Source organism: Chenopodium album, chromosome 15 (assembly GCF_948465745.1).
Source record: "Chenopodium album chromosome 15, dcCheAlbu1.1, whole genome shotgun sequence".
In the NCBI taxonomy this organism is placed as follows: Eukaryota; Viridiplantae; Streptophyta; class Magnoliopsida; order Caryophyllales; family Amaranthaceae; genus Chenopodium; species Chenopodium album.
Genome location: NC_137848.1, coordinates 40,647,281 through 40,709,147, shown reverse-complemented (window position 1 = coordinate 40,709,147; position 61,867 = coordinate 40,647,281). Strand labels below are relative to the sequence as shown.

The following is a 61,867-nucleotide window of genomic DNA, read 5'->3' as shown; positions in this document are numbered from 1 at the left end:
GTTTGAGCCTAGGTTCTTCAAAACTTTTGGGGTTTTTTTTTACTTTTTTTTTTTTAAAAAAAAAAAAAACTTTTATTGTAGTTGTTTAATATTATTGTTAGTATTATTATTAGAGTTTGTGATTATTATTTTTGGTATTGTTGCTATTGTTGTTTATTATTATTATTGTTATTATTATTAGAGTTTATGGTGATTGTTGTTGTTTATCATTAGAGTTTGTGACTTTTCCTTATTATTGTTATTGTTTATTATTGTTGTTTTTATTATTATTAGAGTTTATGATAATTTAAGTAATATTAATGTAATACCCTGTATTTTTATGTATTTATAAATTATTTATTTATTTGTAAAATACATTTTTGGCCAAAAAAAATACTTTAATTATGGGATTTAAATAAAATGAGTTTTGTATTTGAACAATACTTACTCTATTAAGTTATAGCTTATGTCCATTTAATTAGCCCAATAATCCTACTTATATATGTGGGCCTCATATTTAATCATTTAGTCCATCATTTATATAAGCCCAAACCTATCCCAATCTACCCTACACTATAAATACTCCTTTAATCCCCAAAAATTTGCCACACAAAGATCAAAGGGGTAAGTTTTCTTCTATTCTTTCCTTTCTTTTCCTTTTCTTTTCCTTCCTTTATTTATTTATTTATTTATTTATTTTTCTTCCTTGCGTGAGAATGCAACCCACACTATTGTGGTACGGCTGCTGCCGTGTGGTTCGGCCACCTTACCGGCGCTACAAACCCACCACCGGCGACCTCCTCCTTCCGTCGACTATGTTGCTGCTGCTACCAACCTTGCGTGACTTTCCCTTTATCTTCTTCCTTCCTTGTTTAAAAGTACTTAGTATATTTATATACATGGTTTTGCAATTAGTTTTGACTACTACTTTTCTAAGCATGATTAATTAGTATAGTTACGTTTTATAACTAAAGATTATATTTTTTTAAAGACTTATTAAAGGGTTACAAATTTCAGATTTTCATGATTTATAATTAGAGTTTTAATTTATTTAAAGACGTGATTTTTATGGTTCTAATACCAAATAAATTTGGGGCTTTTGTACACTTAGAGTTTCTAATTGATAATTGAGTATAAAAGTATATTTTGATGAAGTTTTAAGGGATTTTTGATTAGTTTATAATGCTGAAAATTGGCTTTAAGTGTTGGTTTTGATGATTTTATAAAAGGGTGAAATTACCCATTAAAGAGGAGTTTAATTAAGGGGTTTAAAATAAATTTCAGATTATTATAAGTTGTTTAAAGTGAGTTTAAGTTGCTGGAAATTGTATATACAAGGTTAATTAATGTAGTATTGTTGTCCCGTTATGTAGGAGACTCGGTTCGAGAATTGTTGTAGTGTACTCGGCTATTTTAAGAGCTTATTTGAGATACGTTCGCGTATTTGGTATTTATTTGGTGATGTAGGAACAAGCTAGTCTTTGAATAATTGATTCCAAATAATACCATGATAGATTTTGATTGAAATTTATTATTTGGTTGATGTTGGTGATTGAATTATGAAGCATGTATTGCTTGTGATGGATTATTGAGTGGAAATAATTATTTTGGCATGTTGTATATAAACCACACTTTTATTATTGGATAGAGAACATGTTTAATTAAATTAAATGTTTAATTTGGTTTGGAATATTAAAAAGAAATTTTATTATGCTTCATATAATTTTTAATGATGCTATAAGCATGAGGAAATAGCTATTTAAGTATCTATGTACACGAGGAATAAATTATGTATTGGTGCCTTAGTGCACTTAAGGTGTTTCTACACCGAGGGATAGGAATTTTGGCGCATTATAGTTTCCATAAACACATCATAAACTTGTTTCCGCTACTCTCCATCAACACACAACTTACCTTGTTGCATTAAATGTTTAATTTGGTTTGGAATTTTGGCATGTTATATATGAACCACACTTTTATTATTGGCATGATAGAGAGCATGTTTAATTAAACTAAATGTTTAATTTGGTTTAGAATATTAAAAAGGAATTTTATATGGTCCATATAAATTTTATTTATGCTTTGAGCATGAGGAAAGATCTATTTAAGTGTCTATGTACACGAGGAATAAATTATATTTTAGTGCCTTAGTGCACTTAAGGTGTTCCAACACCAAGGGATATAAATTTTGGCGCATTATACGTTTAAGGTATTTTTGACACCGAGGTAGATTTAAAAAGGGTTCAACATTAAATATTATGTGGTCACTAATTATTCAAGAATTAAATTAGAATGTTTAATTATTTGAATAATTATAATGTTTGTTGAGTTTTGGTTTGAGAGTCATCACCAAGTTTAATAATATGTAAATAATGTAAAGTGAAAGAGATTACGCACCAAAACTCTTGGAACGTATATACCTTGAGTATGAACATATGGGGGGAGTTATGCGACTTTATATTTGACCATAACTTCTACTGGGAGTATAGGACACTGTATTTTCCTTTTATTATTATTATGCGCAGGAATTCCGCCACTTACGAGTGGTTATTTTATACCGGTACGGTTAGCTCCCTTGTTAGTACCCCTTTATTTGGGGCAGGTTAGGGGGAAACCCGTTCGATGCGTAATCAATGCTAAATGAATCAATTAGTTTCTTAATTGAGAAGTCATGTTGTATGTGGTGTGCTTGTAAACAGGTGGAACGAGGTAAGTTGTGTGTTGATAGGTGAAACCATGTTAGTGTGTTTAATTATGCTTATGTACTCAGCATTGCTGATTGTGTGTTTGTTGGCCTTGTCTTTACCTTGGCCCTATGATGACCCATTTTTAATGGAGAGTAGTGGAAACAAGTAGAGAGAAGTTTTTCAGGTGATGAAGTATATTCATGATTGGCATGAGTGAATAGCGAATCATGCTAGTTTCCATAAGTTTATGATATGTTTATTGCTTTAATAATTTTATCATATTATGCTTGTGAGACTAACGTAAAGGTTTTGAATTGTTTCGGTTTTGTCAAGGGCCTACAATGATTCCAAGTTGAAGGTTGATTTCGTTTTACTTTGGTTTGACTTTACTTTCGTTGGTTGACTTTTTAAATTGACTTAATGTTTTTAAAGATAGTGTTCCGTCGTGTGTCTTTGATAGTTGTCTTAGCCGTTTTCACGGTGGCGGTCTTGTCTTTGATTTTCCAATTTTGAGTTTTAAAAAGAGCAAAACAGGTATTTTAAAAGAAAGGAATTTTTAGGGTGTTACAAAGTGGTATCTAGGAGCTTAGGTTGAGATTTTATTACCACTAAAGCCAAAAACGTGTTTTAAAGTATTTTGTTTTGAAACTTGGCCAAGTACTTATTTAATTGTGTAATTTCTAAGGAGAGTTATTTTATTTAGTTTTGTTTTAAGAAGATCAAAAATTTTATTTAATTAATTTCAAAATCCGATTTTTATTTATTTATTTATTTTTTTAATTAGGGGACATCCGAATTTTTTTTTGTATTTAAGGGTGTCCGAATTTTTTTTTTTTAGGGGGACGAAATTTTTGGTCTTTTCAAATGCTTAATTTCGAAAATTTTATTTAAGAGGAGTCAAAAAATATATATATTTTTTTAGTTTGTTCATTTTTCAGGAAAGCAAGGATTGAGGTAAGTATTATGTGTTAAAAGCTTTTAAAAGCATGTTGGTGAGTTTGGGTAGGAAAGAATTTGGGTATATAAGTTAGAAATAATCATGTTCTTGTGTGCATTAATATTTAGGTTGTGATGTTTAATCATGAGAATGAATTGCTTGTGAGCATGTAATTATGTGATTAAAAATAAGAAAATTGTTTGATTGAACATTGAACCTAATTCATGCAAGAACCGTATTATTTTTGCTTTCTTTGGGAAAGAGAATTCTTTTCTAAGTCTTTTGCTTTATAGGATGTCGAACCTTCCTAGCAAAAACACCCAAATTGGTACACTTGTCAAGAAAAACAATGAACACCCCTATGACTATGTGGAGAAAATTCTCTATTATTGTTCTTACACGAGTAATGTCCTCAGAAACAAACTTTATGACCTTCCTGATGGTATCTCTGCTATGATCGTTCATTGCCTTCCGGATGAGCCTCCATATTTTGCTGTTAAAGCAAAGTTCTCTGATTTTTACCTTTCCGGGGACATCCTAAACTACTCTAAGCATAAGGATTTCTTTGGTTAGTGGTATCCGAATTACCGATTCTTCATTACTTATCTCATTAGGGCCGAGAAAGCTCATTGTCAGCGAATGCATATCCCTTATCCAGATTACTACTATGACAATCTAGTGGGAATAATCCCCCTTCTTCTAGCCACCAGTCAGGTAGTTCTTCTTCCACGGGAAACCAAGCAGGGGCAAATGGAGAGCAAGAGGAGGGAGAAGTGATGGAAGAGAGTAACAATACTGTTGGCAGTTCCCTTGTGGGAATTTCTGATCCAAATCCACCTCCAACCCCAATTATAATTGATATTTCATTTGATGAGGAGGAAGAGGGAGAGTTTATTCAAGTAGAGTCTGGACCAGAGTCACTTGAACCCATGGAGGAGACAGATTATCCTGAGTTCGATCCTGGAAGCTACAAATAGTCCACAGATAAGAGGGACAATGTTCGAAAGGATTAGATCTTTGTGGTTTCATTTCTTTTGAGGATTCTTAGTTTCATTTCCGCTTATCGTTTCTTTCAGTTTTAGTAAAGTAATAAGTGGCATTACCACTATGAGTCAGTAAGCTTATGTAATGCATAAGTTTTTAGAACTCATTTTATTTCAGTAACTCTATTCATTCTTTTATTTATTAATAAAATTCTATTTTTTTCCTTGTCAATTAATTCATTTTATTGACAATCAATTCATTTCACTTCCCAAAATTATTCATTTCATATCACTATCCTAATGAGCCAATCCTCAATCAAAAGCACTCCAATAAAATTATTTCTAAGCTATGGGAATCATTTTTATTTATCTATGTGATGCTTTATTAAATGTATGGTTGGTTAGTGTAGGGAATATTTCAAGCATTATCCCAAACTTGAACCCCATTGTGATCATACACTTAAGTATGGTGGCGTCCAAAGGGAAGGAAGCTAGAGTAAAAGAGTCGCCAACAAGTTTTAGGAACTTGTAAACCGTTCACAGGGTGAAGGTTACACCCCTTAACGATCCAGGAGATCGTTAACTCCAATAGGTCTGGAACCATGACTGGTGTTCGGGAATGAAGGTACAAATCCAACCTAAAAGAGATTGAACCTGCCCTAATAATAGGCCTCTACTTTATTCTTCTCGTATTCATGTGCGCTTTCTGACTAACATGCAATCAATAGGTTATCCCTAAACCTGTTTATCTATGTTGGTTGAATATTAATGCACAAATAAAACTATTATTTGTGATCACTTGAATTATAATCATATTAACCCTAAACAAGATTATTAATTATCTTATTAAGCGTGATTACAAGTACAAATTCCCTTTAAACATGCATAAAAGGTGTGATCAAGCAATAACAATAATAAAATGTCAAGCAACAATAACAAATCATCATAATCATAATTAAAATAATCTCAATAATAATAACAATAATAATAATAATCATCATCATAATAACGCTAAAGCATAATAATAGCAAGATCCTAGGCATGATACTAACAAGATTAATAACAAACCCTAGCATGTCAACATGATACTAACATGCTATTAGGAAAGAAAATAGGAAGCATCCTAGAAATCATAATTGATATAAGAAAATCACCCTAAATATCATACTAAGGAAAGCATCCTAACATGATACTAGGAACCAAAAGAACAATCATAACATGATTTCTATATCATAATATCAATTAAACAATTAAAGTACTTACTTGGATGCCTCGTATCTCTTTCTAATAACAAAATACACACGTTAGTAACTTCAAGGAAAATAATAAATCAAACAATTAAATTAAATAATTGAAATAGAGATTTAGGGACCAAACCCTTAGAAGTATCAAACCTTTCACGTCTAAGGCGAAGGCAACTTTGAACTTGGCTAGGTGTGTCTAGATCTTGTGAATGCGGAATTTTGTTTGTGAAAAGTTGGTTTAGAAAGAGAGAGAGAGAGAGAATCAAGAAATTCTTGATGAGAGTTGGTAAATAAAAACGGAGGTTTAAGGAGGCTATTTATAACGAAAATCAGCCGGAATATGATAAAAAAGAATCAGAGTTTCAAGAAGAATAAAACACGACGCTGTCTCCACACAAGCCTCTGTCGCCGAGCGACAGACGTGTCGTCAGGCGACAGCCTGTGGTGCGGCGCTGCAGGCAGTTTTCTCACACGTTTTCCTATTTTTGATAAAATTAAGCGTACGAGGGGTAAAACTGTAAAAACACTTCTTTTATTCTAAATAAAACTCATAAAACTCAATTATCAATGCTAATCACATTAGGATTCAAAAGAACCTTCTAGAAGATTCTAGAAGACTATAATCAATCCTAATTGCATTAGGAATGATAAATCATAATAGGCCCTCCTCTAGATCATTGGGCCGCATATAAAGGACAAACCAGGCCCAGTTAGTAATTTGGCCATAACTTCCTCATTATTCATTAGAATTGGGCTTATAATATATCATTGGAAAGCTCTTTTTGAGCCCAATCAAACTACACTATTATTGGACCCTTGCCATGGACTAAACTAAACTAAACTGGATTGGCTATTTTCATAAAATAGGTTTTCGAAAACAGAGAGAAAGAAGAGAAATTAAACTAACCGCAACACTAGACTTTTCACACTTTCACTTCATTCGATTATAATTCGACATGAAAAGTATTCATCACCGGGTTTGGTTTTGGGGATACACATTTGGGTGTCTACAGAAGCCCCTACTTTGACTGAGTTTGGAGAAACGCAAGTTTCGAAAACGAAAGTCAAAGTAGCGATAGGGACGGAGAATGACTCAGAACGTTCTGCGATCCTAAATCATTCTTGTAACGCCGATACCTGCAAACTAGCGTTAGTTAAAACAGATAAAAGAGTTAAGAAACGTGTATCTTGCACCGTCGAGCACACGTCTCTGGAGTAACCGATTTTTGTTGTTGCATTGTTGTTGTGACAACCTTCCACAAGCTAGGGAACACCATCTTGCCGTTGTTAATGTTGTGGTTGTGCTTCGTCGCCGTTGATGTTCACTCGTTTCTGAACAAAAGAGCTTCTTTTTTAGGAATGTTCACTCGTGTCTGAACAATGGAGCTTTTAGAGGGATGTTCACTCGTCTCTGAACAAAAGAGATTTGATAGGATGCCCTCACGTCTCTGAGCAAAAGAGTTTTGATATGTTCACACGTCTCTGAAAAAAGAGCTTTGACGATCTTCCTCAAGCTAGGGGATACCGCCTGAAGACTGCTACGCCTGTAACTGCCTTCAATTTCTGCTGTGATAGTCTTCTGGAAGCCAGAGAATACTATCAAAGATTGCTTCGCCTGAAACGATCTTCTATCGCCTTGTGACCATCTTCCGCAAGCCAGGGAACATGATCGATGATTGCTTCGCCTGAAGCCATCCTTAGTTGTTGCGATAATATTCCGAAGAAAATTACCGAAGATCAACGCCTGTCGATCCTTAATGCTGCTTGAATTTTGCTGTTGATGCTTTGGGTGATGAAAATCCTCTTTTCTTCAGGAACAGTTATCAAGACGACTCTTGTATGATGTATGATAATCCGATTTAGGGAAAGTTGTCAATGCCACGTAACAATCCATCCTTGGAAATATTGCTACGATGAAGCGACAATCTGTATCTCGGATAATTTGCCAAAATCCAATTTTGGGAAAAGTTGCCAATGCTTCGTAACAATCTGTCATAAGAACTTTGCTACGATCGACAATCCACATCTTGGAATATAACTTTTGAAAGCAATCCACCTTGGAAATTTGCCAACCCTATGCGACAATCCTTTTAGGAAAATATTGCCACTATTGACAATCCGCGTCTTGGAACATTTGCAAAAAAGAGTTGACCGACAATCCACTTCGGGAAAATTTGCCACTTACTGAAATGAATGACAATCCATGTTGAGGAACCTTTGCCGGAATTTATGATGAGTAGAGACCTACGACAATTCTTTGGGAAATTTTGCCATAGGGAACTATGTGTATGACAATACAATCTTGAAAAACTTGCCAGAGATGGCAATCCGAACTTGAAAAAAATTGCCAAACAGAGAAGGAGCACAACAATCCACGCTTGGAAACTTTGCTAGAGATGACAATCCAATCTTGGAAAAATTGTCGTATAAGTGCTTTCTTTTGAACCGATGCCTTGGTGCTTGTAATGAGCCAATGCTTAGGCTCTTAAGCTAAGTGAGACGATTGTCGTCAGGTCAATCACTTACTGCGATTGTAATCGAGCCGACTACTAATCATGTCAATTTTCTTATAGGGGCTAACTGGCGTACCAAGGAACCCGAAATTGGTGTATGAGGTCCGCATAATCCAATATGGGGCCATGTATCTCATTGCTGCTCCGGCGCATGCTGGAAACCACTGTCGTCGTGTCCTCGCTCTATCGTCAGGCGATAGATTTTGTCGCCAAGCGACAGCCTTGTCGTCTGACGCTGGAGTCAGGTTTTTATTCGCGGTTTTTCGAAAAAATCCTTGAATGTTCTTGCTCACTGAAATGTACCTGCATTTATATTTTAGACTATAGGGCTTTGCTTATCTTTCTTTAGGGTTGACCTAAGACTTAGTGTTGCTTGACTCATTGACTTGACATGACTCAAGGTATAAACTTGACTTAATGATGACTCACTTCGTGTGACTCGTGTGTGCGTAGTGTTGACTCATGAAGCTCGATATGTACATGACTCGAAATGCAGAAAAACAAAAATTTCCGTCATTTTTGTGGAGGGTACCGACTTTCTCCCGAAAAAGAAAGACGCAAAAAGGAAGAAGTTTTTGATGGTGCATGTTGAATGAGCTTAGTCAAACGTTGTTTGATACTATTTCTCAAGGTGCAAGGATTACTCATCCTAGGCTATCTCAATTGTTGACTCAATGATGAAAGTATTTGGGTAACTTAAGCACGAAGGCTAAGCACTTCATCCTTTGTGATGCAATGATGAGTGATGAGTGATTTTATTATGAAAAAGTATGCTTCAATGTTGTGTTAAGATTTCATGACAAAAGGTTCCTAAGGGAAGGACTATTTGGTCATGTATCTGTGATGTGTGTGATAGTGACACTAAACTTAGGCTGCAAAGGCTAAATGTATGGAAAAATATTATTTCAAGAAGAGTCAAATGATGGTGACTCTTAGGCTAGGTAAGTTAATAATGTAGGGATCAAGCCCCCAAGTCTAGCTCTAAATGAATAGGGATGAGCATTGGAGATCCTTTGATATGATCATGGTGTGAGTGTGTGAATGTGAATATGAATACATGTTTATTACGGCCGCACCCCTTTGTGAGGTTGCCTACCATACTGGAAAATTGGTTAAGGGAGTTTGAGAAACTATTTGGGGCAGTTAGGTGCCCAGAAAATTCTAAGGTGGGTTGTGCTACTTATTATCTGAGAGGTGAAGCTGATCTTTGGTGGCAGCAAAACGAAGCTACCATTAGGGTATTACCTGGATTCAATTGGACTAAGTTCCAGGAAAAAGTGAGGGATAAGTTTTACCTTAGCTTCTTACAGAAGCAGAAGGCTGTGGAATTTTCATACCTTAAGATGGAGGAGATGTCAGTCACTGAATACTACACAAAGTTCATCGAGCTGTCTCGTTTTGCTAAAGAGTCTGTTGCTAGAGAGAAGGCAAAGGCTAGGAAGTTTGAGAGTGGTTTGACTACTAATTTGCAGTTGAAGTTGTATGGGAAAGTGTTTGAAACCTTGGATGAAGTGTATGGGAGAGCCGTACACCTTTATGCACTAGAAGTGAAGAAGAAGAAAGAAATAGCTGAGATAGAAGGGAAGGAGAAGAGAAAAGAGGTGGGGCAAAGTTCTGGAAACCAACAGGGTGACCAGAACAATTTTAAGAAGCAGAAATACCACCATAACAACAATAACTTCCACAACAACAATAATTCCCAAGGTAACAATCGTCAAGGAGGACGAAACTTCAATGGAGGGGCTAGGAACACCAAGGGAATAACAAGAATGAAAGGCGTTATTTTTGCAATAGGTGCAAGGATAATCACCCTGGGAGGGATTGTGAAGGCAATCTGGTTACTTGTTGTGCTTGTAATAAGCTGGGGCATAAAGAGTGCGAGTGTTTCTCCAAAAATCCTAATGGGAACAAGCAGAATAATAATTCAGGAGGGACCCAAAGGAACTTTCAAGAGAACAATAACTTTTTAGGGAATAAAGGAGTGCATCAGAATGGAGAGGAGGGAAAAAACAATAGCAGTGGGAATAATCAACAGAAAGGTGGAGCTACAGGGAAACTGAATGTGTTGAGTAGGCATGAAGCCGATTTCACGAAAGTTATCATCACTGGTACTTTTTCTATAAACTCTATTCCTGTTAAAGTTTTGTTTGATTCTGGTGCAACTTTTTCTTTCATTTCAAGGGGTATTTTTTCAAAACTTAAAGGCTATTTGAAAACAGTAGAAGTAGTAGACCTACCTATAACCATTCCTACGGGTGGGGTAGTGAAATGTACCAAAACCTTTAGAGACGTGCGTTTAGAAATTGAAGGGAAAGTGTTTCTGTCTAACCTCATCGAGTTTGGGTTGAATAATTTTGATCTCATTCTGGGAATGGATTGGTTGAACAAGCACAGTGCAGAAATCAGTTGTCGATCGCAGAAAGTGAAAATGAACACAAGTGAGAATGAGTCAGTGACTTATTGGATGCATGGTGAAACCAAGTGCTCAAGGTTAATATCCGTGCTTAAGTTGGCAAAGTACATTAAGAAAGGACATCCAGTGTACTTCTACAGTGTGAGAAACATGGATCGTGAGGAGGCAACTAAACCAGAGGATATAAAAGTGGTGAATGAATTCCTGGATGTATTTCCAGAAGAGATCCCTGGAATGCCACCTAAGAGGGCAATTGATTTCAAAATAGATTTAGTTCCAGGGACAACACCAATTTCCAAAGCACCATATCGTATGGCACTTACAGAAATGAGTGAGTTAAAGTAGCAACTGCAGGATTTATTGGAAAGGGGATACATCAGTGTTGGGTTTCGATGAGTCCAACTCACCGCGGAACAAAACACGACCCCAAGACCCGCTCACAATTAATATAATTAAAACGACATAAATAATAAGCAAGAGAGAAAAAACGATCTTACCCTTGCCGCGTGCTTCGCTCTCACTCGGAGCTCTTACTTCAAAGCCAAATCTTGCAAGCGCAGAGACCTCCGACGGTACCCACCCGCAACTCGACCCCGACCAGTCTCTTACTTGGAGTTTAGCCAAGTCGGGCCAAAACACTACTCGAGTATTATATGAAATTAAAGGTTTTCTCTCAAGTGGAGATGCCTTATTGAGTTCCTACTCAAGTGACTTTCTCCAAATCCCAAGGTGGGCATTTATAGAGAATGTCATGAGAGAATTCCACTCTTGCATCAATGTGGGAGAGTCGGTAAAATCAATTTTCCCCTTTTTATTTTTAAATCAAAAATAAAAAAAATAGCAAACAACTAATTAATCAACAAGTGGCAATCACACAAGGAGAGGTTAGGTGAGGACCACAAGGGGAGGGGACCATGCCTTCCTCCCCAAGCTTCCCCAAAATCGGCTGCTCTCACAAGCTGCCACGTGGTGCCCAGCCTTGGGCACCAAGGCACGCCCAGCTAATGGCCTTGTGCTAGGCTGGGCCTGCCCGTGCTGTGATGCTGGGAGGGCTGCTGCCTTGGCCCAGCAAGCCGCACATGCTTGTGGGTTGCTGTCCAAGGCATGCACGCCTGGTGTCAGCTGCTAGCTGCTAGGCACTGCTAGCTTGGCGCGCCAGCAATGCTGGCCTCACACCAAGCCCTCACATGCGCAGTAAGCCACGTACACACATGCAGGATGCTTCTGCCTTTTGCGCGGCTGGTGCATGCTAGCCATGTGCACCTAGCACCATTACCTAGGTGCGGTGCACATGCTAGCACCAATTACGCCTAGCACTCGGTTTGCTCGGGGCATTCCGATGCTAGGGGTTTTTTGGTAATTGTCGATTAATAAGTTTGATTTTACTGTCTCGTCTTTTATTAATTCGACTCAACTTGTGACGCTCGGTTTCGACGCTCCTAGCTCGATTTTAGACGTCTATATATTTAATAGTCGAGCGACTCATTAATTCCTTCCGAATTAATTCTTCGTGTCGGATCGTTAGTTGCTTGGGTGTGACTCGAAGGGTTCAGTCAAGATTAAGTTGTAATATTAATTATGGATTAATATTACTGATCAAAAGCGGTCTCCAACTAGGCATTCTGATCACTTAACCTCACTGAATAATTAGCTTTCTAATAATTCTGAACCCTCTATCGGAATAATACACTTGTCGAAGGACACCATTCCTATCAATCTCTCACTTGTCCTTCCGGACAAGTGCGGTTTTTGTGTATAGCCTATTTCCTATGTCACTTAATGTCTCTTCATGAACTATAAGGTAAGATTATTCGTCATCCTTATTACATCGAGAAGTGTTTCTTGAAATCCGAGTTTGACTGTCAAAAAACAGATAATTTCTAAAATCCATCCGAGCACGACCATGCATTTTACAGTCTCGCTCTTCGAGAGGCCTTGTAAACAACAAAGACATGTTCCCTATCGATGATAGGAGTACATTCCCAGTCTTGTACTATCAACTTCTCTTACTAAGAGGACCTAGCCGCCTGAGTGTTGCCGTTATAATCTCCATGTACGGCAGACGTTTGACTAACATCAAAACGGACTAGTACTCAAACAAGAGAACTCACAATACTCATGGTCGAGGAAAGAGGTTCCAATAGCCATAATGAGGAGTATACTTATGACGATATTTAAATCTCTTAAATTATTCTCATAGGTCGATCCAGTATGGTTCTAAACCAATACCTGTGCAAATGATTTATGACAATTATGTCCTTGTAGCACAAGAAACGGTGCTATAAATCAAACTACACACTAATCTCAAGTGGTCATTAATCGTCCATCATTTAAATGACCTCGATTAGGGATAATTTTTTATTATAATATTCAATGTTCACTTAATAGGTGTTTCTTTATCCAAGACTGGTCTTGATACCCTATTTGAATATTCTCAGAGTCGAATGGACTCAATATTTAATTCTAAACCACAATTAAATAGAAACGGAGTGATAAAATTGCATGAAATTAAATTACTCCAAAACTTGAATGGTTCATCTTAGTGTCTTACATTAAAATGTTCAAAATTAATTAAAAACACTAAACAGGGAAATTAAAGCCAATCTCCATCGTGCCTGATTCCCATTGCCTCAACGTGCTTGTTGTGCTTCACTTGAGGCAGAGTTTAGTAAGAGGATCAGCTACATTGTCGTCCGTTCCAACTTTACAAATCTGATTTCACCCTCTGATTTCCATTCCTTTATCATGTGAACTCGCCACTTGACATGTTTGACCTTCTAATGTTCCCTTGGCTCTCTGGCTTGAGCAATAGCTCCACTGTTGTCACAATAGAGGGCTATTGAACCCTTGATGGAGGGTACAACATCAAGTTCACCAACGAACTTACGAATCCAAACTGCCTCCTTAACTGCTTTAGTAGCTGCCAAGTATTCAGCTTCAGTTGTAGAATCTGCAGTTGTGCTCTACTTGGCACTCTTCCAACTAAACGCTCCTCCATTTAGACAGAACACATATACAGACTGTGATTTGAAATCGTCTCTGTCTGTTTGGAAGCTTGCGTCGGTATAACCTTCAACAACTAATTCTTCTGAGCCACCATATACCAAGAATTTATCCTTATTCCTTTTCAGGTACTTTAGGATATTCTTGGTCGCAATCCAATGCGCCTCTCTTGGGTTTGATTGGTATCAGCTCGTAACACTAAAGGCATACGATACATCTGGCTTAGTACATATCATGGCATACATGATCGATCCAATAAGCGAACCATATGGAATCTGATTCATGCTTTCCCGTTCATCAGGTGTCTTCGGACACTGCTTCTTGCTTAGGGTCATGCCATGTGACATGGGTAGGTGACCTCTCTTGGCCTCCTGTATGTTGAATCGAGCTAGTACCTTATCAATGTAAGTACTCTGGTTCAATCCAATCATCCTCTTAGATCTATCCCTATAGATCTTGATGCCCAATATGTACTGAGCCTCTCCCAATTCTTTCATTGAAAAACATTTTCCAAGCCAGGCCTTTATAGACTCTAGCATCAGAATACTGTTTCCAATAAGCAATATGTCATCGACATATAAGACTAGGAAGGCGATGTCACTCCCACTGACCTTCTTGTAAACACAAGATTCATCTGGATTCTTGATAAAACTAAACTTACTGATGGCTTCATCGAATCGCAGATTCCAACTTTTGCTAGCATTCTTTAGCCCATAAATGGACTTTTTAAGCTTACACACTTTCCCAGCATTGTTTTGTTCGACAAAACCTTCAGTCTGTGTCATATACACAGTTTCTTCCAAAATTCCATAGAGGAAGGCGGTTTTGACGTCCATCTGCCATATTTCATAGTTGTAATATGCAGCAATCGCTAGGATGATCCGAACGGATTTAAGCATTGCGACTGGAGAAAAGGTTTCATCGTAATCAATACCATGAATTTGCTTGTAACCTTTTGGTACCAGTCTAGCTATGTAATGAATACATTTCCATCTTTGCCGGTTTTCAATTTGAAAATCCACTTACATCTGATAGGTGTGTAACCTTCGGGTAAGTCAACCAAGTCCCATACTTGATTGTCAAACATGGAATCCATTTCAGATCTCATGGCCTCTTGCCATTTAGCAGAGTCGGTGCTCGCCATCGCTTGCTTGTAGGTTGCCAGTTCGTCTCCATCCACTACCAAGATGCCCTGATTCTAGGTTAATAGAACACCAAGACACCTATCAGGTTGAGACCTTGGCCTCTGCGACCTACGTAGGGTAACGGATTGAGCATTTGTATTGTCGGTTTGACTTTGCACATTTTGACCAGCGTCAATAAATGTTGTTTGAGCACTTTGACTGTCAATTTGATTTTGTTGCTCGTCCTCTCGAACTTCATCGAGTTCGATTTTCCTCCCACTTGTCATTTTGGAAAGGTGTTCCTTCTCCAAAAAGATACCATCGCGAGCAACAAACACTTTGTTCTCAGATTTGTTGTAGAAGTAATACTCCTTTGGTTTCTTTTGGGTAGCCCACAAAGAAAACCTTGTCAGATTTGGGGTGAAGTTTGTCAGAAATTAATTTCTTGACATATGCTTCGCATCCCCATATCTTGAGAAAAGACAACCTTAGAGATTTCTTCGTCCATAGCTCGTATGGAGTATTTTCCACAACTTTTGATGGAGTACGGTTCAGTGTCAGTGCCGCGGTTAGAATAGCGTGTCCCCAGAAAGAGATATGAAGGATCACTAAGACCCATTGTTGATCGTACCATGTCCAGCAAGGTTCGATTTCTCCTTTCGGATACTCCGTTCCATTGTGGAGTTCCTGGAGGTGTCAATTCTGAAAGTATACCCTTTTCTTTTAGATGGTCATCGAATTCTTGGCTCAAGTATTCACCACCTCGATCTGATCGAAGGGCTTTGATTTTTTTGCCAACCTGATTTTCAACTTCACTCTGAAATTCTTTCAACTTTTCAAACGATTCAGATTTGTGCGACATAAGGTAGACATATCCATATCTACTATAGTCGTTTGTGAAGGTGATAAAATATCGATGGTCGTTCCTTGTGGTTGTGCTCATTGGTCCACATACATCGGTGTGTATTAGGCCCAACAAGTCACCTCCCCTTCCTCCCAACTTGGAGAATGGCTACTTTATCATCTTGCCTAATAAACATCCTTCGCAATTCTCAAACGATTGTAAATCGAATGAGTCAAGAACACCTTCCTGTATAAGTTTCTTGATGCATTTGATGGTAATGTGGCCAAGACGACAATGCCACAAGTACGTCTCATTTGACTTAATGGTCTTAGCTTTCTTGGTGGTATTATTAATATTAAAAACTTGTTTGTCTAATAAAAGCACAGAAAGACCATTTTCAAAATGTGCAATACCATATAAAACATTATCGAGATAAAACGAACATTCATTGTCCTTTACTCGAAATTCAAAACCTTTGGCGTCCAACGCCGAAATTGAAATGATGTTTTTGGTAATGTTAGGAACATAATAACAGTTTTCAAGTTCCAAAACTAGACCGGAGGGCAAAGACAAACTGAGAGTTCCTACGGATACGACCGCAATTCTGGCTCCATTACCGACCCGGAGATCAACCTCTCCCTTCGCTAGCCTCCTAGTGTTCCTTAGTCCCTGAGAATTGGAACAAAGGTGTGAGCCACATCCGGTATCTAATACCCATGATGCTGAGCTAGTGAAGTTTAAGTCTATAACGAATATACCTGATCCAGAAGCAACAGTTTCGTTCTTCTTATCTTCCTTGAATTTGAGGCAATCTCTCTTCCAATGTCCCTTTTTCTTGCAATAGAAGCATTCGAAATCAGATTTAGAAGATGCTACCTTCTTGTCCTTATTATCTTTGGTAGCTTTTGGCTTAGGCGGAAAGGTCTTCTTACCCTTCTTCTTGAAGCCTTTCTTCTTCTTGCCTAAGCGCTTGAACGACTTGGCCTTTTTTATCATGAACATATCATGCTTCCCCTCATCCTTCAGCGTTTGCTCGGCTTGCTTTAACATACCATGAAGCTCGATGAGGGTTTTCTCCATGTTGTGCATGTTGTAGTTCATCTTGAACTGATCATAGCCTTTGTGCAGCGAGTGGAAAATGATGTCAATTGCCATCTCGGTTGAGTACCCTGCGTCAAGCCTTTCCATGTTCTCAAATAAACCTATCATTTTGAGTACATGTGGGCGTACCGACTCTCCTTTCTTGAGCTTATTCTCAAGGATCTACCAGTGGGTTTTAAACCTTTCAGTTCGGGCCTGCTCTTAGAATATGTTCTGCAGCTCAGAAATGATCTCAAAAGTTGTCTCCTTCTCAAAGAAAGTCTTCTGAAGGTCGGGAGACATAGTGGCAAACATGATGCATTTGACATCCCGATTGTCAGTTTGCTATCGGTTTAGGGCAGCCTGAGTCACTTCCTCATTGGGAGTCTCGGGCATTTCCTCATTAAGGACATATTTCTTTTGCTCTTGCATGAGAACTATACGCAAGTTCCTTTGCCAATCAAGAAAATTTGGCCCACTCAACTTCTCTTTGTCGAGAATTGAGCGCAATGAAAATTGGTTGTTTGAGTTATTTGCAGACATGGTTCTACAATTGAAAGAATTTGAAATGAAAAACCATTCATATATACTTAAATAAGATTGAATTCATGCATATTTATCAAATTTATTTAAACATCTTATTCACACATTAAATTTGTCCCCATTTAGTGAGAATAAGTCGATTTCAAGATCCAAAGAATAAATGAGTAGTTAAGCATGCTTTGGCTTGTCTTAATACTTAATATTCTAAGGCAAGCAACTCTTTGCTAATGGCTCCAAGCCACTCTTGGTTAGATAAATCGTCGCATCTAATGCTCTCTCAACAACTTATCCACTTTGCCACGACATGTTAGGACTCCATCACTCATATCGTTGAGTATAACCAAAACCAACATGCATACCTGGTATGCCTTACGTTTCCTAGGAGTAATAGTGATGCCTCGCTTTGGCATAGCCCATCACTACTCTCAATAGGTCGGTAAGTGTTGTTTTGGAATGGCAAATTTTACTCAATATTTTAGAGACCTAGGGTTTCTATGATGGTTGATTTAAGTGAACTTAATTAATCATCACAACATTTGAAATCCTAAACATGCATCTAACATATTATTCATATATATAAGCATAAATATATATCGAAAACATAAGTAAATGATACATTTGGAAACTAGCATGACCCCTTGAGTCTTCAAGTCTTCAAGGGTCTTCTTTTGTAACTTCATGGCTTCGTCTTCCAAGAACCTCCGTCTTCAAGACATAACCAAAATAATGTAAATACTAGTATCTACGATTATGACTAATTTAATATTAAGGTACAAAAATATTCAACGGTTCGCAGACCGTATTTAGATTTACAAAACTACATGATGGAACGCGGTCCGTATTTTCTATCCTAATCGGGCCCCACTAGTTGTCATTTTATAAAACATGTGAGAGAATATACATTCCATTCATCCATTCACTATATGTGAATGGCCCATGCATTTTACAACGATAAACAAGTAACAATGTACAAACACGCGTAAACTAGTAACTAATATAGGTGGTTAATCCTATTAACGCGCCTAATTAAAACTAGTCAAAGTTGTTTAACCAATTATGTGATTAAGCACAATTAAAATTGAAGCTCCCACTAAATTCCGCATCCATCTTAATTAATCCAATTAATTAAGCTGGTAAACCCAAAATTTTGCCAAAATAAAATTTTGCAAGTGCCGCTCAAAATCGAGGCCTAGCCTCCAAAATTTTTAATTAAAATTAATAAACATAATAAAAATAATAAAATCGGCAAAAACGCAAAAATTACGTAGTCCAAAATATCTAAGTGCCTAGCACCAAGACTTGGAGTGCTATGTATAACTACCACTCGCACAACCGGTTGATGTTCAATGAACGTGGGAGTGGGTTACGATGTCGCTTGCGTGTTACACCGACCACATCAGAGAACTTTCACACATCAAGACGTGGCCTATAATGGCCTTGTTGCGCGAGCTCATTGCACCACATTGCTACACGAGCAATGCTCTACGCACATCAAGCCCCTTCGCATCAAGCTATCGCATACACACACATGGGCGCCCAACCGCACCAAGCATCGCACAGCCCACACACAGCACGCATGGCGCGCACAGCATAGGCTGTTGTTGCTACCTTGATGTGCTATGCTGCTGGTGCCTTGGTACGCCATTCTGCTAGTCCGCAGGCATCAGCCACGCATGGGCACACGCACCAAGCAACAGCTAGCCCTTGGTAGCCACATGCGGGCTGCTGTGCAGCCCGGCTAGTCAAGGGTGGGTTTTTGCCTTGGTTTGCATGCTAAAATCTTGGAATTAATTCTGAGTTTTTGCGTGATTTAATTAATTAATTCCAAATTAATTTTAGAATTAATTTAATGAGCAAAATGAAAATTATAACAAGTCCAACTTAATAAATTCATTCATGTGCACAAAACCAAAATTATTTCCAAGAACTATTCTTTAATAAAATTAGTTCAACTTGATGCAACAAAATGAATAGGGCTATTCTCAACATTAATTTAACCAACATAAATTAATTATGAGATTTGACAAAATTAAAGAGATAGTTGGAATTATGAACACAAATATTCAAATAAAGATTCCAACTTTAACTTGTGAATCCTTGAAAATTATATCTTCCAATATGAAGATAAATTAAGATTCTATCACAAGATTGAAACTTTATGATTCCAATCAACTTAATAAATGATTAAATAAAAAAGTTCATACATGGAATTTAGTAACACAAAGTTCCAATCACTTAAAATAATTAAAGATTGAATCTTTTGTACATATGAGCCTCAAGAAACAGATTTTTCACACTTAAAGCAATTTATTTATAATTATGTGAAAATTTGAGCCAACAATTAAGCACTAATTACTACCAAGTAATTATGGTTAAAAGTGGTCTAAAATTGCAGAAGCATAAAGGAAAGAACCAAATGCATAATCACAATTTTTATGTCATTAAGATTCAAGGTTTAAAAGATTTAAAATTTTTCGTCAAAACAAAAAATCCCTCAAAACAGGCATTTCTGGGCAGAATTTGGCTTTTTCTCAATCTTAAAAGGGTTCGAATGTTTCCATAATATCGATTCTACCCAAAATTCACTAGTCTTAGGTGAAAATCTAGGTTCTGGAGCCAAAGTTCTTAATAAAACGAGATTAAAATTAATAAAATCGAGCTACTAAACCAATTAGCACCATAACCAGAAATTAAATCATTTTTAAACCCTTGAAAAAAAAAATTAGTTATAAAAATAAATGAGCAAGGCTCCGATACTGTTGTTAGGTTTCGATGAGTCCAACTCACCGCGGAACAAAACACGACCCCAAGACCCGCTCACAATTAATATAACTAAAACGACATAAATAACAAGAAAGAGAGAAAAGACGATCTTACCCTTGCCGCATGCTTCGCTCTCACTCAGAGCTCTTAATTCAAAGCCAACTTTTGCAAGCGTAGAGACCACCTCGGTATCCACCCGTAACTCGACCCCGACCGGTCTCTTACTTGGAGTTTAGCCAAGTCGGACCAAAACACTACTCGAGTATTATATGAACTTAAAGGTTTTCTCTCAAGTAGAGATGCCTTATTGAGTTCCTACTCAAGTGACTTTCTCCAAATCCCAAGGTGGGTATTTATAGAGAATGTCATGAGAGAATTCTACTCTCCCATCAATGTAGGAGAGTTGGTAAAATCAATTTTCCCCTTTTTATTTTTAAATCAAAAATAAAAGAAAATAGAAAATAATTAATTAATCAACAAGTGGTAATCACACAAGGAAAGGTTAGGTGAGGACCATAAGGGGAGGGGACCATGCCTTCCTCCCCAAGCTTCCCCAAAACCGGTTGCTTTCACAAGCTTCCACGTGGCGCCCAACCTTGGGCACCAAGGCGAGCCTAGCTGGCGGCCTTGTGCTAGGCTGGGCCTTCCCGTGTTGTGATGCGGGGAGGGTTACTGCCTTGGCCCAGCAAGCCGCGCATGCTTACGGGCTGCTGGCCAAGGCATGCGCGCCTGGTGCCAGCTGCTAGCTGCTAGGCACTGCTAGCTTGGCGCGCCAGCAATGCTGGCCTCGCACCAAGCCCGCACATGCGCAGCAAGCCATGCATGCACATGCGAGCTGCTGCTGCCTTGTGCACGGCTGGTGCATTCTAGCCATGTGCACCTAGCATCATTGCCTAAGTGTGGTGCACATGCTAGCACCAATTGCCCCTAGCACTCGGTTTGCTCAGGGCGTTCCGATGCTAGGGATATTTTGGTAATTGTCGATTAATTAGTTTGATTTTACCGTCTCGTCTTTAATTAATTCGACTCGACTTATGACGCTTGGTTTCGACACTCCTAGCTCGATTTCCAACGTCTAAATATTTAATACTTGAGTGACTCATTAATTCCTTCCGAATCAATTCATCGTGTCGAATCGTTATTTGCTTGGGTGTCACCCGAAGGGTTAAGTCAAGATTAAGCTGTAATATTAATTATGGATTAATATTACTGATCGGAAGCGGCCTTGAACTAGGCATTCCGATCACTTGACCTCACTGAATAATTAGCTTTCTAATAATTCCGAACCCTCTATCGGAATAATACACTTGTTTGAAGGACATCATTCCTATCAATTAGACCAAGTGCATCTCCTTGGGGAGTGCCAGTCTTATTTGTTAAGAAGAAAGATGGAAGTATAAGACTGTGTATCGATTACATGAAACTGAATAAGGTAACAATAAAGAACAAGTATCCTTTGCCAAGGATTGATGACCTGTTTGATCAGTCGAGAGGTGCAATGGTGTTTTCTAAGATTGATTTGAGGTCTGGGTATCATCAGTTGAGGATTGCAAATGATGAAGACGGTCTTAAAACTGCATTTAGGACAAGATATGGGAATTATGAGTTTACAGTGATGCCATTTGGATAGACAAATGCACCAGCAATCTTTATGGATTTGATGAACAGGGTGTTTCATCCATATATGGATAAGTTCGTAGTAGTATTTATAGATGATATATTGGTGTATTCGAAGAGCAAAGAAGAGCATGTAGAACACCTAAGGGCATATCTACAAACACTAAGAGAAAACAATCTTTATGCAAAGTTCTCTAAGTGTGAATTCTAGTTGGAAAAGGTAGCATTCCTAGGTCATTTCGTGTCCAAGGATGGAGTGGAAGTAGATCCAGCGAAGATCGAGGCAGTGAAAGGTTAGCCTACGCCCAAAACAGTATATGATGTTCGGAGTTTCTTAGGTTTAGCAGGGTACTATAGACGTTTTGTGAAGGATTTCTCGAATATTGCTAAACATATGACTACTCTACTGAAGAAGGACAAAAATTTCCAGTGGGATGACAAGCGTGAAGAAGCATTCCAACTCTTGAAACAGAAGTTGATTACAGCACCAGTGCTTACACTGCCAGGCGATAGTGGGATCTATGATGTGTATAGTGACGCGTCCAAGAATGGCTTGGGATGTGTGCTTATGCAAAATGGAAAGGTGATTACATATGCATCAAGGCAGTTAAAGACTCATGAAGTAAATTACCCAACTCATGACTTGGAATTAGATACAATCATATTTGCACTAAAGATTTGGCGGCATTACTTGTATGGGGTGAAATGTAGGATTTATACAGACCATAAGAGCTTAAGATATATCTTCACTCAAAGAGATTTAAACTCACGCCAAAGAAGATGGTTGGAGTATACGACGGATTATGACTTAGATATACAGTATCATGAAGGGAAAGCAAATGTAATTGTGGATGCTTTAAGTCGTAAGACCAGTCATGGATTGAATACTTTAATAGTGGCAGATGAATTATGTAGAGAAATGAGGAAAATGAATCTAGAAGTTGTAGAATGGGGAGTGCCAGCAGGCATACTTGCGAACCTAACCATCTAACCAACAATATTCATGAAATAAGGGAAAATCAAGAAGGAGATATAAAGTTGGATAGGATTTGCGAGACAATAAAACAAGGGACAGCTACAGATTTCAAAATTCATGAAGATGGGAGTTTAAGGTACAAAGGTCGATGGTGCGTAGCATAGAAATATGGGGAAGTTAAAAGAAAGTTAATGGAAGAGGGCCACAATACACCATACTCGGTGCACCCAGGAGGGGACAAGCTATACAAGGATTTGAAAAAGGTGTATTGGTGGCCTAGAATGAAGAATGAAGTTGCGGAATTTGTAGCAAAGTGTTTAACTTGTCAAAAGGTGAAGATAGAGCACAAGAGACCCCAGGGAACTGTGTAATCACTAGAAATTCCTGGGTAGAAGTGGGATTGTATCTCAATGGACTTTGTGACTTGCCTCCCAAGGTTAAAGAGTGAAAATGACACCGTTTGGGTAGTGGTGGACAAACTTACAAAATCTGCAGTGTTCATACCAATGAAGGACACTTGGAAGATGGAGCAACTTGCAAAAGCTTACATCAATATGTTGTGAGGCTACATGGAGTTCCAAAGGATATTGTGTCTGATAGAGATTCCAGGTTTCTTTCGAAATTCTGGAAAAGTGTACAGGAAAACTTTGGTACAACACTTAAGATGAGTACAACGTTTCACCCTGCCACACATGGACAAACTAAGAGAACCATTCAAACCTCGGAGGACATGTTGAGAGCTTGTGTTATAAACTTCCAAGGGGGATGGGAAGATAGCTTGGATTTGCTTGAATTTTCCTATAATAATAGTTATCATGCGAGCATAGGCATGGCTCCATTTGAGACTTTGTATGGAAGAAAGTGTCGTAGTCCCATTTATTGGAACGACATAAGTGAAACAATGATTTTAGGGCCTCAAATGATCGAGGATACAATGAAGCAAGTAAGGGAAATTCAAGCTAAAATTGAAGCAGCTCAAGATCGTCAAAAGAGCTACATAGATTTGAAGCGTAGAGAAGAGCAGTTTGAGGTTGGTGACAAGGTGTTGCTGAAGGTGTCACCCATGAAAGGAGCGATGAGGTTTGGAAAGAAAGGAAAGCTTAGCCCAAAGTATATTGGCCCATATGAGATACTACAAAAGATAGGTAAAGTAGCTTATAGGTTGGCCTTAACTATGGAGCTAAGTAAAGTGCATGATGTATTCCATGTGTCTCAATTGAGAAAATATATCCCTGATAAGTCTCATGTGTCACAACCTGAAACCATTGAGTTAGATCAAAGCTTAACCTATGAGGAAAGACCTGTTAAGATTCTTGACAGTAAAGTGCGTAGTACACGCAATAAGAATGTTAAGATTGTGAAAGTGCTATGGTCTAACCAAGAATATGAGGAATCCACTTGGGAAGCCGAGGATGAAATGAAAAAGAAATACCCACAGTTGTTTCAGGTATGTTGAGTTTCGGGGACGTAACTCATTTTCTTTAATTAAGGGGGTAGAATGCGGTAGAATTTCGCGCTTTTTCCCTATATTTTTAGTTATTTTTGTGCTTTTTGCACAATTTTAACGAGTATTTTGAGTAATTGTGTTCTTAAAGAGACATAAAAAGGTAAAGGTATGACAAAAAGTACAGCAATATTATACAAAATGAGGAAAAAGTTTGAATTTATTTTCCCAAGTTACGAGACGAAACTTCTTTTAAGGGAGGTAGACTGTAATACCCCATATTTTTATACGTATTTTATTTTAAATAAGTATTTTGTGAGGTATTTTAATAATTTGAAATGAATTATTTATGGCATTTTAATTATTTATTTTAAATAAGTTTGGAAATATTTTATAAAAGGAAAGTTTTATTTAATTAATTATTTTATTAAGTTGGGATTTATTTTAGGAAAGTTTTATTTTAGTAAAGTTTTATTAGGAAATGGATTAGTAAAGATCAAAAGGGAAATTTTAGGTAAGAATGGTTTCTAGAGAAAGGGGTATAAATATTCAACACATGGGCAAAATAAACTTTGCCTAGAATGGAGAATACCCAAGGTAAACTTTCTCTCCCTTCTCCTTTATTTCTTTTTCTTTCTTTTCCCCTTCCCCTTTTTGCACACACCACCGCCGGCCACCACCACACCACTGATAAGCCGCCGGCCACCACCGACAGCAATCGGCTGTGGTGCCGTGGCTGCTGTCCGGCGCATCATTTGAAAAAAAAATTATTCTTTTTTTTATTTCTTTTGTTTAATCCTAAATATAATTATTAAGTATGAGTTTTGTGATGATTTTATGATGTTTGATTTTAAGTATGGTGCAAATTAATTTTCAAATTTTAATTTTAATTAAAAAAGACCCAAATTTGAAACCCTAGATTTGTAAATAATTGAGTATTGAAGGAATATGATTTAGGGTGGTTCAAACATTTAATTTGAGGGTTTTAAAGTATAATTACAACAAGTTTTCATGAATTAATATTGCTAGAAATTTTGTTAGTAAGCTAAAAATTATGTTTCTTGGAGGAATTTTGATTACCCATTAATTGGGATTAAAGTAAGAGATTTTAAATTAATTTTCAGCTTGTTTTAATTAAATTATGCGTGGTTTAATAAGAGTATATATTGCTGGATTTTGTGTGGAGTAGATTTTAATGCCATATTATGATTTTGGATTGTAGGAGACTTCCAAGTGATTGATTTCTGTTAGTCGTAGCGATTTTAAGATCGTATTCAAGGTACATTCGCGTAATTGGTATTTATTTGGTGATATTGGAACATGCTAGGTTCTAAATAATTGATTCCAAACAGTATCATGATAGATTTTGATTGGAATTTATTATTTGGTTGATGTTGGTGATTGAAATATGAAGCATGAATTATTTGTGATGGATTCTTGAATGGAAATAATTATTTTGGTATATTATATATGAACCACACTTTTATTATTGGCATGATGGAGAGCATGTTTAATTAAACTAAATGTTTAATTTGGTTTGGAATATTAAAAAGGAATTTTATATGGTTCATATAATTTTTATTGAGCTTTGCGCCTGAGGAAAGAGCTATTTAAGTGTCTATGTACACGAGGAATAAATTATATTTTGGTGCATTAGTGCACTTAAGATATTTCCAACACCGAGGGATATAAATTTTGGCGCATTATGCGTTTAAGGTGTCTTTGACACCGAGGTAGATTTAAAAAGGGTTCAACATTAAATATTATGTGGTCACTATATTCAAGAATTAAATTGGAACGTTTAATTGTTTGAATAATTATAATGTTTGTTTAGTTATGGTTTGAGAGTTATCACCAAGTTTAATAATATGTAAATAACGTAAAGTGAAAGAGATTACGCACCAAAACTCTTGGAACGTATATACCTTAAGTATGAACATATGGGGGGAGTTATGCGACTTTATATTTGACCATAACTTCTATTGGGAGTACAGGACGCTGTATTTTCCTTTTATTATTATGCGCAGAAATTCCGCTACTTACGAATGGTTATTTTATACTAGCACGGTTAGTTTGTGTGTTTGTTTGTCTTGTCTTTACCTTGGCCCTATGATGACCCATTTTTAATGGAGAGCAGTGGAAACAAGTAGAGAGAAGCTTTTCAGGTGATGAAGCATATTCATGATGGGCATGAGTGAAGAGCGAATCATGTTAGTTTCCATAAGTTTATGATATGTTTATTGCTTTAATAATTTTATTATATTATGCTTGTGAGACTAACGCAAAGGTTTTGAATTGTTTCGGTTTTGTTAAGGGCCTTCAATGGTTCCAAGTTGTAGGTTGATTTCGTTTTACTTTGGTTAAACTTTACTTTCGTTGGTTGACTTTTTAAGTTGATTTGTTTTGAATGTTTTTAAAGATAGTCTTCCGCTGTGTGTCTTTGATAGTTGCCTTAGCCATTTTCACGTGGCGGTAATGTCTTATATTTTCCTATTTTGAGTTTTAAAAAGAGCAAAACAAGTATTTTAAAAGAAAGGAATTTCTAGGGTGTTACACTCGATGGCATGATTAGGCCTGATGATGCTTAGAGACCAGTTAGTGTAAAGTCTTATAAGGTCACTTTTTCAGCTCAGATGTCCACTCTCATGTGGGATAGATTTGTCCCAGGTGCTGCATTCAGTCTTCTGCTTGGTGGATATACTAGAGTTCCAGGAGGCGGACATACTTGTGCATCTGACTACCTACCATGGTTTGGGAGAGTTAGTCATCCTATCGTCAATCCTAATGTTAAGGATGATAATGATCTTCCTGAGAGGACCGACGTTGATTACGTAAATTTTTTTAGTTTTTATATTTAATTATTTATTTCCTATTATTACTATTAATATCATATTAATGGTTTGTGTAGTGGGTAGGGCGATTCATGGTTATGGCGCAGCGATCACTTAGTGAGTACCCTACGTTATCAAGTGACACCAGAGCAATGTTGTAGCAGGTGATTGTTGATTGGAATGCAATAAATGGACTCGGAAATTAGTTGTAATATATATTTTAGCTTTGACTTTGTTGTTTTATTAGACTATGTTTTGGATGTTGTTAGTGGACATTTATGTTTAGACATTTGTTGGGAGTTATCAAGTTGACATTTATGTATTAGTTTTTTATTGGTGATTGGAATGCAATAAATGGACTCGAAAAAGAATTGCTTTAACAAAAAAACATGTTTATTATTAAAGTTTAATAAAAATCCATAACAGTACTTAATTGTACTCAAGAGCTAACTAATGTCTGCCACAATTGAAGCCTTCTCATGTACCTTGCCTCCCATCCGACTACACTTGCCTGAGGAGTGTTAAACCACAATGGTGAAATTGGAGGAAGTGGGTGATCACGATCCATATGCAAATGAATGAAATGCGATCCACCAAAAGTTCCAATCACGAACTTTGCAGTATGCATGTCTAAACATCTGCGATTGTTCAACAGTAAAACATTGGTAGATGGATAGTAGCACGATGGTCTATTTCCTACTCCATAACAAATCACCGTCACATTCCATATTGTGGCAATAGCAAAAAAATCCTGCTATGCTACCATCCAGTGCTCCTGTCCATACGCATTAGCGTCCCATCTGATCCGCTCTACCTCCCTTTGTAGTCCTAAACTAACCTCCTGACCCCATATGTTGTAGTAAATCATGTTGTAGAGCCAAGGTTGAGAACCAAACTCATTTGTGATTTGAAGTCAAACCAATCGCCACTCCTCTTGATCTCCATAACATAAGTCTGCTACGCAACGAAATTCGCAGTTCCCATCTCCAATTACATCCTTAACACCTACGACGTAAGGCCAAATGATGTTAGGAATCGCATAGTTGTATCTGCATTGTCGTATGTCGAACCTGGTACCTACAAAATAAAAAAACATAATATAACATTTAATTAAGTTATCACACAAAATAAATTAAATACACGATGTCTAAAAACACTATTTATTTATAATCACCTATACCAGATGGAGGTGGTCTACTTCTGGATTGAGTATCTCGCCCATTACGCTGAACATGCTCGAAAAACGAAGGATCCCTCTTGTTTATGCTCTCGGGAGGTCGTCCCCGTACTCGGGGGTTGATTCGAGGCTCTTGTAGGTCATCATAGTTAGGATCCATCTCACCCTTAATTACTCGAGACATACGTGGCTAAGAATCATAGGGTCGCTGGCAATAACCTGATCAACAAGGGTTTCGAAAATAAGCTCGATCCTCATCATTTTCATCAATTTTATCAGGAATGTCAACACTCGCTCCAATGACAAGGGTCCTCCAATATGGATGAATGTTTTTTGTATACAACCCCTTTCTTGCAGCAATCGAGTCATATATTTGACACACACAAGGTACCCCATGGAATTATGTAGAGCACACCCACAGCGTCGATGGACATCCGCACTCAACCCTTGCATCATGTTCGTCTCACCGAGAAGAATAGACAAACAATAATGGGATACCTTTCCGTCGATGCAAAGGCTTTTGCTTGTACTTTTGACCATTAGTTGTTCTACATGCCTCCAAACCATTACGAATGGCCATGATCTGGTTCTCAATCGAGCAGTGCACCTAAGCCCAAAATGTGTCTAAAGAACCCGTTGAACTGTCAATCCAACACTTCAATGCCGAATGCTGGCTCTCAACCCTACAGTTGTTAACATTACCGAAGTGCAATACTTGGGTCATCCAAAAAATCACAAACTTCTCCTTGTGTATGAGCTAAGAGTCCACAAAATAGTAAATAACTTTCGGCCATCGACCCCACTTAGTTTTCAGTTCTACAAGTTCTCTGTTATACGCCTCTTCAGACGTAGCATTAATCACATGCCTCCAACTCCCATTTTTGAACTTGGCACTAGTCTCCTTCTTTTTGTCAAACATGAAAGTACCTTCGCCTCAACATCTTTGTTAATATGCCACACACACAACATGTGTCTTGTGTTTAGAAACACGCTCTTCAACACCGCTGCACAAAGGCCAAGCTCCCTATCTGTCAGTAGTACCGACGAGCCTCTATGATGACTGATCAACAACCTCAAACATTGAAGCACCCACCGATAACTTTCTTCAGACTCCGACCTCATAAATGTGTATGCAACAAGAATGATCTGATTTGTCGGTGTAACCCCAACAATCTCAAAGAATGGCATGTCGTACCGTTTTGTCTTGTTAGCGGAATCCATACCTATCACGTACGAATATGTGCGTAGCAAATTTGTCATGATCGGGTTTGCCATGAAAGCATGTTGCAACACATTGTTGGTATCAGTCATAACCTAAGTGAGGTATTTGCTCTGTCTGGCCAAATGAAGCACCCGGTGAATTACCTCTCTTCCTTCGAATCGCTCTATTCTGATGTTACTTCTGCAGTTGTAGACATGCCTGATGTTTGGATGGTCTCCGGGAAACTTTTGTACAAGAGTTCTCATGATATGTCGAGGCGGCACCTGTGCCTAAGTCATGTAAGTGACTACCTGCTTAGCAGCAGGACTAAGACCGCTAATTTGTCAATGTCCCTCGGGATAAACAACCAAAGAATGGTTGTGAGTGTCGTTTAAGCAACTGAGCTTCAAACCACTTACTACCCCTGACATACTCAACCTTGAGTTTGAAGGGACAACTGTTTGCCTTACTTTTCGTGTCTTTGCGTATCGCGTTCATTAGGTCTCTTATCATGCTCTTTTTTCCACGATCACATATCGATACGGCCGACCACTCCGATCCTTCTTGTAAGAAAACTTCACTAACATAAATCCAAGCGACCGACAAATATTTTGTGCCAATAGAATAGCATCCTCAAAACTCGGAAACACAATGTCAGTTAAAAAATGTTCGTTGTAGTCCACACCTTCACCATCCTCAAATTTAGAATCCTATATAGTAATAACAATAAAAACAAATATTAAAAAAAAGTTTAGAACCAACAAACACAACTAAAAATAGTAATAATAATAATAATCTAACAACGCACTACTAATAATAATAACAACTAATAATAATAATTATAATTCTAACAACACACAACTAATTATAATAGCAAACACAAGTAATTATAACAACAAACACAACTAATATAATCAAAATAATAATAATAACAAATACGTGAAATTCAAAACCAAATGCCTAGGAATTTCGAAAAACCTAGGTAGAACGCCTAGTTTTTTCAAAACTGCCTAGGGTGTTCGAAAAAACTAGGCGTTTCTGCTTAGGTTTTTCGAAATTTCTTGGCGTTTGCCTGGGTATTTTGAAAAAAATAAAATAAAAATAAGCATACCAATTTCGTATGGTCCGATGAGCCTGCAGCGAGCAACGTATTTGGTGTTTCCGGTCTTTCGCCGTCTTTCATGAGATCCAACGAATTTGATTTTACAATTAAATTATTTGTTTGATTTTGAAATTACGGTGGTTGGTGGTTGAACATGATCGTTGGTGGTCGGTGAACACTCAAGAGAATAGTTATATTTTTTGTGTAGGGTAGTAAAATTAATTATTTTTATAATAAGGCTACGTACGTAATTTAGGTTATTTGCGGACATTAGTTAGAGATTCGAGGGCGACGTTTAGCTTTTCACTATTTCAATTGTACTCCGTATTTGTTGACAATTTTTTTTGGTTATTTTAAAAAGAAAATGACACAATTACAAAATTACCCCAATTCGACGAGAAGCTGGTGTTCTATATAATGAAACCCAAAACCCTAAGACAAAGCATCAAAACTACTTGATCTTATCTGAGCAGATTGGGGTTTAGCCCGGTTTCAGTCAAAGCTACCCGCTCAGCCCGCGGCTGAGTAGATGGCGGCTCTACTGTCTCCGGCTACTCCTCTCGGCGATGAAGACTGCCCGCTTTCTGAGCCTCATGGCTATGACGGATGTGCGGGCTTTCCCCTGAATTAATCCAACTAATTTCTTTCGTTTTTCTGGGTTTTTCAAATTAATTTTTTTAATTTTTATTTGAGTTTTAATAGTAAATGTGATTTTGGAATTTGTTCATTGTTCAATTTCTTTTGTGATGGATTTTTAAAATTTGGGTTCTGAATTTTTTATTAAAGTTGTGATGTTACTATGATTTTTCTTTTTTTTTTGGATATTACAGGGTTTTATTCATTGTATATGAATATTACTTACAGTTTCTAATTTGTAGGTGATTATTTATTTTTTTTTTTTTTTATGGTTTTGATATTTATGTTTACACACTTTACAGGAATAGTCATGGTAATAGTGTAATTTGAACTACCGTCTCTGATAGGTGGGTAAATTGCAGCGACTGTTTCATGACAATGCAGTTGTAAGATGTTGGACAACAATTCAAGTGCTGAGATTTGAATAGTTGAGATATAGTGTGCTCGTATTTCGGTTCTTTAAGCTGCGCCACTGTTTATGTAACGCAGTAGTCATGTTCATTCCAGTAAATATTGTATCAATGTGTTTTATATACATCTACAAAAGTGTATAAAGGCAGTTTTGTACTTCTTTAAACATGTAAATTTCATTATGAATTTACTATTCGTGTGTAAATTTATGCAGTAGAAGAATGTGCATGTTAATGGCCTTGTTTATGTGTATGATCTGTGGCTACACCATTTCAAAAGGCAAATCACAGTTTTGTTTTTTTTTTGGTCTTTGAGAACGATTTACACTAGCTTAAATTGTGGTGTTTAAATTTTCTTGAATAATATTAGCACAATTTTGATTGTTGATTCCATCTATTACAATAAGTGTGATCCCAAAAATCTGTTAGGCACATCTGCACATTGCATCTTGCTGGCTTGTTTTGCAACTTTACACTATGTTTGGATAACAATAATGAAGGGGAAAATGGATCCCTCCAATTCCATCCCCTTCCCTCCTTACGCTAGGTATCCAAACAAGTGAAGATGCATCCCTCTATTTCTCTTCTCTTCCTTTCCCTCTATTTCTCTCTATCCAAACATAGCGTTAGTGTCATTCCCCTCACTGAGCCAACTAAAAGCTTATATGGTCACTCAGACACTCACTCATGACTTTATGAGCAACAGTTGGCAATTTATTTTCACTCGTCGACTAGCTTGTTGTATATGACATAAGTGCTACTATTTATAATCAAACAACACGCCTTACAGCCAACTAATCACCGAGTATGGAAGAGATTCTCTTGCTGCACCATATCAACAATTTGTGTGGCCTGCATATGCACACCTTCCTCAAAATATCCACATGATGCAAGTCTTCTTCCATGGGTTTTACTAAGTTATCATGGAACAAAGAATCCTCCAAATATGTGTAGTTAGGCATAGAGGTAGTAGGCAATGTTCGGTCCTTCACTAACAATAGTTAGGACATTGTTTAGCTATGTGGCCATGCCCTTGACACTTGAAACTAGAACTATCTTCTGTTAGTAAGCTTAGTATATCTCCCAAGAGAATCATTATTTCACAACACAATTCACTATGCATCAGTCCAAAAAGGCCTCTGGAAGAATCTAAAGCTTGGCACTATGCATCAAGCTAGGCTGATGCCCACTTCCCAGTCACAGTGTTCCCGCATAGCAGTTGGGTCAGCAGATCTGAGTAGAAGGGACCATGGTTTAAAATCCTGCTACCTAGCAGTTTCATGTATTTCTTCGGCTGAGAAACCAAATTCCACCTCCATTTCTAGGGGACCTTCAACTAATGATAGGCCTATTAGTAAACTCAAGTTATTATTTAGTTCAACATGATAAGAAAACCAACATAGGGCATAGTAATTTGGCAAACCTAATAGCAAGGTCATCAGCAAATCATACAGAATGCAGATTCAAATTGCAAAAATACTACTTCTACAGCACAGAAAACTCCTCATTACTGTCATCATATAATCATCACGCTCTCGTAGATGCACTGAAATTTCAGTTCGCTGGCCTCAAATTCAATATAGTGGCTGGCCAATTGAAAAAACTACACCTGTATTGCAGTCATAAACATCCTACATTTTGTACGTTTACAAGTAGTATAACCACAATAGAATATCACAAAAACCCCTAACTAGAGGCATATATATTCATAATCAGCATCCCCGTCAGCCCTTGCCTTCTGAAATGAACTGATTCAAACCAGGAAATGTCTTCACATTCATTAAAGCAATCCATGTCTTCAACTCTCATTACCTTCTGCTGGTATTTCAGTTTTTTCACTAACTTTAGCAAGCGCAGGTGTAGAAACAGTTTCACCATTAACATCATCAACTGCGCTATCATGTGGAGAATCAACACCACCTCTGGTAGCATGGCCATGATCAGCTGAAACAACTGAGCCCATATTAGAAGCATCGTTACCAGAGGATCGCTCTTGTTGGATCCTTGGCCCATTCACAGCATGGCAATGTGGGCAAATATAGGTTACATAGGGGAAATCTTCTTTACTTGCAAGCCCTGCACAAAACCAGACAAATAAATTTGACGATATTCTGAAGAAATGGAAATGCTACATAAATTTACATCAGCAGATATCACTCACCATTGTGCATATGGCAGTTACCACATATGAGAGCATAACATTGGGTTGGATCCTCACCGACAAGTACTGCTGCAATCCGAGACAACCATCCACTATTATATGCAGTGGCTCCTTGCCCTTGAAAATGATCAACATAAACCTGTTGGTTCTGCTGGGCATATTCACTACCTGTTTGTGGGTATGTTTCAGCAGGATGCTGAATTGTTGTGCCTCCTGGGCTAGTTCCTCTTCCTTGTGGCTGTTTCCTATTTCTAAGGCCACTAGATTGGACCAGTTCAACATCATTGCTTTTTCCAGCATCTACTTCAGACTCCTCTGGAAGAGAGAGTTTCAATCCTGTGCCTTCAGTGTATTTGGATGCCAAAACAGCAGCTGCTGCTGCTTTAGCTGCAGGATCGGTGTCATATCTCTGCCATTGTAGGAAAATTGGAATTATTGAAAAAGAGGGTATAAAAGTAGACACAGATTCATGTAGGTTGCCCGGTCAAAATATTACTTAGAAAAGTTCTGAGAAAATATTATCCTTTTCCGTTTTCCATTAAAAGTCATCAATGCTTGGCATCAACTACAGTAGCAAGTACCAGATATACCAATTGTATTTTACCAAAAACAAATATACCACTATTAATTTACAGGTGCGCTAAAGTATTAGTCTCATCTTCCTAAAATTCATATGAAGTGCCAGTAAATGCAGATTCCATCAAGGCTTGAGCTAAGCATACTCTTTCATTTAGTGTCAAATTAGCAACAAAACTTTATGCACTATCCAGGGAATCCACTGTAGAGTGCAGACATATGGAGCTTATATAAAATATTCAAATAGTGAAGTGATACAGTTTCAAGAACTATGCCAGTCCATCACCCACCTGCACCCACCTGATTACCACTGTTGCCCCATCGGCATCCCATCACCAACACTTCCAACCCCAACCCTTCTCTCCTTGCCAAAGCACTACTCCTATCCCATTTCCCTTTTCTCCACCTCCATTGCCTCCCCCCTTATGCCATGAAGCTTTCTTTGGGCCACCGTGCTGCCTGTTCTTTTTCAATACTACAGTCAGTCTGCCACCGCTCCTATTTCTCTCCATTCTCATCCTCGCTAATGGCTCAGCCAAAAAATGCACCGCTGAGTCAAGAAGGTGCATGTTCAAACCCTTTCTCTCCAATATACATCCTTTACAAATTTCTACAGGACCAACAATCATCTGACATTCTGTGACAGGAAAACCTCCCATATCAAAGGGTTTTTTCTAGGAGATGATTAGAAAACTACAAAGCAACCTCCCATATCAAAGGCTTTTTTCTATCAAAAATTTATTTACAAACATTTTTCTTAGGCCCTTGGTCCACCCTCTTACAAGTATGTAAGTGCTAATAATCTGTAAGAGTTACCTACATCATCTAACAACATATTGGACACAGTAAAAAGTAGAAATCTATCTAATAATACTACCTGAATAAGCTGCTGCGTTAGATAAAAATTGGTCCTCTCTTTAAGCTCGTCAATTTTTGATTGCCTCTCACTCTGAAGCTTTTCCAAAGTTTTTTGATCCTTTCGTTCACCTGCACAAGAAAACAAATATAAGAAAAGTTTATTTGGAAGTATACTACTTTACTAGCCAGAGCAGAAAAACAATGCAGCAACATGGCATAACAATCACCGGGACACATGGCCTAATAAAAATAGCTTGCCATAAAAGACTACCCTTATACTCAAGGTTTTTAAAATCCAACCATTTCTTTCTAGCCAAACACACAAATCCCAAAGTCAATATATCCCAAAGCAAATCATGCGAAAGAGACTTTTATAAATCCAACCATTTCTTTCAAGGCAAAAGACCACAACTTGCCATCACCGCATTTTGCCAAAGCAACCTCTTCTCCCCTTCACCTAACCAAAACCCATAAACCGAATCTGTAACCAGTCCTGCTTCTTAGAACAGCACACCGAAGTCTCCTCTCTACACACTGAAAGGTCTTCTTCAAAGATAGCTAATGAGTTCACAGTGAACAAAGACATTTGAAAAAAAACAAAGACATTTGAAAAAGACTCGCCATTAGCTTGACACGTCACTCATAGTCAAGATTACCATATCTAGATATAAGATTTAAAGCTTTCGTCTGAACTTGTTTGTCACAACACCAAAAGCATAGTTAGCAATTATTTCACTGAGAAAGAATTGACATTAGCAATTTGCTGGCAGGATATATGAATAGTTAATAATTATTTTATAAGGCGTTAATTTAGCAGTTGACAGCTCATCAAATGTAAGGCAACAATATCTTAGGGAGGAACCAAAATGATAGTGCATATTGGTGCTTGGTCCTATTACACTATGCAATGTAGCACTTTGGGTCAAATCTACAAAATGCTAATCTAAAAGATTTCCAACAGTTTTAATTTTGTGACAAAAGGCTCAACAATGCCAAAAGGCTATTGAACATGCTATTTTACAAAGATAGCCTACACAAGAGGTCAATAAAAAAGTTGCATACACATATAAGGATGCAAATACCTAAAAATAAACCAAGTATCATCCTGGCCACATTCAAACTCAATTTAGTCAAAATCTAGCTTATATTCAAACTTTATTCAAATTTAGTTCATTTAGAAATTAGAATATTCCAGCTTCACTCCTTTATTTATCAAGTGAAGCTCATTAAAGAGTTATGTTCTACTACAATTTATACATCTTCAAATAAAATAGCCTTGTAGTCAAATTTTATATAGTATGTTGGTCATAACTTTATTAATAAAATAAAAAAAAAAAAAATAATCAAAATAAATGAGCTCTAAATTATCTTTTCTCAAACATACTCTTTTTTTTTTTTTTTTTTTTTTTCATAAATATAATACACTAGCTCCACATTTACATAAACAGATAAATTGTTCATGAAATCCCTATGTTATTATTTGAGTTCATTATCAACAGAACAAATATGAGTGTTCAATGACAAATCTTAATGCATTTACACCCCTAGGCACATTCCTATGCCATTATTTACAAATCCTCCTTATTTTACATTAGGGAAAAGGGAAAGAAAAAAAAAAATCTACTAAGTGTCAAATACTTATTTGGAAGCAATGTGATCATCAAACAACTTTAAGTTTGGCAAGTCACATCCTAGAAGGGCTAAAACATCTGCCAGCAAACAAGTTTCAGCTATAGCAAGCATGTTACCATTACCTGCTACCTAATGTTTAAAGCCTTTTATTTATGTATAATTTCAAAGAGTCTCTATTAGCTACAAGAAAAATTATTAATCAATGACAAATTCCCAACTAAGGTTCCAATGAATTAATTAACGATAACATAATCTTCTATTCAACCAAAAATGACCTTTAAAAATCGTTGAACGTATAACATTAATAATAATCCATACACTTAAAATTTTATTCAAGGTTATTTTTGTTGCATAAATATTTTTCAAAAGATCATTAATAACCTTGTTGATTCAATGAGGCCAAATACTTATGTGGGATGACAGGTGTAATATGCAAAATCAACAAGAGGTATAACAGAAACATCAGGAATATTCTTGCTGTGAAAAGATAGCAGCATTTCACAGTGAATACAAGTAAATAGAAATCAGCAAAAACCCCTCCCCTTCTCCTGTCAAAAAAAAAAAAAAAAAAAAAAAAAAAAAAAAAAAGAAAAAAGAATGCAACTCCGAAAAAAATGTTGAAAGGAAACCTAAACAGAAAGCTTTCTGAAGAGGGAAAGCACCAAAATAAATAATTTAGTATAGTCTTGACTCTTTAGATGAATACAGGACATCTACCTCTAGAATGTTCATTCAACAAAAGTATTCTAAAGCAACAAGGAGAAAGCAAGAAGGAACAAGAGACATCCTATGATTAGATGCACATTCACAAACCCAGTAAAAGAATTACAAATAAACACTGCATTTGCTGTATCCTTCAGAAATGAAGCTTTTTAACAAGAATATTTCTTATATGTACACAAACAGTCACATGTCACAATCACACTATAGTCATTCACTCATTTGTGTTTAAAGTAAGATGGTCTAACTAAGAGAGCAAATTAGCACATGTTTGGCATTTGCTTATCTTTAGACCAAAGTATATCCCCGTATGCACGACCACAATATACATATTATCCAGAATTTAATTTGATGCTCCTAAAAGTTGTCCACGCATTCAAAAAAGCATGACAGTTTTACACCATTACACAGTTTTTTTTTAGCATTATTGTGTTTACAAATATGGTTTGACTGTGTTTTTTCAAATAATTGTGTTGAGGCCTTTATGAGCAAAACAACAGGATAGATCTATCTTTTACCCGAATTTTATGAGGTCTTTTTGAGAATGTCTCTTCTTGGCCATATAGCACTCCAATCGTCCACATATCTTGCATTATCTCATAGCATTCACATATAGAACATGATTATCCTAGCATCAAATAATTTGTAACTTCTTATTGTCTTAACTCTAAATTACAAAGAGTATAAGAAGGCTAATCCCATCATTGGTGAGAGAAAACCACCCTTCCAATATTTCAACCTCGGGTATTAAAATGAAAATTTCCTGATTAAGGCACATGAGTTGCATAACCATATGCAAAAACTTCTACTTTTACAATTGCCAATGTATAGTTCGATTGTCATTATATTTATAATTTAAATACTAGTGAGTGAAAATTATAAATATGTGATATTTTGAAATATAAATTAAGAATATTCCAACAAAATCCCACACGACTATGTTTTACTTAAATTACATATCATCAAGGCTTCAAAGTAGGATTTGTAAAAACAGTATTTAAAAAATGTAAACCATGCTTCTATAAATAACTGAAGGAAGTAGGCTTAATGTTTTATATTAATACTTAAATTATATATCATCAAGGATAGTCAAAGTAGGATTTGTAAATACAGTAGTTAAAAAATGTAAACCATGCTTCTATAAATAACTGAAGGAAGTAGGCTTAATGTTTTATATTAATATTATTATGGGTTAAGGGTAGCAAATTTAGCCTACAATGTTACTCACAACCATCTGAATATATATGTGAATGCACAAAGATTATGTTGCAACTATCATTCGACATTCTCAACAACCAAAGTAATAACATGGGAGAGGGTGTATATCAGACAATCACATAGATAAACATTATAGATTCACTTTCTTCACCTGAAATATAAATTAAACCTATCTAAACTTATTAGATCTAAATCATCTAATCTGTACTTATTAGATCTAAATCATCTAATCTGTACTTATTAGACGTATTCGAAGAGGGTACGCTTATTGAACCTATTCAGAAGAGTAAACTTGAGTGGCTAATATTTATTGGAACTTATTGGACCCGATTGAAACTTACCTAAACTGATTTTTTTTTACGGTAAAGAGACGTATGCTAAGACCAGCATCCAGAGCGTTGATTAAATCAAAGAGCACAATACCAAAATTAATGCAAATCCACAGTTTAACAACCAGGACAACTAGAACTCAATATTGCATCATACTTAACAACAATTACTAAAACTTACGCATGCTTATGAAGCTTGATAACCCTGAAAATATAATAGCAGATATAGCAGGAAGAAGAAACATTGGCAGAACCCGAAAAGCCCGAATTTTCCAGTTTTCTGCTGTCCTTGCCGTCATGATAGCATAACCCACAGCAACAATCTGAAAACAAAGTATAACCACCACCATAACAATCAGAAGATGCTGAACTAACCATGATCAAGTATACCAAAATATGCAAACAATCATATAGCATCATAACAGTTGACACATCAAACGATATCTCTCAATAACAGTAGCATTCAGAGCAATGCAAACATTAGATTTATATTCTCAACTTCATTTAACATGATATCAGCCCCTAAAATCGATCAATTGCGCACGGATAATCGAATACAAGCAAACATTATTCATAATATTAAGCATTAAAACATGAATAAGTAAAAACAAATATGATCCTACAACAAAAATGCCCAAAAACACAGATTAAATAAAGCCTCACCTCCAAAAGCACAGAAAACAGAATAATATTCCGCTTCAAACTTCCCCAATTTTGAGCTCTCCTTCTCATTCGACTGATAATAATCTTCTCTTCTTTCGAAATTCGTTCCAGCCTTCGCTCGAAATCGTCTTTTCGAGACCCGAATAATCCATTCCACAATCGGGCCAAAAACCCCTCCTCCTTTTTCTTCTTCGAACCATCTTTTGATTTCTTCTCATCTTTGGCCTTTTCATCACCAGCAGCAACAATGGTGGATTTCTCAGCTACACTCTCAACATTCTTATCAGGTTCCCCAGCCATTGCTCAGCAGCTAAATCCTACACCATTCAATCCCAATTTCAAAAATAAATTATACCCAGAAATTAACAACATACAAAAATTAATCCAGTTCATGAAATTGACAATTTTACAGATCAGAAATCAAAATTGAAGAAACCCACCTGAGAAAATGAACTATTAAATTTTTTTTAATAGAATATGAAGATGGTTTTTCGACGATTTCAAAGCTTCGCAAAAAGGAAAGAGAAAGGAGTGAAATAGCGATCTGTCGTAAAAAGGAGCGCCAGAAAAATCTGAGACTTTCGAAAAGTAGGAAATCGAAATACAGAAAATCGCGAAAATGAGGGGAAGTAGAAATAATTGTCGTTGGTAAAGATGAAACAGAAAGCGTCGAAAAAAGCGATAAGCAGACAACAATGGCGGATGAGAGGAGAGGAGAGAGAAAGAGAGATCGGAGAAGAAGGGAGAGAGAGAAAGTAGGGCAGCGACACCGTTTTAGGTAAACGGACGCCCAAAGTACAGGGAAGGTATCGGAAATTGGGAAGGAAAATTGAAGGAAAATGTACAGACTACAGAGAGGTTTCCACGGTTACGTTTGGGTCGGGTTACTTGGTCGGGACTCGGGAAAGAAATTTTCAGGAGACCAGACTAATCACGGCCTTCACGGGTTTACGGCCAATTAACAAAATTAGCACTCTTATGATATATCCCTACCTTATAAAAAGTAGAAGATTGCGCTTATGAATAGTGCATGGACCTATATGCCCTTCAAAATGTTTATTTACGTTATTACCCTCATATGTTATTTCTTACATTTATGTCCTTCCACATGTACAAATGTAATAATGAGTGTTGAGCTTTCTATCTCCTTACATTTATGCACTTTTTATTTATTTATTTATTTATTTATTTATTTATTTATGCTATAGGTAAATTTTAAAGTTCATCTCTTATGATTGAAATAAAAAAGATAACTCTACAAGATAGATGAGCTTGAAAAATCTTTTTGCTTAATTAATTAAATTAATTAAAAGGAAAATGAAATCATGAAATTTAAAATTTTGATATTTAATGGAGGTTATAGTTTAATTGCATGACAACTTTACCAACCGCACAAGCAAAAAGTTATTTTTTTTTTTTGTGATCGAAGATCAAAATTAACGACTTACATATAATTGTATATAAATGACATTGAGACCAATGATCTGATTATTTTGTCGAAGTAGATGTACTAAGAAGGGAACCTAACTGACTATGATGAAAAGGGAAAAAAGCAAGAAGGAAGTCAAGGGAATTATCAAGGGTTTAAGGCTATAATTGGGGCTGCATAAAACTTTTTCTACTGCATAACCAAATTCACATTTTTGGAAGAAAGTTGCAAATGCAAGCTGATACTATATTTTCCTTGATTGCCTAAATGTTAATGTTTATGCGAGTTGGGTGTAACTGTTTCTCTTTTTTTAGTTTCATATAGTTAATCCTATATAATTTATGTAGAGTAATTACTAGGTTAGGTGAGAGTATATACTTGCAAATAGTAAATGCTCCGAAAAACTTTTCCATTATTATATGCATATGCAATGTTAAATTACTTCTATTTGTATGTAATATGTTCTCTATGATAGTTTAATTATATTTAATCTATTCTTAATTAAGTTTGTAGAAGTTTTTGCAATATTGCATTGTTGAATAACTGTATAAATGTTTTTTGAGGAAAATTTGTAAACAAGTGGAAAAGTTCTGTCGGAAAAACAAAAAGTTTAAACACAATCCAATATACTCATTCCATTAATTTATCAAATTATTTTCTCTAAAACCCCAATGTCGTGGAGAGTTTAAACACAACCTAATATAAACATCAAGAAAGGATAAGCCACTCCGCGCGCATCGCGCGCGTTAGCTGCCCTAGTTGGTATAAAATTAATGCAAGGGATAAATTGGTATGAGTATAAAAGTTAGCACTCTTCACTTGAGCCTTAGTTTAGGTCATGATCGTATTATAAAAAAGAGATTTAGAGATGACTTAATAAAAAATTATCATGTTGTCACATATCAATACGAAGGTTTCTTAATCATGAAATAGTGGTTATAATATTGTGACTCGTTATGGATACTTAGGATATAATACTAAATAAAAAAAATAAAAAATAAAACGGAGTAAGAGATAACAACTTTAGATTTTGGAACTATCTAGTGGTATCAAGATCTTACAAATTATATGATGTTTTTGATCTATGGGGTAGTAGGATAATCTTCAACACAAACTTTTATTTGGCAATTGTATCCACATACTCTGAAATGGGTAGCAACATATATTGTAGAATGAATACTATAGAGCCTGGAATTATGAAATGGTTCATAGTATTGTACCATTTCTTGATAATAATATAATATTCTTTTGAAAACTCGCAAGTTCCAAATAAAATATGCTTTCAGAAGAATTTATGAAGCAAGTAGATACAAAGGAGAATTGATTAAGACCAAGTGCAATGTGCAATCATTGAAGTAGTTGAAGAAAGGGTTAGTTCTCCACATTACTTAATCACATTTAAAGATATTCATCGAAAGGTCAAATATCAGCGCGCAAAAATGAGCAAGAGATCCTAATGAAGCAAGAGCATATGGATTTTTTTTTTTTTTTTAATATTGCTTAATGTCTCAATATAAGTTCTTGGCAATATAAGAAGAACCCCAAGCCATAATGCATGTAGGAAATACACCGTAGTTGTTCCAGAATGGTTAAAATTCATTTAGAAGGAGTAGCCAATGGTGAATCAATCCTTAAATTAATTATCTTGAAGAAGTTAAAGCTAGAAAGTTTCTAGCCTTAGAAGAGAATGAACACATCTTTGTAACATAAGATGAGTCATATGCAGCCAAATGTGTCCAAAAACTTTGCATAGAAGAGGGAACCCCAAAAATCTCATTTATGTTTACTATGATGAAAGTAATGATAATGAAGATGACCTACAAGAGATGATGATGGATGAGACAATGGAAGATTAAGCCCCACAAAAAGCAAAAAGAGCTTATTTTAATATTGTAGCCATGTTTTAAAAATTGTTAGTGTTAACTTTGTAAATGTATCTTTGTAAAAGGAGTGACCCATAGTCGTTGCCAAATCATAAGTAGGGATGACAGTGGATCTGGACCCCCACCTAGATCCGTGGATCTAGATTCATTTTTCACGGATCTGGGTCTTCAAATTTTAGACCCGTCGGATCCGGGTCCTATTGAAAAAAACGGATCTGGATTCGGGTCTAGCCCCTAGACCCGGACCCATATCCATTTACCCGTTTTTTAATTTTTCTAATAAAAAAAAACTAAAATTGTTTGTTTCTTTATTAAAAATGTTGATGATGTTAATAGTGATAAAAATTATCCCTTTCAAGAGATGAAATTTGGATGCTCATTTCGGATACATTATCGTTATTTTTTCACTTTCTCATTTGAAACATCGTACATTTTTCATTGTTTATAATTTTTATTTCAAAATACAAAGTATAAGTGTATAAGTTGGTTACTTTGTGTTTTTAGATTAGTTATATAACTTTAATTTTTTTTTTTTTGACACAAACTGCAAGATTTAATTAAATAGCAGAAGCCACTTTGTCAAAAATGACAAAGGGTATAGAGCAGGGTGGACACTCCTCCATCCAAATCTGTTCCCCTAACAGAGATAGGGAGAGTTTTGGGATGGAGTGAGCCACCTTGTTACAAGCTCTAGGATGAAAATTAAAATTACTAAGATTACACAAATTCGCAAACAGCAAACAGTCATCTATAATCAATTGCGTGGGAGTTTTTTCCTTAGTCTTCAGCTGCAGGAGATTGACCAAGTGCAAGCAGTCAGATGAAATCATAAGGCTTCTAAAACCTGCTTCATAAGCATACTGTAGACCAAACAGGAGGGCTTCAGCTTCAGCATTGCAGGCACTATACTCCCCCGTGACTGGTCTGCCACTAGTCATCATCACATCACCACAGTTGTCACGGACTACCATGCCAAGCCCAATCTTGTCATCCTTTGAGAGAGCAGCATTTGTATTTAGCTTGTACACACCAAGAGGAGGGGGATCTGTAACCCCCCAAATTACTCTCTAATAATAATGATTACAAAACCTGATTAAGAGGGTAATTTAGGAGCATTACCGCCACGTGATTACGTAAGGCTTTTCAAAACACAGACTTGCAGCGGAGAAAATACATACTTAACTTTTATATATTGATAATAATAGTAATAATAGCTTTCAAAATTGAACCATATGAGACCTCTTCATGCAAAATGTCAACCATGAAACCTAGACTACATGATTATCGCCCTTCATCCCCAATGCCACATTTAGATCACGTTGAGTCATCATCACCTATCTACTTATCATAATGATAAGTAGGGCCAAGCCAAAACAAAAGAGAAATACGTATTAGCAAAAATGCTAAGTACATACCAATGGTAGATACGTAAAATCAAGTTATTTAATTAAACATGCTTTCGTAAGATTTATCATTTATAAATAACAATTATTCAAAAAATAGAAATTTCACATTTAGAAACATTTAGAAACATTCCAAAAATTATCAACATTTCAAAACCAACGACTTTCTCAAAACAGATTCCAATAGAAATGGAAGATCAATGTTTTCGTAAACCATTTTTCCACCTAAGTGTGCACACCCCCCAAGCTAGTAACTCCTTACATAGTGCTATCAAGGGGAAAAACTAGGTCATACATAGCCCATAGTCTTCAATTTTATCTCCGCACAGTGGGAGTCATAAAAATCCAATATATATCTTTGATAAATCAACCTTTCAATTCCCATATATGGGATTTCAACAACATTTGTTCTTTAAAATGATTTTTGAATTCAAGTAAGTGTATAAACAACTTTTTAGAACATTGTAATTATTTCCAAATATCAAACAATAAAACATTCCACAATATTTATTTCATAAACATTCATAAATCCTTGTTCAACATTCAAACATAGTTCATCATTCAAAACACAAAACACATTTGTATAAAGTCACATATTTAAAGATCTAGCCACGAGTACGTACCTTGATCTTTACAACTATTCCACCTAAATTTACAACCATGAACTATCTCCTAAATAAACATTATATGGATTATTTTAAATAAGCATCAAATATGAAACCTTATAAAAATCATAAATTGAAAATAGATATTAGTTAACCGCAAAACAATATAAAATAGCAAAGCTCATGGGAAGGTTCACGTTGAAAATAAAAAGTCAGATCTTGCAGAAGTCACATCTCATAGTATATAACTCCGAATTGGGTGATTCTTGAGCCTAATTTCAAGGACTTTTCAAGAGGAACAACTTTGTGCCAACAACAAAAGGCTAAAAATGATTAGAAGTGGTTGAAAATGAAGGAGTTGTGTCTTCGATAAGTGCAATTACTAGATATATCAAGGATCACTATTATGGAGATAATAAGTTCATTCTCTTGGGGCGTCATCATCTGTTGCTAGACTATGAAAGATGATCTTTGGGCTATTAAAATAGTCCAAAACCCGCTAGAATGGATCTTATGAGGTCACACACAAAGGTATTGGGTTAAGCAAGTAAGAAGCCCATTAATGGGCCTTATGAGCATTTAACTAATCATGAATAGGATTGGGCTAGTGTAGTTTGATTAGGATTAGGAATTAGGCTTTGTCATGGACTCTTATTTAGAAATGTGATCTATAAATAAGATCCATGCCTAGGGTTGAAAAGTTAAGTCACAATTAACTTACAGTGAATTGTGAATCAAGGCAACCAAAATCCCAAAAACCCTAACCTCCCTCTCTCTCTCTCTTTCTCATGGCACCCCTCTCCCCCCCTGGACTTGCGGCCGGTCACCCCTAGTGGCGTTCGTGGTGGTTCGTGACTAATTCGTTGTTCATACTTCTCCGTAGAAAGTCGATTGAAGAGTTCGATCGCGACTAACTAACATTAGTAGAGGTCTTAGTCTGTGCCTGTGGACCAAGTATAGGAATCACGCTTGGGGCTCTTTATCTCCCTTTGTTCTTGTTCGATCACTTGTGGAATCACGCTTCAAAGGTATTAATTCTAATTCTTTATGTGTTATGCATGATCTTTGGATTAGGTGCTATATGAATATGATTCATGTTTTCCGCATTTGTACCTATAAACTCCTACAGTGGTATTAGTTAGCCTATGCATGTACATATATTGAACATTAATTCTTTGATAATCCACAATTTTAATTCAATTAGGAGGGAGAATAATTTAATTATGGCTCAATCATTATATTAAATGTGATTTAACAATATAGAATCATTAAAAGTTGTTTAATTTGCTCCAATATTGATCCGAAAATTGCCCTATGTTATTAAAAAAAAATTCAAACCCCCCACCCTAATATTTCGAAAATTTCGAAATCATAAACCCTAATTTGTGAAATTTGTGTTTTTGGTTCTGATTTAATTTGAAATTTCTATGTTTAGAGAATTTAATCTATTTGATTTCATGTTAAATTATGAATTTTTCATGATCAAATTATTTAATTTAAAAGTTAAATTGAATTGGGATTAAATTCATGAAGAACTCTAATTTTGAAATTAAATATGATTTGATTTAAAATTAGGACCACACTAATTTAATTTTAATAAAATTGTTTTTATTTAAATTAAAATAAAAAATATAAAAAAAAAACAAAAAGGGGTTTTGGGTGCGGCAGCCGCGGCTAGGTGGCGCCGCCATGGCGACTGCCGCACCGGTGGTGGTCCAAGAGGGTGCGGGGGCTGGGCAGAAGCCGAATAGGAGCAGCACAGTAGTGCACCACCAGTTGCGTGTGCTGCTGCTGTGCTTCGGCTGGCCACACCACGGTGGCTGGCGCACCTATTTTAAAAAAAAATCAGATTTCAAAAAAAAAAAAAATTAAAAGATAAGTTTTGATTTTGAAAAGATAATTAACAAAATTAAAGTTGTTATTTTTGTTAAGTTTGGATAATTATGGAGCAAAAGATTCTATTTGGATAATGATTGATTTAATGAGATTATCCCATAATTAATTTTAGATAATAATTGATTTAAAATATGTGATTGACTAGCAATTAGGATAGAATCTTCTAAATTAGTTAGGATAATCATGGAAAATAAATATGATTCATCTTCCATAATTAAAATATGATTTGATTCTATCTTTTACCTAAAATAAAATATATGATATTTTATGATTGGTTAGAAATAATATATGATATTATCTAATTGCAGTAATTAATTAATTAAAAATATGAGATATTTTGTGCCATGTTTCCTTAATTATGATCATTCGATGTTGTAGTTTAGGAAAGCATGATGAGTGATTTATTATGTGGCACTTTATAATATATGATATTATTTATTGCTATATATAGACTAGTATGACCCATATATTCAAAATACGATCTGCGCATCATTTCGTATTTTTGTAATCTAAATACGGTCTGCGTACCGTTAAGTATTTTTGTAATTTTATTTTATTTTATTTAAGTAGTAGATAGAATAGAGTAATATTATAGGTTGCAGTTGATCCAAGAAGCCAATGGAGTGGAGGCCCAAAGGAATAAGGTGGATGAGATCCATGAAGATTCAAGTGGGAGCATTTTTCTGCTATTAGTTTTCTTAGGATTAAGGGGCCATACTATGTCATGTTTTATTTATGCATTAGTAGATTATGCATGTTAGATTTATTTTATGTTGATTGATGATGCGTTAGAGTTCACTAAATAATCACAACATAATTGAATCTAGGTCCCAGTAATATTGAGGTTGCTTTTCCAATTGAATACCCAACAATCCTTAGATCATGAGTGATGGGTCGGCCTCAGCAGAGTGTCACTTGTTATTGTAGGTAATTTGGGGTAGATCACGTTCTACACATTTAATTGGTTATACTCAACAAGGTTACCTAAAGTGTTTAGAACCTTGAAGCTAAATGTAATAATTAAACATGTGATGGTTAATTATTCAACCAAGAATTACAAATAGTTGTAATCAGTAAAGAGTTTACTCACCTTGAAAATGTAATGCTTGATGGTAGGGCCTCAGTCTGGTCAACTATTACACAAATAAAGGGTCTTGGAATCATTTAATTCAATAGGAATCATTTTAATATTGAATAAATGTTTTAAAGTTACCAATTTAAATCGTTTATGGTACTTTAAAATTATTAAACATAATTAATGAACTTTGCCTCGTTTTGTTTTTGTTTGTAGATGAATAATTATAATGACAACACTATTTTGCCAACGAAACTAAATTTAAGGCTGAATCTCAGAAACTTCAAGGAATGGGAGAACGAGTTGAGAAATGTTCTCATAAGCCATAAGCTTGAATCTCGTTTATACATACCTGTTGAGGGCAAGTATACTGAAGGTTATGATCCTGAAAGGCATGCGAAAATTGTTTCGGATGCAGAGAAAATCAGGAATCTCATTTTAGAATCTATTCCAAATTGTTGGAAAAGAAGGTTCAGGCAATATGAGTTAACCAACTTGTGTGAATGTCTTCGTGCCATCTGTCGAGGTGGCATTGGGGCATTAGGAAGTGGAGGAGGAAACTTCAACGACTACAATGTAAGAGAGGTCGTTAATTCGATCCCTCAGATTTACTATTCCTGGACTGACAACATAAGGTATGAGGCTTACAATGTTCATTGTAAGATAATGGCTAAGAAACTCATGCTTGGTCAGTCAGTAAGGACCCCATGTCAATGAACTGATTGATTTATTCAATCAGATGGACGTCCTTGGGAAACCGTTTGATGATGACTCCGCACATGACATAATCTTGTTCTTACTCCACGATGGTTTTGATATAGTCAGGCTCACTCATAATGATGAGGGCTTGACTGTGACATTAGTCAACCTTTTACTCAACCATGCTGAGGAGTACCTGAAAAGGAGACAAAGCGAATGCTTCTATTGTGGTGATTGGCTTCGCCATACACCAGGGTGTCCCCATTATACACCAGTGAAAACAGAAGGTAAGGAGTTACTTGATGTTTTTGTTGTAGAAATTAATCTTACCTCTTCTTCAACTTGGGTATTCGATACCGGTTGTGGTGCTCACATTGTTAATAACATGCAGGGCCTAAAAGGGAGTAGGGCATTAGCAAAAGGGGAAGTCACACTCCGAGTAGGAAATGGAGCAACAGTTGCTGCACTTACTATTGGAGATTATCATTTGAGACTTCCGTCTGGTTTAATTTTGGTTCTTAATAAATGTTATTATGTTCCAACTATTACCAAAAACATTATTTCAGTTCCTGTTTTAGATACTGAAGGATTTTCTTTTGAAATAAGAGAAAAATGTTGTTTTATTTCCAAAGAAAATATGTTATATGCTAAAGCGAAATTATTTAATGGCTTGTATGTCTTAGATTATACAACTCATATCTACAACATAGATCATAAAAAGCAAAGAACAGATGGATCAAACCCAACTTACCTATGGCATTGTAGGCTTGGACATATTAACCAAAAGCGCATCCAGAAATTACATAAGAATGGTCTCCTTTCAACATTTGATTATGAATCATTTGAAAATTGTGAGTCATGCTTGCTTGGTAAAATGACTAAGTCACCCTTTACGGGTGTAGGTGAAAGAGCTAGTGACCTTTTGGGATTCATACATACGGATGTGTGTGGACCAATGAGTTCAAAAGCTAGGGGTCAATATAGATACTTCATTACTTTTACTGATGATTTAAGTAGATTTGGTTATGTTTACTTAATGAAGCAGAACTTGGAAGCCTTTGAAAAGTTCAAAGAATTCCAGAATGAGGTACAAAACCAACTTGGGAAAACAATTAAAGGATTACGATCCGATCGTGGTGGTGAATATTTAACCCAAGAATTTGATGAACATCTGATTAACTGTGAATACTTTCGCAGTTAACCCCTCCAGGGACGCCATAGTTAAATGGGGTGTCAGAAAGGAGAAATAGGACCTTACTGGACATGGTTCGGTCCATGATGAGCTTTACTGATCTTCACATATCATTCTGGGGATATGCACTAGGACCAGCTGCCAGAGTACTGAATAGAAGCCCGTCCAAAGCAGTGGAAAAGACACGATATGAGATATGGAATGGAAGAGTTCCAAATTTGTCTTTTCTCAAGATTTGGGGATGTGAAGCCTATGTAAAACGTTTACAAGGCGACAAACTACACCCTAAATCAGACAAGTGTTTCTTTGTGGGTTACCCCAAAGAGACAAGAGGGTATTACTTCTACAATCGCGAAGATGACAAAGTGTTTGTTGCTCGCGATGGTGTCTTTCTAGAAAAGGAATTCCTCTCTAGAAAGCCAAGTGGGAGTAAAGTAGTTCTTGAAGAAATTCGAGACGAGCAACAAATGGATGTGGATAACTCCACATCAGAGGCGAGGGCGCATAACCAAGCGTCGGAGCAAGCTAATTCAACTAGCAAGACTCCTATCATCCCACTTGAATCTAATTCTTGCAAAAATCTTCAAAGAGTTGAAGAGAACATTTCTATTGTTGCTTCTACCCCACGTAGGTCTACCAGAATCAGAAACAAACAGTTTGTTGAAGTTCTGTTAACTGAGGATTATGAAATCTTCTTATTGGAGAATGAGGAACCTACAACCTACAAGCAAGCTTTGGCGATCCCCAACTCAAATGAATGGCTTGAGGCCATGAAATCCGAAATGGAATCGATGTCTGAAAATGCTGTGTGGACCCTGGTGGACTTGCCTAATGGGGTAAAGCCTATTGGATGCAAGTGGGTTTACAAAATTAAAACAGACAAGGATGGAAATGCCTAAATCTATAAAGCAAGGCTGGTTGCGAAAGGGTACAGACAGATTCATGGTATTGACTATGATGAAACCTTTTCTCCAGTAGCAATGCTTAAATCCATTCAGATTCTTCTAGCGATTGCTGCATTTTTCGATTACGAAATTTGGCAGATGGATGTCAAAACCGCCTTCTTGAATGGGTTCTTGATGGAGGAAGTGTATATGACACAACCTGAGGGTTTTGAAGATCCAGAAAATCCTAGAAAGGTATGCAAGCTTCAGAAATCCATTTATGGATTGAAGCAAGCATCAAGGAGTTGGAACATTCATTTTGATGAAGCAATCAAACAGTTTGGTTTTGTCAAAAGCGAAGAGGAACCTTGTGTATACAAGAAGTCCAGTGGGAGCAGCATAGTTTTCCTAGTCCTGTATGTGTATGACATACTACTCATGGGAAATGACATACTAATGCTTAAGTCAGTCAAGGAATGGTTGAAGAGTTGTTTTTCCATGAATGAATTGGGTAACGCCGAATACATTTTGGGAATCAAGATCCATCGAGATAGGTCTCGAAGGATGATTGGACTAAGTCAAGAGACTTATATTGATAAGGTTCTTGACAGGTTCGAGATGACAAACTCCAAGAGAGGATTTCTCCCCATGTCCCATGGCATTACGCTCAGTAAATCTCAATGTCCGGTTATGCCAGATGAGATGAGACGTATGGCTATCACTCCTTATGCTTCTGCAATAGGATCGATAATATATGCCATGATTTGTACAAGGCCGGATGTTGCATTTGCTTTAAGCATGTGTAGCAGGTTTCAGGCAGATCCAGGTGATGCACACTGGACAGCTGCCAAGAACATCCTTAACTACTTGAGAAGAACGAAAGGAATGTTTCTAGTTTATGGTGGCGAAGATGAGTTGGTTGTCAAAGGTTATACGGATGCGAGTTTCCAAACAGACAGAGATGATTTTAAATCCTAGTCTGGATACATCTTCTGTTTGAATGGAGGAGCCGTGAGCTGGAAGAGTTCGAAGCAAAGCACTGTCGCAGACTCTACTACAGAATCAGAATATTTAGCTGATGTTGAAGCAGCTAAGGAAGCAGTTTGGATTAAGAAATTCCTTATTGAGATAGACATTGTACCAAGTGCTCAAAAAGGGATTGAGTTGTATTGTGACAACAATGGCACCATTGCTCAATCAAAAGAGCCTAGGTCACACTTCAAATCCAAACATGTTGATAGGAAGTATCATCTCATTCGAGAAATCGTTGGTAGAGGAGATGTCAAGATGTGCAAAGTTCATACGGATGAGAATATCGCTGATCCCCTTACTAAACCCCTTCCATTGCCTAAGAATGAGAAACATGTTGATGCAACTGGATTGAGGCTAATGATGTAATTTAAGTTGTATTTGTTTTTAGAGAAAAACTTATTACATATGTAATACATTCATTGGCAGAATTATGTTTAATCAGAAGTTTATCATTTCTCTTATTTAATTGTGGTTTCAATATTAAATAAAATGTCCAAAATAATTATGGATTGATGGGTTCATCAGGTTAATTATTTAATGACCTGGTGAATGAAACCCCACAGGTGAACAAAATCCATATATTATTCCAGTTCCTAGTTCGGAATCATTAAACTGGACATAAATGATTTCAATTAATGGACTAGCATGTAAGATTGATTGGATAGCTCTATTTCATGGGCTATAGGAGCGTAGTGAAGCTCGGTCAATCACATGGATATGCATGAATGATGCATGATCGAATTATAGACCTACTTTGAAGTTCAAGTATAGAGCTTCCGGATATATTAGTGGATTCCTTTGACATGAGTGGAACATTGATTTCATTCAATGGATGCTATGGCTGTGGTACACTCAAACGTCTGCCCGTACCTAGAGATTATAAAGGGTGTTTCCCGGTTATTTTAGAAGTTGAGTGGGAGCTTTGGTTGCCACAAGATTGGATTGAGTCTGCCTATTAAATAGGAATGTGTCTTGGCCCCTTGAAGAGGGAGAATTCAGAAAAATGCACGGCCGTGCTCAAATGCATTACATAGTAATCAGTTGTTCTGTGAATCTCACTCAGTTTTTCAAGAAAAGATTTGTAGACTAATATGATCACGACATGAGATGCAATCATATTATCAAATCGACACACATTGACTTAAGGAATTTGAATGTTGCGCACTTGTCTCAGACAAGTGGGAGATTGAAGGAATTGTGTCTTCGATAAGTGCAATTACTAGATATATCAAGGATCACTATTATGGAGATAATAAGTTCATTCTCTTGGGGCGTCATCATCTGTTGCTAGACTATGAGAGATGATCTTTGGGCTAGTAAAATAGTCCAAAGCCCGCTAGAATGGATCCTATGAGGTCACACACAAAGGTATTGGGTTAAGCAAGTAAGAAGCCCATTAATGGGCCTTATGAGCATTTAACTAATCATGAATAGGATTGGGCTAGTGTAGTTTGATTGGGATTAGGAATTGGGCTTTGTCATGGACTCTTATTTAGAGATGTGATCTATAAATAAGATCCATGCCTAGGGTTGAAAAGTTAAGTCACAATTAACTTACAGTGAATTGTGAATCAAGGCAACCAAAATCCCAAAAACCCTAACCTCCCTCTCTCTCTCTCACGGCACCCCTCTCCCCCCCCCCTGGACTTGCGGCCGGCCACCCCTAGTGGTGTTCGTGGTGGTTCGTGGTGGTTCGTGACTAGTTCGTTGTTCATACTTCTCCGTAGAAAGTCGATTAAAGAGTTTGATCGCGACTAACTAGCATTAGTGGAGGTCTTAATCCGTGCCTATGGACCAAGTAGAGGAATCACGATTGGGGTTCTTTATCTCCCTTTGTTCTTGCTCGATCACTTGTGGAATCACGCTTCAAAGGTATTAATTCTAATTCTTTATGTGTTATGCATGATCTTGAGATTAGGTGCTATATGAATATAATTCATGTTTTCCGCATTCGTACCTATAAACTCCTACAGAAAAATGGCCTAGAACATATACGGGATGAAGTAGTACAAAAATGGGAGGAAGAAAGAAGAAAAGAAGGATGGAGCTTTAAGAGCAAGAGACTTTTGGATTAAAATGGCTGAACTTTGGTTCTATTTATAGAGTTTGAGAACTTGGGGGTCAAGTATTCAAACTTGTAGAGGAAGTTTATGAGCTCATGGTATTGACATCATGTATGATGTCAACAACTTGGAGGTCAAGTATTCAAGATTGTAAAGGAAGTTTGTGACTTTGGTCATTGTAGGGAATATTTCAAGCATTACCCCAAACTTGAACCCCACTGTGATCATACACTTAAGCATGGTGGCGTCCAGAGGGAAGGAAGCTAGAGGAAAAGAGTCGCCAACAAGTTTTAGGAACTTGTAAACCGTTCACAAGATGAAGATTACACCCCTTAACGATCCAGGAGATCGTCAACTCCAAAAGGTCTTGAACCAAATAGGGTTCGGGGATGAAGGTACAAATCCAACCTAAAAGAGATCGAATCTGTCCTAAAAATAGGCCTCTACTTCATTCTTCTCGTATTCATGTGCGCTTTCTGACTAACATACAATCAATAGATTAACCCTAAACCTGTTTATCTATGTTGGTTGAATATTAATGCACAAATAAATCTATTATTGGCGATCACTTGAATTATAATCATATTAGCCCTAAACAAGATTATTAATTATCTTATTAAGCGTGATTACAAGTACAAATTCCCTTTAAACATGTATAAAAGGCGTGATCAAGCAATAACAATAAATAAAATATAATATCAAGCAACATGATAATCATCATAATAATCACAATAACAATCTTAATCATGTTAAAGAATAATATTAATAGCAAGATCCTAGGCATGATACTAACAAGATTAATAACAAATCCTAGCATGTCACTAAGCCTTAAAGATCAAAGCTTTAGCCCTAGCATGGTACTAACATGATATTAGAAAAGAGCAAAAAGCACCCTAAACATGATACTAGAAAGCAATAATAACATCCTAACATGAACTAGGAATTAAACAAATTTAAACATGCTTTCTACAAGAATAGAGCAATAAGACTACATACTCTGATGCCTCGTACCTCTTTCTAATAACAAAATACACGCGTTAGTAACTTCAAGGAAAATATAAAATCAAACAATTAAATTAAATAATTGAAATAGAGATTTGGGACCAAACCCTCAGAAATTATAACCTTTCACGTGTAGGGCGAAGGCAACTTCGAACTTGGCTAGGTGTTTCTAGATCTCGTGTATGCGGAATTGTGTTTGTAAAAAGCTAGAGAGATGAGAGCTTAGAGAGAATTTAGAGAATAGATTGATTGTTGATGAGAATTGATTGATCGTTGATTGTAGATGAATAAAAATGGAGGTTCAGGACCCTATTTATAAGAAAACAGTCCGGAAATAGGTAGAATTTGATAAGGAATAAAACTCCACGCTGTCGCCGCAAAACCAAACTTGTCGCTGGGCGACAAGGTCTATTGCGGGGCGACAAGGTCTATTGCGTGGCGACAAGGCTTGTCGTTTGGCGACAGCCTGGATTCCTACGGGCTTTCAAACACGGAGTCCACTTATCAATCAAAATTGATTTGTAAAGTCCGTATGAAAATTGAAATCGTACTTTTCATAAAATAATATTTTATTCCAAGTAAAACTTATCAAAATATAATTATTAATTCTAATTCTATTAGGACTTAAGAGAACCTTCTAGATAATTCTAGAAGACTATAATTAATTCTAATAACTTTAGGAATAATAATTAACATTGGGCCCTCCCCTAGATCATTGGGCCGCATGTAAAGATCAACCGGGCCCAGTTTAGTATTTTGGCCATAACTTCCTCATTATTCATCGGAATTAGGCTTATAATATATCGTTGGAAAGCTCTTTGCAAGCCCCATCCAACTACACTATTATTGGACCCTTGTCGTGGAACAAACTAAATTGGATTGGCTATTTCATAAAATAAAGTTGTTTTTCGAAAACAGAAAGAAAGAATTTTTAATAAAAACCAACCGCAACACCTGACCTTTCACACTTTCACCTTATTCGATAATCATTCGACGCAAAAGGTATTTATCACTGGGTTTGGTTTTGGGGAGACACAAATGGGTGTCTACAGTCATGCTTTAGGAGTAAGAAATGGACTTATGTCCTTTGACTTGGAGCAAAGAAATATTCAAAGTAGAAAAATCTTATTTTCGGCTACTAAATTCCCGGCTTTCATATCAAAATATTTTATAAAACATAATTTTAAGGGAAATTTGTTATTATTAATCCCAACTTTGAGCCATTTACTTTCATTAATCCCAACTATTGATTATTCCTGAATAATCCCAACTTTAGGGGTTTTTTCTTTTATCAAGTCCAAATTACCAGTGACCTAAAGAAAAGGTAAACTTTTTTTTTTTTTTTTTGTTTTTCATATTGCCACATGTCAACTTTTAAATGGTCAAAAAAATATAAAACTTAAAAAAAAAAAAATCTGAATACTCCTCCCACCCTCTGCTTAGCTTCCAAGCTACCAGATCCCCTCCCTCCTAGCTTGTAGCCATCGCCACCCCTAGACGACTACCACCACCCAACCCAAACCCCTACCGAAGAACCCGAAACCACTCCCAACCCGCAACCACCAAGTAAACCCCTCCTAATTGGCGTTCCCCCATCCAATTATCTCCACCTTTGAACTCAACAACACTGCTTTCGCCGCTGCTGAAACCACCCCAGATCTTCCTCGTCCACTACTTGTCCTCCCGTCAACAACACCCGTATTCATTTCCCTAACTCTGAAGATGCCATTGAATTCTTTGTTGATGGTTACGCCGTCAAAATCCCTAAGGGATTTATTGTTCTTCATGCTTGTGAGGTTGTCGTCGGTATTGAGATTCCTAGATTTTTCTATCATAGCCACGTTTTGATCGGTGGGAATTATCGAATGTGTTCGATGATGGTGAAGGGAGTGGAGTGAGGTGGTTTTAGCGAGTGGAGTAAGGTGGTTTAAGGGAGTTTTGACTGTTGGGGAGAGCCGAAAAAGGAGAGGAGGGCGGTGGGGAGGTGGTATGCGGCACCAACGCTGGGGGGAGGGGGGAAATCGGTGTACGGAGGAGAGAGGGCAGCCATCCGACGTCAAAGCTTGGGTGGCAGATCGATGGTTGGGGGTGTTTAGCTGGTTTTTTTTTAAAAAAAAATTTTTTACCTATAGAATGTTGACACGTGGCGAATGACTTGCTATTACAGGTTTGGTAACCTTTAAGGCCTGATAAAAGACAATACCCCCTAAAGTTGGGATTATTTAGGAATAATTGATAGTTGGGATTAATGAAAGTAAATGGCCTAAAGTTGGGATTAATAATAACAAATTTTCCTAATTTTAACCAAATGATTTTCGTAAATCAAACTAAATAAAATTCTTTTGAGTCACTTTAAAACATAATAATATCTTCCACCAAAACATCATAAAAATCTCCCATCCTTTGGTCATAGTGAGCTGTTTCATCATCTCCGAGCTTCATTCCTTGGCAAAAACATTACTCCAACAACCCGAGTTAATTCTTAAGGGAGATAGCTTCCAAAGGAATTGACTCTCTAGGCATAAAGCCAACATATGCATCATTGTCTTACGTTCTTCCTCACATCTAGGACATCGGGGATCAATTTGCATTCCCCTCGTACACAAAGCTGCACGCACTGGCAGGCCATCTCGCACAGCGCGCCACATCATCGATACTACCTTTGGGGGAACGTTTGCCTCCCAGATTTTCCTCCACAATTTAACATCAGAGGCAAAATTTGAGGGCCCTGCATTGCTTTTTTTTCCTTTGCAGCTCAAAGTGATATGCTGATCGAACAAAGAACAGCCCATTCTTAGTACCCTTCCATTGCAGAAAATCACTTTGGTCATTCTTTGGCAATCTGATTTTTTGAATTGCTTGTCTTTCAACGTTTGATATGCCTTGCCCCACATTCTAGAATTTGTTCCCTTCATCATCGGTGTTGATCCATTCCGAAACTAGCATTCTTCTATCAATCTCAGAGCTTGGAGTGGAAAAGAGCTTTGACCCCGGCATATTCGGCACCCAATTAACTCCCCAAATTTTAATACTTCTGCCATTTCCCACAACCCAATCCTACCCTTCTTTCAGGATTTCTCTCACACCCAAAATAGAACGCCAAGTGTAGCTTGCTGAGGGGGGAACTATTGCTTCCCAAAATGAGGTGCATGGAAAATACTTGCCCTTCAAAAATCTAGCAGCTAGGGAGTTAGGATTCTCAATAATCCTCCAGCATTGCTTTGCAAGCAAAGCTGAATTAAAAGCTCTCATATCTCTTATACCCAAACCTTCCTCTTTCTTCGATTTGCACATTTTATCCCAACTTATCAACACCGATTTTCTTTCTCTGTCTTGTTGTCCCCACCAGAAGTTTCGGCATACAACATTTATGTTGTTGATGACAGAGTCAGGGATCTTGAAACATTGCATTGCGTAGGTGGGTACTGCTTGGGCGACGGATTTTAGCAGCTCTTCTCTTCCCGCTCTCGAGAGGTACCGCTCCTTCCACCCCTTAACCTTCTTCCACACTCGATCTTGGATAACTTGGAAAATAACTTTCTTAGATTGGCCTATGTAGGTAGGGAGACCAAGATATTTTTCGTGTCCTTCCACTTTCGTAAAGTTCAACTTCAATTGAAGCATTTCCTGCATATCGGCACAAACATTACGACTGAAAGAAACCTCCGATTTTTCCAAGTTTATCTTTTGCCCTGATGCCACTTCATAGATAGTAAGTATGTCCATGTTCTCTTCCGCTTCACTAGCATTTTCTCTAGTAAAGAGAAGGCTAATGTCCGCAAAATTCAACTGAGATATTGGGTTAACATTCCTGCCAAATTTTACCCCATGAATCATACGATTTTGCTCAGCCCTACGGAGAAGCGCTGAAAACCCCTCGGCACATATAAGAAACAAGAATGGAGATATGGGGTCTCCTTGACGGAGACCTCTAGTAGGCATAAAGCTCGATGTCGGGAAACCATTAACAAGTAAGGATGGAATATGAGACTGAAGAGAGGCATCTCATAATAAGTGACACAAAGTTTTGGTTGAAACCCAATTTTATCATCATTCCCTCTATAAAACCCCACTCCACACGGTCATACGCCTTGCTTATATCTAGTTTCATAGCCATGTACCCCTTTACTCCAGATTTCTTCTTATGAAGATAATGGAACATCTCGTATGCCACAAGCACATTGTTCGTAATAAGTCTTCCGGGGACGAAGGCACTTTGGGTTTCACTAATAATACTCGGCAGGATGACTTTTTAGCCTATTTGAGAGCACTTTAGACACAGGTTTGTATAGAACATTACACAGGCTAATTGGACGATAGTCCTTGGTGGAGTTACACTCCTTCTTGGGAATAAAAACGATATGGGTGTGATTAATTGGGGAAATCGGAGCATTATTATTCAGAATATTGAGCACATATGACACAACATCATTGCCAACAACTTCTCAGAACTTTTTATAAAATAGAACGGGCATACCGTCAGGGCCGGGAGCCTTAGTGGGATGCATATGTTTGAGAGCACAGATTACCTCCTCCCTTGTGAAGACGTTAGTCAGCGAGGCATTCATTTCATCGATCACTCTGGTCTCAACTGCATCCAAAACTGGCTGCATATCATTACCTCTACTGAAGTGAACAGTGACTGGAAATAGCTTTCAAAGACTGCTTCGATTTCGTTTTTCATTTCGTCTCCAATTTCCTCCATCATCATAAACGCCTTTGATAGTGTTCCTTTGCCTTCTTTGCTTCGCTTTATTATGGAAGAAAGCTGTATTTTTATCACCATCACGGAGCCAATCTTGACGACTTCGTTGTGCCCAATACACTTCCTCCCTACCTTCTAACCCTACCACTTGGTTCTATAGCAACTTCTTGTAACTGTTTCTGCATCAAAGAAACCGTCTCTGCTGTTGCTTTACTGACAGCCTTCTGCCCTTTTTTTGAAGAAGAGCCGCATAGCACAGTTACTACTGGTTTCTCCCCCTTCAACTGCTTTACCTTTATTTGATTGCCAGGGAGAAGCTCGGAGATTTTCATTGAAAATTCGTCTCGGGTTTTCAATATGGATGGCGTCATCACAATCCTTTTCACCATGTCCAAGCTTCCCACAAACATAGCAGAACAGGGGAAGCTTCTCATATTTTACCTCAAAAGATTTTTTTTCTCCTCCCCTCATTGTCAGTCCAACTTCTTTAACCAAGGGTCTTCGAAGATCAATCATCGCTCAGATTTGTAGGGACTTGTTGATTCCTACGATATCAGTTTTATCCATAGCCATATAGACACCCACCTTATCGCCAATTGTACGAGCATTGGCCTCATTGCTTCGCCCCGCAAAGGGGAGATAATATACCCTGACCCAGAACGGGGATTGGTGAAGGGGCATATTTGAGGGTTTTTCGTCCCCTTGTACATCACATAGGACTAAAGTATGACGATCAAAGTGCCATAGACGGGCTTCCATTACAAATTCCTTATCCTTCTAGTGATGGAATTGGAAGAAAAAGGTATTCTTGCCTATGCTATTTGCTTCCATTCCATGTTTAGGGTTCCAGATGCGCTTCATGGTTGAGATTAGGGCATTGTTGTTGACACTTCTCTCCGTCCAAACTTTCCTAACCACCCCCAGCATAACCCTAGATTCATCATCATCTAACTGCCATTCAACTTCACTTCTATATACCTCTTCAGTACTCTCACGAGCGGGAGAAGAAGCACTCATCATAGAAGGTCACAATTGAGAAACAAATATACACACGAAAATTTACAGAAGGGAAACAAAATCAAAAGAACCTTTGAAATCAAAGGAACAAAACCCAGCAGTGGCTAGGGCAAAACCTTCCCAAGAGATAACCGCTCTAAAGGGAACCGATAAATTTGTATAACTTTAATTTAGGTTTGAAATGCATTTTTTGACCCAAACATTACATTTATTGCAAAAAATTAGGCAAAATATATTGGACCCGGATCTGTTGGACCCGTCTGTTCTGGATTCAGGTCTCCATTTTCCAGACCCGACGGATCCGGGTTGGATCTGGATCCTTGATACAACAACGGATCTGGATCCGGGTCCGTCTGGACCCGGTCCAGATCCAACCCGTTGCCATCCCTAGTCATAAGACACCATATAGTGTTGATAAGGTGTGTGAATATTTTGCTATATAAAGGATTGTAGGAAACAAGAGAGAGATAGGCTTGAAGAGAGTTTCATGTCATGTCTATTTAAGAGAAAGATTGGTTATCCATCTTTCTTGAAGTATAGAAAAACTCTAGCTCTTGTCATGTCTGTTTAAGCTTTTAGTTAGATTATTGTAATGTATGTGTGTTGTAATTCTTTTCAGATTCATTAAAAGTTTCTTTTAGAAAGGAACGTTAACCTCTCAAACTTTAAATTTCAAATGAGTTATCTATCTATTTAATTAAGAGCTCCATCATAAACACAATAGAGATTGATTGATTAGAGACTACGTGTAAGGTAGGAAACGAATTAGATATGTGATGTGCCTAATCTATGGAAGACAAGGTTGAGGCTAGCTTTTACCTTGTGTAGACACCCAAATGTGTCTCCCCAAAACCAAACCCAGTGATGAATACCTTTCATGTCATTTGATTATCGAACGAAGCGAGAGTGTGAAAAGTCTAGTGATGAGGATGTTTTTATTAAAATATCTCTTCTTTTTGTTTTTGAAAATATTTCTTTTCTCACCTTGTTTTATGAAAACGTGCATTCCAGTTTAGTTTGGTCCGTGATATGGGTCCAATAATAGTGTAGTTGGATGGGGCTTGAAAAGACCTTTCCAACGATATATTATAAGCCCAATTCCGATGAATAATGAGGAAGTTATGGTCAAAATACTAAACTGGGTCTAAACCGGATTTTACCTACGCCCCAATGATCATGTGGAGGGTCCAAAGGTTTAATCCCATTCCTAAACTAATTAGGATTAATTAGAAGCTTCTATAAGATTCTAAAAGATCTTAATTATCCTTTTTGAAAAGATAGAATCAAAGACTTTTAAATTGAATAAAAACTTTCCTTT

At 36.9% G+C, this 61,867-nt stretch overlaps 2 protein-coding genes and 1 long non-coding RNA gene across 3 annotated transcripts; 2 read left to right on the top strand and 1 right to left on the bottom strand.

Moving 5' to 3' along the window:
- Nucleotides 1-3,897: 3,897 nt before the first annotated feature.
- LOC145581164 (uncharacterized) lies at nucleotides 3,898-11,101 on the top strand. The gene is made up of 4 exons (XM_081638222.1): nucleotides 3,898-4,171; nucleotides 9,487-9,944; nucleotides 10,205-10,451; nucleotides 10,548-11,101. Exons 1-4 carry the CDS (start codon nucleotides 3,898-3,900, stop codon nucleotides 11,099-11,101), a joined length of 1,533 nt encoding a protein of 510 aa, XP_081494348.1.
- A 19,783-nt stretch (nucleotides 11,102-30,884) lies between these two features.
- Nucleotides 30,885-31,895, top strand: LOC145582227 (uncharacterized). Its single transcript, XR_014099836.1, has 2 exons — nucleotides 30,885-31,339; nucleotides 31,445-31,895. It is a non-coding gene; the product is annotated as an uncharacterized LOC145582227 (long non-coding RNA).
- A 1,206-nt stretch (nucleotides 31,896-33,101) lies between these two features.
- On the bottom strand, nucleotides 33,102-40,602 carry LOC145582226 (uncharacterized protein At2g24330-like). Its single transcript, XM_081639232.1, has 6 exons — nucleotides 40,105-40,602; nucleotides 39,665-39,981; nucleotides 39,183-39,324; nucleotides 35,122-35,231; nucleotides 33,669-34,077; nucleotides 33,102-33,583 (listed from the first exon to the last, which is right to left on the bottom strand). The coding sequence occupies exons 2-6, from the start codon at nucleotides 39,962-39,964 to the stop codon at nucleotides 33,306-33,308; spliced, it is 1,239 nt and encodes a 412-aa protein (XP_081495358.1). The 5' UTR covers nucleotides 39,965-39,981; nucleotides 40,105-40,602; the 3' UTR covers nucleotides 33,102-33,305.
- Nucleotides 40,603-61,867: the final 21,265 nt, after the last annotated feature.

What these genes read in the sequence shown, in the direction of transcription:
- LOC145581164 (XM_081638222.1), top strand. Translation starts at nt 3,898, where the DNA reads ATGTCGAACCTTCCTAGCAAAAACACCCAAATTGGTACACTTGTCAAG. An exon ending in GGAAGGAGAAGAGAAAAGAG is followed by an intron (nt 9,945 to 10,204) that starts GTGGGGCAAAGT and finishes GCTTGTAATAAG; the next exon opens with CTGGGGCATAAAGAGTGCGA. An exon ending in CACGAAAGTTATCATCACTG is followed by an intron (nt 10,452 to 10,547) that starts GTACTTTTTCTA and finishes CAAAACTTAAAG; the next exon opens with GCTATTTGAAAACAGTAGAA.
- LOC145582226 (XM_081639232.1), bottom strand. Translation starts at nt 39,964, where the DNA reads ATGGCTGGGGAACCTGATAAGAATGTTGAGAGTGTAGCTGAGAAATCC. An exon ending in TGTTTTCTGTGCTTTTGGAG is followed by an intron (nt 39,325 to 39,664) that starts GTGAGGCTTTAT and finishes CTTTGTTTTCAG; the next exon opens with ATTGTTGCTGTGGGTTATGC. An exon ending in TAACGCAGCAGCTTATTCAG is followed by an intron (nt 34,078 to 35,121) that starts GTAGTATTATTA and finishes CTACAATGGCAG; the next exon opens with AGATATGACACCGATCCTGC.